This window comes from Theropithecus gelada, chromosome 20 (assembly GCF_003255815.1).
Source record: "Theropithecus gelada isolate Dixy chromosome 20, Tgel_1.0, whole genome shotgun sequence".
NCBI lineage: Eukaryota > Metazoa > Chordata > Mammalia > Primates > Cercopithecidae > Theropithecus > Theropithecus gelada.
This window is the reverse complement of record NC_037688.1, coordinates 42,194,564-42,265,391: the sequence shown is the minus strand read 5'-3', so window position 1 is coordinate 42,265,391 and position 70,828 is coordinate 42,194,564. Positions and strand designations below refer to the sequence as shown.

At 49.6% G+C, this 70,828-nt stretch overlaps 1 protein-coding gene across 1 annotated transcript; it reads left to right on the top strand.

Annotated features, from left to right (window-relative positions):
• Window positions 1-14,085: 14,085 nt before the first annotated feature.
• COTL1 (coactosin like F-actin binding protein 1) lies at window positions 14,086-66,643 on the top strand. The gene is made up of 4 exons (XM_025369766.1): window positions 14,086-14,361; window positions 14,619-14,701; window positions 41,724-41,881; window positions 65,285-66,643. The coding sequence occupies exons 1-4, from the start codon at window positions 14,285-14,287 to the stop codon at window positions 65,393-65,395; spliced, it is 429 nt and encodes a 142-aa protein (XP_025225551.1). The 5' UTR covers window positions 14,086-14,284; the 3' UTR covers window positions 65,396-66,643.
• The last annotated feature ends 4,185 nt before the right edge of the window (window positions 66,644-70,828 follow it).

Sequence of the window (70,828 nt, the reverse complement as noted above, 5' to 3'; positions counted from 1 at the left end):
GATGCAGCGAAAGGAGAGACCAGTTCAGAATGGCCACAGTCAGTAGGTCAAGAATTGACTCCTGGCTGGGGGCCGTGGCTCATACCTATAATCCCAGCATTCTGAGAGGCCAAGGTGGGTGGATTGCTTGAGCCCAGGAGTTTGAGACCAACCTGGGCAATATGGTGAAACCTCATCTGTACAAAGAATACAAAAAATTAGCTGGGTGTGGTGGTGCACGCCTGTAGTTCTCCCAGCTACTTGGAAGGCTGAGGTGGCAGAATCACCTGAGCCTGGGAGTTCGAAGCTGCAGTGAGCCATGATGACACCACTGCACTCCAGCCTGGTCAACAGAGTGAGACCCTGTTTAAAAATATTCTCTCTAAAGTACTATTAGGGCCGGGCGCGGTGGCTCAAGCCTGTAATCCCAGCACTTTGGGAGGCCGAGGCGGGCGGATCACGAGGTCAGGAGATCGAGACCATCCTGGCTAACATGGTGAAACCCCGTCTCTACTAAAAATACAAAAAACTAGCCGGGCGTGGTGGCGGGCGCCTGTAGTCCCAGCTACTCGGAGGCTGAGGCAGGAGAATGGCGTGAACCTGGGAGGCGGAGCTTGCAGTGAGCCGAGATCGCGCCACTGCACTCCAGCCTGGGTGACACAGCGCGAGACTCCGTCTCAAAAAAAAAAAAAAAATAAAAATAAATAAATAAAGTACTATTAGAGGCTGAGCATGGTGGCTCACGCCTGTAATCCCAGCACTTTAGGAGGCCCAGGTGGGCAGATCACTTGAGGTAAGGAGTTTCAGACCAGCCCGGCCAACGTGGCGAGATGCTGAAACCCTGTCTCTACTGAAAATACAAAAATTAGCCGGGCGTGGTGGCGCACGCCTGTAGTCCCAGCTACTTGGGAGACTGAGGTAGGGGAATCCCTTGAACCCGGGAGGTGGAGGTTGCAGTGAGCCCAGATCACACCATTGCACTCCAGCCTGGGCAACAGAGTGAGACTCAGTCTCAAAATAAATAAATAAAAAAAAAAGAAGACAGAAAAGAAAAAAAAGCAAAGTACTATTAGAAGTAAAAATAAATACATAAAATTCTGAGAGCCCTTTGCTGTCACGGGGAACTCACTACCTCACAGAAAACAGTGTTTGGTCTCAATTGGAAAGAGCTTCTTTATGTCGACCCCAGCACTGTCTCTCTGTAACTGGTTTTGTTCTGCTCTCCAGAGGTTCATGTAGGAAGATGACCGTCTGTGGCAAGAGAGAGCCCTCAGGAATGGGGAGACGGTTCTCAGGTCTCATGGACCACACTTTGGGAATTGTGTTCTGATGTGCTTAAGCAGGGACTTAGCTGACACAGAGCGGGCTTAGGAGGGGAGGAGAAGCTATGGGTGTGGGTTTATCGTGCAGAGGAGAGGCTTCCTGAGGCCCTAAGACCTGAGAACTGTCTCCCGTTCCTGAGGAGCTCTCTTGCCGCAAAGCAAAGTGTGGTCCAGCAGCAAGTGTGGTAGAGCACCCTTGTTTGGGGTGTGAGCCCTGCTCTAGGACTTGTTAGACCTGCTCCTCCCCTTTGCCCGGCCTACTCTGCTGGGAATTTTGGGATGCTGGAGTCCAGTGGTAGGGAGGTGGAGGGGTGGGGAGGCGTCGCCCTTTCAGGCTGTGTTCACAAGTCCCTGGTCAGTGGCTCCCGGCTGGAGGGCAGGAGGAAAGAAAAGGCGGGGGTATTTCAACCTCTCTCTGGAGCAAATCTCCAGCAGCCGCAGCTCTGCACTCCAGCAATCCCTGGGTGATGCTAGGCCCTGGTCTCCAGGGTCCCCCCTCCTTCCCCTGTCCTTCTGGCTCAGGGTCATTAGCTAGTCTCTGTGCTGTGGCCAGTCTTGGGGGGCTTCACCAACCTGCTCAGCTTTCCAGCTTGCCCGGCCCTGATGTAGCCAATGTTAATACCTTGCATTCATTTTTTCCTAGTTTTTTTTTTTTTTTGAGACAGAGTCTTGTTCTGTTGCCTAGGCTGGAGTGCAGTGGTGCAATCTAGGCTCACTGCAACCTCTGCCTCCCTGGTTCAAATGATTCTCCTGCATCAGCCTCCCTAGTAGCTGGGATTACAGGTGACTGCCATCATGCCTGGCTAATTTTTGTATTTTTAGTAGAGATGGGGTTTCACCATGTTGACCAGGCTGGTCTTGAACTCCTGACCCCAAGCGATCTGCCTGCCTTGGCCTCCCAAAGTGTTGGGATTACAGGCGTGAGCCACCATGCCTGGCCTCCTACTTTTATATATTTGATAGTTTCTGTTTTCCAGGGTGAAGTCTAGCACTGCGTGCTACTTTTGGTAATGTAGTTAAAAGTTATGTACAGATATACAGGTTTGGGAAGCTAGCACTTAAAATACCTGCTATCATTTCATATGTTTACATGAATTTTTCTTTTTTTTTTTGTGCCGGAGTCTCGCTCTGTCGCCCAGGCCAGAGTGCAGTGGCCGGATCTCAGCTCACTGCAAGCTCCGCCTCCCGGGTTCACACCATTCTCCTGCCTCAGCCTCCCAAGTAGCTGGGACTACAGGCGCCTGCCACCTCGCACGGCTAGTTTTTTGTATTTTTTTAGTAGAGAAGGGGTTTCACCGGGTTAGCCAGGATGGTCTCGATCTCCTGACCTCGTGATCCGCCCATCTCGGCCTCCCAAAATGCTGGGATTACAGGCTTGAGCCACCGCGCCCGGCCCCTTACATGAATTTTTCTACTGTGATCCGCAAAAAATAAAAACCCTCCATGAGAGATACTCCATTCACAGAAGAGAAAACTGGAGCTCAGGGGTGTGGCAGAGCCAGGGTTTGGGTGAGCAGCTGCCCAAGCTCCTAATCACTGGAGCACACTTCCTGGCTAAACGACCTGGGCTCCCTCTGCCACCTCTGCCCTTACTCACCGGAGGCTGAAGCCCCAGGTCGTGGGGCCTGGGGAGGACCACTCAAGAGTGCTGTTTGACACTCCCTCAGTCAGGGGCTCCACGTCTGCAACTTCCAATGTTCCTGCAAGCCTCTTTTCAGAGATTTGACAATCAGTGAGATCAGCACAGATTCCATAAATATCATTTTCTATAAATAGCCATTTCGTGTAAGGCACCTGCTTCAGAATGACAACTACCTTGCTGAGAAAAGCAAGTTTCAGGGTTATGTTTTATTCCCAGTCTCCAATTACCAGCTGAGGTGGGGTTTTTTTTTTTATTATTTTTATTTTATTTTTAATCTGTAGCCCGAAGGAAAAACCAGGACACTGACCTTAAAGAATCTGTGAGGTTTTTGCAATGAAAGAAATAAAGTCCATGCAAAAACCAGGTTCTTATAAAGCCAGCACAGATTTTTCAGTTGCTTCAGGGCACGTGTAGTGAGCTACCCCAGTTCTATGTCAAGGTCCCCAAACTCTACTTCTTGGTGTAGAGGCCAAGACCCTGGGTTCAAATAGCATCTCCACAATGTTCAGACACGAGGAGGTATACTTTCCCGTCTTGAGGCCTGAGTTCCTTCATCTGTATTGGGGGAACAGTTGCAGCGTCTCCTCAGGTTGATGTGAGAATTCACTGAGAAAATAGCCATCAAGCACTTAGCATGCAGCCTGGCACATAGCGCACAATCTATAGGAAGACGTTGCATTTTTTTTTTCTTTCTTTCTTTTTTTTTTTTTGAGACAGTCTTGCATTGCTGTCTGGGCTGGAGAGAAATGATGCGATCTCAGCTCACTACAGCCTCCGCCTCCTGGGTTCACGTGATTCTCCTGCCTCAGCCTCCTGAGTAGCTGGGATTACAGGCGCACACCACCACATCCGGCTAATTTTTTGTAATTTTAGTATCAGGGTTTCACTATGTTGGCCAGACTGGTCTTGAACTCCTGACCTTGTGATCTGCATTCCTTGGCCTCCCAAAGTGCTGGGATGACAGGTGTGAGCCGCTGTGCCCTGCCAGGAAGACATTTCTAGTATTAGTTTTACATAATGTGGTTACTATATAACATATATGATATAGAATATGATTACTATTACTAATATATGTTATAATAATAGAATTTTTTTTTAAGTTGAAGTTTTGCTCTTGTTGCCCAGGTGGAGTGCACTGGCGTGATCTTGGCTCACTGCAACCTTTGCCTCCTGAGTTCAAGCGATTCTCCCACCTCAGCCTCCCAAGTAGCTGAGATTACAGATGTGCACCACCACGCCTGGCTCATTTTTGTATTTTAAGTAGAGACAGGGTTTTCTGGTCAGCTGGTCTCAAACTCCTCACCTCAAGTGATCCACCTGCCTCAGCCTCCCAAAGTGCTGGGATTACAGGTGTGAGCCACCGCGCCTGGATGACAAAGCGAGAATCTGTTTCAAAAAAAAAAACAGAGTGAGAATCTGTTTAAAAAAAACAACAACAAAAAACTCTTCCTCTCTCTCTCTGGACAATCCCGTCTTCTTTGCAAGTTCCTTTTCCCATAAATGCTGGTGTTTCATGAAGCTCTGCCCCAGACCTTCTTCTTCGACCTAAGCATCCTCCACAGGACAACTCAAACACCCTCGTGGCCTAATCACTACCCAAAGACCTGTGGCTCCCAGATCCGTATCTCCAAGCCAGGCTCTGTCCTGAGTCTCAGACCTGTCCAGCGGCTGGACGTCTCCACTGCCATGTCCTACCAGTAGCTCAAATGCAGTGACCCCAAGCATGATGCAGCACTGCCACCTCATCAACCACGCGCCTGGGTGCTCAGCCCGAAACCTGGCAGCTTTCTGTGATTCTCTTTTTTTAGTTCAAAAATGTAATTTTGGGGCTAGTATTTTGCTGAGCTTAAAAAATATACAAGACTTTGGCCAGGTGTGGTGGCTCACCCCTGTAATCCCCACATTTTGGGAGGCCAAGGCGGGTGGATCACTTGAGGTCAGGAGTTTGAGACTAGCCTGGCCAACATGACGAAACCCCGTTTCTACTAAAAACACAAAAATTGGCTGGGCGTGGTGGCTCACGCGTATAATCCCAGGACCTTGGCAGGCCAAGGCAGGTGGATCACCAGAGGTCGGGAGTTCCTGACCAGCATGGCCAAGATGGCGAAACCCCGTCTCTACTAAAAATACAAAAATTAGCCAGGTGTGGTGGTGCACGCCTATAATCCCAGCTACTTGGGAAGGTGAGGTGGGATAATCACTTGAACCAGGGAGGTGGAGGTTTCGGTGAGCCGAGATTGTGCCACTGCACTCCAGCCTGGGTAACAGAGTGAGACTGTGTCTCAATAAATAAATAAATAGTAAAACATAAATAATAAACATACAAAGATTAACTGGGTGTGGTGACGCACACTTGTAATCCCAGCTACTTGGAAGGCTGAGGCAGGAGAATTGCTTGAGCCCAGGAGCAGAGATTGCAGTGAGCTAAGATCGTGCCACTGCACTCCGTCTCAAAATATATATGTATGTATGTGTGTGTGTGTATATATATGACATATATATTACTTTTAAGTGTACAATTCAGTGATTTTTTAGTGCAACCAAATTCACAAAGTTGTACAGCCACCATCACTATTGAATTTGAAAACATTTCATCAACCCCTGAAGGAAACTCCATACTCACTAGCAGTCACTCCCCATTCTTCCTCCCCCTGCCCCTGCAGCCACCAATCGGCATTCTGTTTCTATAGATTTGCTTATTCTAGACTTTTCATATAAATGGAATCATGCAATGTGTGGTCTTTTGTGACTGGCTTCTTTGACTTGGCATAATGTTTTTGAGGTTCGTACATGTTGTAGAATGAATCAATACTTAACTCCTTTGTATGGCTGAGTAATATCCTATTGTACAGATAAACCACTTTTGTCTATCCATTCATCAGCTGACAGATATTTAGGTTTCCACTTTCTGGCTATTATGAATAATGCTGCCGTGAACACGCACATCCAAGTTTTCACGTGGACATATGTTTTCATTTCTCTTGTGTATATTCCTGGGAGTGGAATTCTTGGGTCACATAATAACTCTATGTTTCACATTTTGAGAAACTAACAAATTGTTTTCCAAAGCAGTTGCACCATTTTCCACTTCCACCAGCACTGTGTGAGAGTCCCAGTGTCTTCACATCCTCACCAATGCTTGTTATTGTCTGTCTATCTTCTGGTGTGAAGTGGTATCTCTTGTGCTTTTTTTTTTGAGATAGAGTCTTGCTCTGCTGCCCAGGCTGGAGTGCAGTGGCTCACTGCAACCTCCGCCTTCTGGGTTCCAGTGATTTTCCTGCCTCAGCCTCCCAAGTAGCTGGGATTACAGGCACCCACCACCACGCCTGCTAGTTTTTTTTTTTTTTTTTTTTTTTTTAGTAGAGACAAGGTTTCTCTACGTTGGTCAGGCTGGTCTAGAGCTCCTGACCTCAAGTGATCCACCCGCCTTGGCCTCCCAAAGTGCTGGGATTACAGGTGTGAGCCCCCACTCTCGGCCTCCTTGTGCTTTTGATTTGCATTTCCCTAATGACCAATGACACTGAACATCTTTCCATGTGCTTAGTGGCCATTTGTAAAACTTCTTTGGAGAAATCTCTCTTCAAATTCTTTGCCTATTTTTAAATTGGGTTACTTACCTTTTTATTGTTGAGTTGTAAAAGGTTTTTGTTTTTAATATTCTGAATACTAGACCCTTATCAGATATGATTTTGCCCATACTTTCTTCTCTTCTGTGTATTATCTTTTCACCTTCTTAATGGTGCCCTTTGAATCACAAAAAGTTTGGGCTGGGCATAGTGGCTCACGTCTGTTATCCCAGGACTTTGGGAGGCCAAGGTGGGTAGATCACCTGAGGTCAGGAGTTCAAGACCAGCCTGACCAACATGGTAAAACCCCGTCTCTACTAGAAATACGAAAACGTAGCTGGGCGTGGTGGCGAGTGCCTGTAAACCCAGCTACTCGAGAGGCTGAGATGGGAGAATCTCTTGAACCTGGGAGGCAGAGGTTGCAGTGAGCTGAGATCGAGCCACTGCACTCTAGCTTGGGTGACAAGAGCAAAAAACTCCATCTCAAAAAAAAAAAAAATAGTTTTGATGAAGTCCAATTTATCCAATTTTTAAAATCACTCCTGCGTTTTGTGCCACAGCTAAGAAATCTTTGCTTAATACAGGATGACAAAGATTTATGCCTATCTTTTCATCTAAGAGTAACTCTTATGTTTACATCTGTGATCTACTTTGAGTTAATTTTTGTATATGGTGTGAGGTAACGGTCCAACTCCATTCTTTTGCATGTGCTATCGAGTTGTCCCATCACCATTTGTTGAAAGACTGTTCTTTTTCCATTGGACTGGCTTGGTACCCTTGTCAAAAGTCAATTGACCAGGCCAGGCACGGTGGCTCACGCTTACAGTCCCAATACTTTGGCAGGCTGAGATGGGCAGATCACCTGAGGTCAGGAGTTTGAGACCAGCCTGGCCAACATGGCGAAACCCCGTCTCTACTAAAAATAAAAAAATTAGCCGGGCATAGTGGTGGCTACTCAAGAGGCTGAGGCACGAGAACTGCTTGAACCCAATGGGAGGAGCTTGCAAAGCCGAGATTGAACTGCTTCACTCAAGCCTGGGAGAAAGAGCGAGACTCTTTCTCAAAAAAAAAAAAAAAAAAAAAAGGGCCATAAATGTAAGAGTGTATTTCTGGACTTTCACTTCTATTTCATTGATTTCTACGTCTGTGCTTTTGTCCATACCACCTTCCTTGACTCTCCACTCCCTGTTGCCCTGCATCCTTCCATTCAACAACAAGTTGTGTGTCTGTCTGGGACTGGTGCTGTGCCCGGAGCTGGCATTCAGTGGTGAGCAAGATGAACATTGTTCCTGCCCTCATAGACCTGATGTTCTAGGAGTGGATAGACAATATTCAAGTAAAGGGATAAATGAAAAAGGTAATTTCAGATAGTGATTAGTGAGTACTATGGAAAACAAAAAATGGTTATGTGATAGTGGCTGGTGGAGGGTTACAGAGGAGGACTTCTAAACTTTGGGATGCTGGGGAAAGCCCCTCTGAGGGAGGGGGTAGCATTTGAGGTCAGAATGAGAAGTTAGCCATTTAGATTCTGGGATGGGATGTGCCAGGCAGAGGGGTAGAATTTGCTTGAAGATGAAACTGATACACAAAGGAGGGCAAAGTAGAGACATGCAGAGCTACAGAGCCAGGATTAAACCATGCCTGAATTCCACCTTCATCTGGACTCTTGTCAGCGGGTCTCTACTTTTTTTTTCCATGGTTCAAGCCCATTTGAATTGAGTTTTCTCTTGCTGACAACCAACAGTGTCCACACTGAAGTAAATGCTTGTCACCCATAATAGACTTTAAGCCCTGAGAGATATTTGGGAGATATTTGTCTAGTTCACATTTGTACACAAGTAGCTCTTGTATGTCACATTTTTATCACCAAAATGTAAAAATAAGAGATTTCACAGAGACATCCAGATTTTTTGCTTTGCTGAAACAACTGCAAGCTTGGCATGTGCATAGCAACTATAGCGAAGCTGAGAACCAGTGACCCTCTTTGGATAAGGAAGCTGCTCTGAACATGAAACTTTCACCTAGAGGAAGACAGAACAGAGAGGATCACCCTTTCCAGAACAAATTTCCTTACATGATCTGTGCTTGGTTCATTTACATTCCATGCCTGCCCCCTACAGGCAAGTAAGTTTGTGACCCCCTTGGACATGAAATAGGCTCAGTGCCAGGAAAGAATGAATGAATGGATGGATGAATTTATAGCACTTCCCAATTCCTTTTTTTTTTTTTTGAGACGGAGTCTCGCTCTGTCACCCAGGCTGGAGTGCAGTGGCCGGATCCCAGCTCACTGCAAGCTCCGCCTCCCGGGTTCACGCCATTCTCCTGCCTCAGCCTCCCGAGTAGCTGTGACTACAGACGCCCGCCACCTCACCTGGCTAGTTTTTTGTATTTTTTTAGTAGAGACGGGGTTTCACCGTGTTAGCCAGGATGGTCTCGATCTCCTGACCTTGTGATCCGCCCGTCTCGGCCTTCCAAAGTGCTGGGATTACAGGCTTGAGCCACCGCGCCCGGCCTTTTTTTTTGAGACAGGGTCTTGCTCTGTCACCCAGGCTGGAGTGCAGTGGCCTGATCATAGCTCACTGAAGCCTTGATCTTTTTTGGTTCAAGCAATTTTCCCACCTCAGCCTCTCACGATCTGGGATAACAGGCACTTTCCATCATACCCTACTAGCTTTTATTTTTATTTTTATTTAGAGACAGGGTTTTGCCATGTTGATCAGCCTGGTCTCAAACTCTCGGGCTGAAGAAACCCTCCTGCTTCGGCTTCCCAAATTGTTGGGATTACTGTGCCTGTCCTACTTCCGCAGTTCTTTTGTTTTAAATATAGCTTTATTTTATTTTACTTTTATTTTTATTTTATTTTGAGACGGAGTCTCGCTCTGTCGCCCAAGCTGGAGTGCAGTGGCATGATCTCTGCTCACTGCAACCTCCGCTCCCAGGTTCAAGCGATTCTCCTGCATCAGCCTCCTGAGTAGCTGGGATTACAGGCGCCCACCACCACGCCCGGGTAACTTTTTGTATTTTTTTGTATTTTTTTTTTTAATAGAGACAGGGTTTCACTATGTTGGTCAGGCTGGTCTCGAACCCCTGACCTCATGATCTGCCTGCCTCGGCTTCCCAAAGTGCTGGGATTACAGGCGTGAGCCACCGCGGCTGACTTCTGCAGTTCTTAACACAGTGCATAGCACATAGGTAAGTGTCAAATAGTTTGATTTCTCTTCAAGAAACATAAATTGAATTAGATTGTTTTCTATCACATGGATTGCAATTTAAACAAATATTTACACAGAATGTTTATTTCTGATATGAGGTTTATTTTTCTCCTTTAGCTGGGCAAATGGACAGCAAGGAGCTCAAAATCAGGGTTCTCTTTCAAACCAATCCCTTACACTTTTAGTCCAGTAGAGGGCGATCGCAACAATGACTAGAAAGAGAACAGCAATGAAAGGCGGAATGAAGTGGGGCTTCCCAATTCCCAGCACATTCGTGGGATTCCTCCAGGAACACGCTGAACCAGGGAGACTGAGGATCGAATTCAGCATGGCAGCCACGTTTTTGGGTGGTAGTTTAGCATCCTGAACAGAAAATACATTCACATGGTTGAGAACTAAACTAAGAAAGTATATAGTAAAAGCCCCCTACCCCAATCCTTTTTGCCTGACTTTCTGAACTTCATGTCCACCACAGGTACTGTTACTTTTCTCTTGTGTACTCTACCAGAAGTTTTAATGCCAATATAAACAAATGTAGGCCGGGTGCGGTGGCTCAAGCCTGTAATCCCAGCACTTTGGGAGGCCGAGGTGGGTGGATCACTTGAAGTGAGGAGTTCGAGACCAGCCTGACCAACATGGTGAAAGCCCATCTCTACTAAAAATACAAAAATTAGCTGGGCATGGTGATGCGCACCTGTAGTCCCAGTTACTCAGGAGGCTGAAGCAGGAGAATCACTTGAACCTGGGAGGGAGAGGTTGCAGTGAGCCGAGATTGCGCCACTGCACTCCAGCCTGGGTGACAGAGTGAGACTCTGTGTGAAACAAAACAAAACAAAACAAAACAAATACAATATTAACACTCCACCCCATTTTACCCAAAAGGTAGTATTGTTCCAAACACTATTCAGTAGCTCGCTTTGCTTATTCCTGATCTATCTTGTAGACTGTTCCATATCAGCATCTAGAGAGAGTCCTCATCCTTTCTTTCTTTTACAGCTTCACAGCCCTGCATGGTTCACCAGTATTATTACCTATTCGTCTAGCCCTTCATTAATGGGGACTCAGGTTAGCTCTCACCTTCTGCCTTAAAAATAAATCTCAATGAATAACCTGGATATATTTTGCACACATACAAGTGTATCTAGCAGTGACTTTCAGCCCCAGCTGAACATAAGCATCACCCAGGGGGCTTTACGAAAATCCCCATACGGGTGGCGCACACCTCTAATCCCAGCACTTTGGAAGGCTGAGGCGGGCGGATCACTCGAGCTCAGGAGTTCCAGACCAGCCTGGGCAACATGGCAAAAACCTGTCTCTACAAAAAAAATACAAAAATTAGCCAGGTGTGGTGGCACACGTGCCTGTAGTCTCAGTTACTTGAGTGGCTGAGGTGGGAGGATCGCTGGGAGGTCAAGGCTGCAGTGGGCTGAGACTGCGCCACTGCACTCCAGCCTGGGTGACAGTTTTTTGAGGCAGGCAAGAACCAAAAAAAAAAAAAAAAAAAAAGGCCAGGTGTGGTGGCTCACACCTGTAATCCCAGCACTTTGGGAGGCCGAGGCGGGCAGATCACGAGGTCAGGAGTTCAAGACCAGCCTAACCAACATGGTGAAACCCTGTTTCTACTAAAAATACAAACATTAGTCAGGCATGGTGGTATGCACCTGTAACCCCAGCTACTCAGGAGGCAGAGGTTGCAGTGAGCCGAGATCACGCCATTGCACTCCAGCCTGGGCAACAGAGTGAGACTCCGTCTCAAAAAAAAAAAGAAAAAAAAATCTCCATACCCAGGGCATATATCCGACCAATTATATCAGAATGTCTGGGTGTGGGATCAGAGGACCTTGGTGATTCCCATGTCCAGCCAGGGCCGGGCACCACGGACCCTATAGGGTAAATGGGTTGATCAAGGGCACACAGACTTGTAAATTTGCTAGACATTGCCCACTGACCTCCATGCTGCTCCATGGGGGTTTTGTCAATTCACACTCCCACCAGCAAGGTACAAGAGGGCCTGGGTCTTCACAGCCTCCCCAGCAAAGTAGGCTGGTCAGAGGTTTTTATTTTTGCCAACCTGCTTGTTTGTTATTTATTTTTAAAGGTATCTGTTTTGCTTGAATTTGCATTTCTCTTACTAGGAGTTGAGGTTGGGCATCTTTTCGCATGTTTAAGATCATCTAATCTGTCTGGTCATGTTCTGTGACCATTTTTCTTTTCATTTTCTTTTTTTTTTTTAAGATTGACTTATCTATATTTTAGCAAGACTAATTCTTTACTTGACTTGCAAACACTTTTTACTGCTGTGTCTTTTAATTTTTACTCTTTGCATCACGTGGTATGGTATGGTTTTTTTTTTTTTTTCTTGGATCACTTTTTATATGTTTGAATGTATTCATCTTTTCAATGGCTTTTGGATTTGGATTTGGGTAACATGGTTTGTGGTTAGAAGGAAGCTCCCCATATTTTCTTCTGGCACTTTTGTGATTTCCTTTTTTTGAGACAGAGTCTCGCTGTATCGCTCAGGCTTGAGTGCAATGGTGCGATCTCAGATCACTGCAACCTCTGCCCCCCTGGGTTCAAGCGATTCTCCTGCCTCAGCCTCCCAAGTAGCTGGGATTACAGTCGTCCACCACCATGCCTGGCTACTTTTTGTATTTTTAGTAGAGATGGGCTTTCGCCATGTTATCCAGGCTGGTCTCGAACTCCTGAGTTTATGAGATCCTCCCACCTCAGCCTCCCAAAGCGCTGGGATTACAGGTGTGATCCACTGCAACTGGTCTGATTTCCTTTATTTGTGTTTATATTTTTGATCCTTTTGCAATTTTCCCTGATCAATGGATCCATCTTTGTTCTTCTTTCCAATGGCCAATTGTCCCACTACGCTTATCAAAGAGTTAGGTAGGAACTGCTTTGTGAGGAATGAAATGAGAATTTCTTTTTGTCTTATAACAGCATCTAGCCTCTACTCTTCTGAAACTGTGTTCCTGTCCACCCACCCATTCAACTACCCATTGATTGACTGGTTGATTCGTTCATTCAATTTCTTGTTTTTGTTTTTTTGCTTGTTGAGAATTCTAATATTAATTGGACATTGTCCCTGACCTTTTGGGTTTCTATTTAGGATTTGTTTTTATCACTTAATAACCAAAAATGATGACATTTTATCGAATGTCTAGTATATTTGTTCCATGTGTCATTTCAATTAAAACAAAGCAGTGATATCAGTTATACTATTTTTCCCATTTGAGGAGTCATTTAAGAGAGGTTTTGAGGCTTTCCAATGGTCCTTTAGTTGGAAAGTGGCAGTACTGGATGCAATTTAAGAGCCCAGCCTTCAGGATCCTGCCTTTTTACCCGCCTGGACGCTGTAACTGGTCTTTGTGGAATGGCTGGATGAGGGAATGAATGAATGAGTCAGTGAAGGAATGAGGAAGACAGAATGAGTCAGCTCTTGCTTTCAGAGGAGCCCAAAGGGAGAGGTTAAGATAGGAATGCAAATGACCAGAATCTAGAGTAAACAGAGAGCCCACCAGCGTTTTGGAAGCAGTCCACTTTCTACTTCTTCCTATTAAAAATGCTTCATTCTTTCCAATTCTTCCCCACCTAGAATCCACGGAACCAAACGCTGGGGTAGGTAGTGGCCAGCCTGTCTCCCTGGGTTCGATGCATTACGTCATCCACGTGGAGGTCCCCTGTGGAGCTCTGCAGCCCTGCAGCCTCGGGGCAGGGGCAAAGGGAGAATGAGGAAGGGGGAGAGGGGGAATGGGAGGAGGGAATAGGGGACAGGGAGGGAGGAGATGCCGGGAGGATAAGTGGAGAAGAGGGAGGGGAAGCCAGGGGGAAGCAGGGGAGGGGGTCAAGGAGAAGGAAGGAAGAGACCTTGGGGAGAAAGAAATAGGGAGGACGAAGAAGTTTCGGGCTGGGATAGGCAAGAAGAGGGAGGAGGAGAGAGGAAGAAGAATAAGGGGGAAGGGAGAAAGAGGGGGAGGGAAGGTAGGGAGAAGAGGTCAGGGAAGTGGGGGAAGCAAGGAGTGGGGGGAAGAAAAGGAAGGAGGAGGGAGAGGAGGAAGGCGGGGTGGGAAAGGGGGTTAGGGTAGTGGGAATTTCCAGGGAGAGGTCGGGAGGGGAGGAGGGGAAGTGAGAAGGAGGAGAGAGAAGAGGGATGTTGGGGGAGAAGAGAGCGGCAGGGAGGAGGGAGAGGGAGGAGGCAAAGCCCCTACTCCGGCCCCCATCTCCGAGTTGCGCAAGCCTTCCGGGCTGGGATTGGCCGCCGGAGAATCAAGACGCTCCGCCCCCGCAGCCCGGCGGCCAATGACCAGGCGGGCCGCGGCCTGGGCGGCCAATGGACGCGGGGGGGCGGGGTGGGCCACGGCCTGGGGGTCCCCGCGCGCTCTCCGTCCGCAGTGGAAGCCGCCGCCGTGCTCGGAGCTCGCAGGCGCCGCGTCGCCGTAGCCACCGCCGCCAGCCCGTGCGCCCTCGGCGCGTACCCGCCGCGCTCCCATTCCCGCCGCCGGCCAGGGGCGCGCTCGGCCGCCCCGGACAGTGTCCCGCTGAGGCCCCGCGGCGATGGCCACCAAGATCGACAAAGAGGCTTGCCGGGCGGCGTACAACCTGGTGCGCGACGACGGCTCAGCCGTCATCTGGTAGGAACTTTTCATTCCTCTCCACGCCCCGCTCCCCGGGCTCGCGCGGGGCCTCGTGCACCGAGCCGGCCTCCAGGCGGGACGGATTCGGGGCCTCCCGCGCTGTCTTCCTCGCCTTATTCCGGGACGGCGTGCCAGGCCCCCGCGGGCTTCTCCGTGGCCAGCGCGTCTGTTAGATTGTCCTCTGCAAGCGCCGCGCCGCGCAGCCACCAGCGCTGATGTGTGTGTGTGTGTTTTTTTCTTCTCCCAACCCAAAGGGTGACTTTTAAATATGACGGCTCCACCATCGTCCCCGGCGAGCAGGGAGCGGAGTACCAGCACTTCATCCAGCAGTGCACAGGTAGGGAGGCGCGCCTGCCGGGCGGATGCGCGGTCGTTGGGAGGTTGTCTGCACCCGGGGAGCCCCGGCCAGAGCCAACCTGGGAGGAACCGGTGGCCACATGGGGTGCTCCTAGCGCATGGCGTGGGAGGAACCCGATGTGAGCGTTTTAAGGCCTCATAAAACCTTCTCCCCTCTGGACATCCGAAGCAACAGAATTGACCCACCTGCCTCCGCCATCCCACAATGCCTTCTCCAGGCGGGGCAGCTCTTTTGCCCCCTGCGGTTCACTGGTTTTCCAAGGTCAACTCCTGTGTTTCCAAACTCCAGTGTCCAGCTCTTCCCACTGTCCCTTTTGATCAGTCACTGAGCCCAAATACGAACAGGCTAGGGGGCTGCTTGGAAGGAAAAGAAACTCAGCCGCGCCCTCCTTTCTCCCACTATCATTGTCTAACCGTGTGCTAATTTTATGTGATTTTTAATTTGACGAGTAGAATCAGATGCAAAAGAGTACACACCATATGATTCCATTTATAAATCCTAGACAAGGCGAAACTAATCTATGGTGTGAATGTCAGAATCAGGTTAGCTTTTGGGGTAGATAGCCTCTGATTGGGAGGGGCACACCACCCGGACTGCTGGGAGCTGGAAATGTCTCTGTAGACATTTGTTGATCTGGGAGGGGGTTATGCAGGTGTGTACCCACGTAAAAAATCATCAGACTGTATACTTAAGATTTGTGTGCCTTAGGCACTTCCTGGTTGTGTATGAACCATGAAAAGAAAGACCACGTGGCAGGCATCGCCATAAACCCCTCAGTAGTGGCAGAGGCTCTGTGATGTTGGTAATGGGACCTTTTAAAGAGATTGGAGAATGCGACTCCCTCCCATCTCTGGTCTTTAGTTGGAAGCAAACTTTTGGACAAAGGCAGCACAGCCCGGAGGTTAGGGCGTGGACCCTGAGCCAGATGGTGTGGGTTATTTATTTATTTATTTATTTATTTATTTTGTCTTTTTGAGACAGAGTCTTGCTCTGTTGCCCAGGCTGGAGTACAGTGGCCAATCTCAGCTAACTGCAGCCTCCCTTTCCTGGGTTCAAGAGAGTCTCCTGCTTCCTGAGTAGCTGGGATTACAGGCGCCCACCGCCACGCCCAGCTAATTTTTTGTAATTTTAGTGGAGATGGGGGTTTCACCATGTTGGCCAGGCTGGTCTCTAACTTCTGACCTTAGGTGATCTGCCCGCCTTGGCCTCTCAAAGTGCTGGGATTACAGGCGTGAGCCACTGAGCCCAGCCGACGGTGTGGGTTTGAATCCCTCAATGGCTGCGTCCTGGCTGTGTGGCTTGGAGCGAGTTCCTTCATCTCTGGGGGTCTTGGTTTCCTCACCTGCACTCTCACAGTGCCGTTGTGAGGGTAAGTGAGTCAGTATGTGTAAAATGCTCAGAACAGTGCCTGTACAAGCTACATGATTATTTGCGAAATAAATAAAAAGTACAAAATTGTGCCAGGGATCATGTGGGTGTTTCTTTCCTTAACTGCTTCCATAATCAAATTATATTTTACATTTAGTTCAATTCAAAGGATATTTGTGGAGGGACTACTAGAGGCTGAGCGATACTAAGAATGTGCACACACACACACACACACACACAACTAAAATTACTCCTTGTGCGCTGCCTCTAGACATTCATTCATTGCTTTTGTAAACAGTTGGCCTAAAATAGCAGCATAAAGCACTGCAACGATGTGAAGAGTTGGCAGGGCGGGATTTGCACCCAGGCCTCCGTCCCTCTGCCTCTGTGGTTTAATGTTTTTGCAAGCGGAATAAGTGCGAAATCTTAACTTTCTCCCCTCCGGTTCGTGAACAGCCAGAAGATTCAGCAGTATTTCTGCTTTGCCAGCTCTGAGGCTCTGCTTTACAGGCCAGCTTCCCTCGCTACATTCACTTCTTTCCTCCCACTGGTCGCCAATCACTCCCTTCCCCCATCAAACCATGGTCTGCCCCTGAAGCTACTGTTCTCTCCAGCAAGTAGAAGGTGATGAGGAAAGGAGCATCCCTCCCATCAGGGGACTCCTGGCAGATACTCCCAGGCCTCAGCCCACTCTGGTGTAGTGGGAAAACACTTCCTCCAGAAGGCTTGTGGTTTTCTGCTCATACGCACCCCCTGCCCCCCAGGGATGGGAGTGGGGAGTGGCGCACGTCTGGCGAGGAAGCTAAAAATGCTCCCCTGCTGTGTGTGGATCCTCATGAATGGGCCATGGGAGCTTCAGCTGCAGTCTGCATTCTTTCCCCAGCCATCTGTTGGACAAATGCATAGGAGAATTATGGTTGCCATGTCTGCTCTTGTTCCTCTCGGAAAAGCTTGTTCCTTCCTGCCGTCGTGTCCTCATAACCCAGGGACAATGGACTCAACACTGGCGCTGGCTGGATACTAGTCACGTTCGACATGCCTTATCTTGGTCATGCCTCAGAACAGCCCGGTGTGGCATGTACTGAGGTTGTTCCCATTCTACAGATGAGGAAACTGAGGCCCAGAGAGGTTAATAGGCTTCCTGTGTTCACCCAGCTAGAAAGTGGCAGAGTCAGGACTTGAACCCAGGCAGGCTGGCTCGGGGGACGTACTCTTGGCTTCTGAGGAGGTCGTTTAGATTCTCACCTCTGGGTGGGATTGCTTGCAGGTTGCAAATGACATGTTTTTGCCCACTTGTGATGCAGAGAGGGCTCTTTTGTGGCCCCACTTCCCTGCCAGGTATCCTGATAGGCCTGAGAAGAAAAGTTCCACTCTGGCTCGCGCTTCCTGCTTCCAAACATCTCGCAAGGTGGCCAGCAGGCTTGGAAGGCCAGAAACAGCACCCAGTTTCTTCCTTATAAACTCAGGGTGTGGGCCATCCTGGGGTCCTGCTCTCCTCCCAACACTCCCTGCTCTGGCACTCAGGCATTCTCTCTAAAATACCCGCTTCCGTGGCCCTCCCACCTCAGGCTACTGTCCTTTCTCCCCTTCCTCCCCCAGGGCGTTCCAGAATGGGATCTCTCCACCCAGCCTCCCCTCCTCTTCTCTCCCCAGCCTCCTGGCCTGGCCTTTCCTCCCTCGGAGCTGTTTTCCAGAGGGCCACTGGGTGTCTGCGCTGCCAGACCAGTTCCCTCCCACCCCCGTACTCATCCTCCCAATCTTTCTGCCTGCTCTGTGTCTGTACTGCTTCTTCCCGGGCTCGCCTGGCTCCCGGCCTTCCTCGCTGCCTGCCCCACCACTACCTCTGCTCTTGCTTCTTGCTCCATAGCTCAGTTCACCTGGGATGGTCAGAGACCTTGCAAGGGCTGTGAGAGATGCCCAGTGCAGATTAATGTAAGCAGAAAATCCACTGTGGCCTCTAGGTTGGAAACTCCAGGGGAAGTTCTAGCAGCAGCAAAGGCTGCCCAAACTCCAAACAGCCTGTCTTCCTCCTCCTAGCTCTGTCTTCATCCTTCACCTCCATTCTTGCGGGGAACGGGAAGGTTTAGTCCCTGGGCAGAGCCATCTTGGTGGAGAGAGAGCAGGCCTCTTTGCCAGTGATTTGGGGGTCCCTGGACTGTCTGTGGCTCCCTTGAGGTCGTGTGCCCATCCCTAGACCAACCACTGAGACTCTGGGTGGCCAGGCCTGGATCACATGCGCACCTCTGGAGTGGGGGGAGGGGGCAGCCCCACCCAAACCAGGAGACTGACTTGGGGAGGTGGCCTTCTAGGGAAGAATGGCATGCCACTTTCAGAAAAGTGTCCATTTGCCCCTTAACATCTCTGCCTTCCTCTTTATAGCAACAGTCTGTTTGCCCTCGATCTTCCTTGTCTGGTATCTACTCTGTCCTCCCTTGCTGGGGTAATTCTTTCTATAGTATATTTCTAATCAAGTCACTCCTCTGCTCATTAACCTTCTATGGCTCCCTTCTGCCCATTGGATTACACTCAGGCTGTCTGCTTGGTTTTCTAGTCGGTTTGTCCCCACCCACATCTCCTCTCTAGTATCTCCACACAGCCTCCCTCACGCACCTGCGGCCCAACACTGTAACATCCCCGCCTTGGTGCTTTTGATTTTGGAGGTTTCTACCATGAGGAACACCTCTTCCCCATCTCAACTCATGTGGGACTCAGCCGCCTACCTAGCTTACTGTGATTCCTTCTTTATTTCAACTCTGAGTACACTTTGGAATCAAAAACGCTGTAGTCCGGGCGCCATGGCTCATGCCTGTAATCCCAGCACTTTGGGAGGCCAAGGCAGGCGGATCACTTGAGGTCAGGAGTTTGAGACCAGCCTGGCCAACATAGTGAAACCCTGTCTTTACTAAAAATACAAAACTTAGCTGGGCATGGTGGCCAGTGCCTGTAATCCCAGCTACTCGGAGACTGAGGCAGGAGAATCGCTTGAACCCAGGAGGCAGAGGTTGCAATGAGCTGAGATCGTGCCATTGTACTCTAGCCTGGGCAACAGAGTGAGACTCTGTCTCAAAAAAAAAAAAAAAGAAAAAGAAAAAAGAAACATTTTAGATTGACATCTCAGCTCTGCTTCTCACTCACTGTGTGGCCTTGGGCAAGTGCATCCCTCCCTCTGTGCCTCAGTTTTTAGGTCTGTAAAATGGGGATCCTGACATGCTTACCTTTGAAGGTGACTGGGAAGGTTCCCTGAAGTAATGGACCTAAAATGAGAGCACAGGCCATGGTGTGTGTTGGCTGCCCTTACCACTGCTTTTCTTTTTTTTTGAGACAGAGTTTTTTTTCTGTCGTCCAGGCTGGAGTGCAGCCTCTGCCTCCTGGGGTCAAGCGATTCTCCTGCCTCAGCCTCCCAAGTAGCTGGGACTACAGGCACGTGCCACCACACCTGGCAAATTTTTGTATTTTTAGTAGAGATGGGATTTCACCATGTTGGCCAGGCTGGTCTCAAACTCCTGACCTCAAGTGATCCACTTGCCTCAGCCTCCCAAAATGCTGGGATTACAGGTGTGAGCCACTGTGCCCGGCCTCAAATAATTGTTTTTACTCTGATAGCACTCATGGAGGCATTATGCTTTCCATTCGGAAGCTTTCAGTACACGTCCCCACTTAGCACACAGTAGCACCTGGCCCAGGCTGATATGCAATAGGCATTTGGCCCCATGTGGACACGCATTAGACCTTTGGCACGGGTCTGCGTGCAGGAGCATGGTGAGAGGTGCTTAGCTCAGTGGTTCAAGGTTTGGGTTTTGTCCGATTGCCTGGGTTCAAATACTTGCCAGTCATGTGCTCTGGAGCAGGTGAGTTACCCGTCTGGTAACCTGCTACAGTGTGGTCATTAGAAGGATTGAAGAAGCAAGTCCTTATGCTGCTTGGGACATAGTGAGCACTCCATAAATGTCAGTCACTGTGATTGCCATTTTTGTCTGTGGAATTTAAGTGATGTGGAAGAAGCGTTCAAGAGCACCAAGAAGACGGAAGGGGGAGAGATGATGGGAAGGAAATGGGTGCTGAGCTGGGCTGGAGGGTCACAGGTTCACCTAACAGAGCCACTGGGAGCCAGGAGCAATCAGGGCTCAGCTGGCAGAGGTGGAGGGAAAGAAGCCATTTACCAGACCGGTCATATGATCTGTCTGACCACAGCAGAAAGGGCTTACAGATCATGTATGTATGGTGAGGCAGTGGCTGGGGCTGTCTATGAAATCACATTTTGTTTCTGTACCACTCAAATAATACATATTCTTTGTAGCATACTCATAAACCAAGATTAAACCAAAAGAAGAGAATACCAAGTAATACAGCTCAGATACAGTTTTGCAAACACTCAGGAACTTGTTCCCTCATTCATTCATTTATTCCTTCATTCTCCTGTTCATTTCTTCATTTAATTTATTGAACATATGAGAGTGCTACTCTGTGGGGGCGCGATTCTAGGCACTGAGGTTAAGTATAGAAACGGAAAAGGCCCCTGTCCTCATGGAGCTCACATTTTATTGTCATCTCCCAGGACAGACTACTGGTCTCATTTTTATCTATATTCTTGAGATATTTTTCTATTTGTAATTCTACTACAAAAGGGGATCATAGATATTTTAGAGCCACCTCCCCCCCATTCCAAAGTCCTCCCTATCTTCCTCTCTTATTCTGCAGTACCAGTTTGAAAATGGCTACATAGTTTCTCTCACACAAATGTAACATTGTTAAACCAATCCTCTATCCATGGACCTCAAATTATGTGTTGCAAGCAGTTTTATTTTAGAAGGAATCCAGGCATCTGGGAATGAGTCCAGTTTTCTGTTGGTGCAGCTTTTAGAGCTGATTGGTTAAGAGCATCAGTGGTGGGGCTGGGGCATCTTGCTTTGAACGATAGCCTTGTGCTGTGTGACCTTGGGCAGATCTCCCAGAGTTTCTGTTTTCTCGTCTGTAAAGATGGGGATAATGATTGCACGTAGGTTGTTGTAAGGATAAACCGGCATGTTCCATATGAAGCTTGTAGAGTACTGCCTGACACAGAATAAATGCTCAATAAATGTGGTTGTTGTTAAAGTAGCACCTTCTGAAAGGTGTTACATATCAATGGATAGGTTGAAAGAAATTTGAGATGTGCGGTGGTTACCAGAAAAGGCACCTTCATGAAGGGCAGCATCGGCTTGCTTGGAGGCAGGTGCCTTGTAACATTTGTTGGATGATGGTCTGGGTGGAGACGATATTCCCATGAGGCTCTGGTCAACCAGTAGTGTTTAATCCAAAACGTCACACAGAGAGATGTAGGGATTGATGGGGTTTTTTTTGTTTGTTTTGTTTTTGTTTTTCTGTCCAGCATTCCATCCTTTGGGGGAAACTCTTCCTTCCATTTCATAATAATCCTGGGCAGCCAATGTAGTGCCTGTGAGAGGGCACATGACCCAGACTGTCCAATCAGAGTAAGCCACCCCTCTGCCAACTGGTTCAAGGGCCCTTGTGACTCACATCTAGCCAATCAGATTCATCCCTGAGACTTTGGACAGAGTTGTTGGTAAAGAGTCTTTTTATCTTTCTCTGGGATTAAAACAAATAAGAATGATGAGGACTTGGAGCTCACAGGGCGTGTCTACCATTTATAGAGAGAACCTGTCTGAGAACTCAGGGACAGAGCCTTGTGGTGGGGGTGGAGACAGGTGACGCGGCTTAAAACTCTGGGATCCAGCCATGCTTGAAGCTTTCTCCTTAGACGGTTCACTTTCATGAGCCAAGTAATATTTTTTCTTAGGCCAGCATGAGTGGGTTCTGGATTTAGTTTCCATCTAAAAGAGTCCTGGCCATAGTCTCCAGGTTAGGCAGCTGGACACAGTCTCAGAGGAGAGGAGAATCCAGGCTGGACAAGGAATTTAAAGCCTCTCATGTGAGAACTGACTGAGGAAATTGGGCATATTTAACCTTGTGAGATCAAGAGGAGAGATCCTTGGGGGCACACGAGTGTTGTCTTCAGATGTTTGAGGGGCTGTCATGTGGAAAGTGTGGACTTCTTGTGTTCCTACCCCCACACCAACCCTATGTGGTAAATGGGACTATGCAGTAGGAATTCAGGGATAGTGTGTGAGTCTGTTCTCACGCTGCTATGAAGAAATACCTGCAACTGGGTAATTTATAAAGAAAAGAGGTTTAATTGACTAACAGTTTTGCATGGCTGGGGAGGCCTCTGGAAACTTACAGTCACGGCAAAAGGGGAAGCAAACACATCCTTCTTTACATGGCAGCAGGAGAGAGACTGAGAGCCAAGCAAAGGGGATAGCCCCTTGTAAAACTATGAACTCTGTGAGAACTCACTGTCACCAGAACAGTGTGGGGAAAACTGCCCTCGTGATTCAGTTATCTCCACCCCGTCCTGCTCTTGACACATGGGGATTATCACAATTCAAGGTGAGATTTGGGTGGGGACACAGTCAAACCATATCAGATAGATTTTGGGTGGACCTGGAGTGGAAGAACGGCCCTCAAGGTAGAACGGGCTACCAGAGGAGAAAGCGAGGCCCCCGTCATGGGAGGTATGTGAGGAGAGTCCGATTAACCGCTTGGCGTAGATGTTGAAGAAAGGATTGAAGGAGGTGCTCCTTCCCTCTGCGCTCTGCTGTCTCACAGCCCCGTTTTCTGGCCTGCTGTGCCTCCAGGAAGACTGACTAAATGTGTCTTAGTACAGGCCTGGTCTATGCCTCTCGGAGGTGGGATCAGCCCTACCTGGACGACAGAGACTGAGAGTGGTGGAGGGGTGGTTCCTACGGAAAACTGGAGTGTAGTTACCAAAAGAAGGGAGCTGGAATGCTAAGGAGTCAAATTCACCTGCTGTCCGTGACCTCCTCATATATAGCAATACAACGCACAGAGAGTTGGCAGTCTATGTATCATGCTGTTTTGCACCTGAATATTTTTTCCCTAGCTGCACATACACACACGGGTTTCAGAAATTTGGGTGAGAAGGGAAGGAGAGAAATTCCCTTCTTTCCTAAGGTCTAAGGGACTGAAGCTCTCAATCTGTGACAGGGCTTTGGGCAGTTATAAAGTGCTGAACAGTCTGTCCGTTATGCATGTGACAAACATTTTATTGAGTCCCTACTTTGCTCCAGAAACAATGTTGGGTTTTTAATTTAATTTAATTTTTGAGACAAGATCTTGCCCTGTCACCCAGGCTGGAGTGCAGTGGCATGATCTTGGCTCACTGCAACCTCTGTCTCCCAGGCTCAGGCAATTCTCCTACCTCAGCATCTCCTAGTAGCTGGGACTACAGGCACCTGCTTTGGCTCATTTTTGTATCTTTTGTAAAGATAGGGTTTCATTGTGTTGTCCAGGCTGGTCTCGAACTCCTGGGCTCAAGCGATCCACTTGCCTTGGCCTCTCAAAGTGTTGGAATTACAGGCGTGAGCCACCCCGCCCGGCTGGGGTTTTGTTTTTAAGTGGTACCCTGAAGGGCTGCTGAGACATTACCTTTGTGATTTTGTGCACTATCCAGTCTCCCATTGCCTTCTTTGCCACATATCTGAAGCTGGGAGGCCCCGAGCCATGCTGCGTAGCTTTTTTGTGTGTCCAAAGGCGCGTGGGCTTTGTGGTAGCTCTTTCATTCTACTGCATGGTGATGTTTGTGCTTTCTTTTCTGTTTGTGGCCTTGTCACCCATGATGAGGGATGGTAGATGTGTATCTTCCTGGTAAGTACAGTGTCTCATGTTTAAAAAAGGCCTTCCCCAAACACTAGTTAAATTGTGTTTTTGCCCCTTGAAAATCTTCAGAAGTTAATGCAAACTTTTTGAAAGCATTGCTTACAGGTTTTAGGGATGTTATAATACCTCCTTGTCTTCTATCCTTTCTTTACCCTATTTCATTCTGGCGCCCACCCACACCTGGAGCATGGCGCTCTATGCCTAGGTCTTTGATAATATTCCAGTTGCCAGATTTAGTGGTCATTTCTTTGTCTCTGATTCACTTTACCTCCCTCCAGCATTTGCCAGTGGCCAGCACCCCCTGAAAAGATAGTCCCCCTCGCTTGTGCTTCTGCTTCTGCACGGCTAGACTTGCCTAGTTCTCCTTTTATGTCTCTCTCCTTTCATTCTCACTTCCTTCTGCTGCTGCTTCTTCTGCTTCCTGCCTGATAAGTCTAGGCGTTTCTTAGGGCTCCACCCTTGATCATGACCTTGTCTTCTCCAGGACGTTTCTTGAGCATCTACTGTGCGCCAAGCCCTTTGCCAAGTACTGAGTTGAGTCCCTTCCCTGACCCCAGTGAGCTTGCAGTTCAGGCCAGGGGTGGCTTTCTAACCTTCAGGTTGGGCTGCTCCCCCGCCTCCCACTCCCAACACCTTTTCCCCATAAGGTCCAAATGCTCAGACATGACATGGAGTGCCCTTTATGACAGGGGCTGGCCAGCCAACTCCTCCAGTGCATGTCCCCAACACACACAATGCTGACCTCAGGGATGCCCAAGTCCCAGGCCCTACGTAGGGGCTCTGCGTGTGTTAGCTCATCTCATTTATCTTCTCTCTGAGGGTGTAATGAGCAGAGTGACACCCACAAGTAGGAATTATCCGCACTTCACTGAGGAGGAACCTGACATTTTCCTTGGAGAGCCAGAGTTGCTTGCTGGAAACGCTGCAGCTGGGAAGAACTGCATTTTGAATCCAGATCTGTGTCCGAGGCTCCCAGCCCTTCCCTGTGCCATGCTGCCCTGCCTTCCCGCTTCCTTAGGCCTGTGGATGCTCTTCCCTCTGCCTGCACTGTCTTCATCTGTTTCGCTTTCCTGGAGGACTCCTACACACCCGTCAAGGCCCGGTGTGAATGCTCCCTCTGCTCGGATGCCCTCCTTGTCTTCATGGTGCTGGTGTCCTGTGTGGTGGTGGTGTGCATGTCTGTTTCTTCATCTCCTTGGTGAAGTCCTGGAGAGAGGGACTTTGTCCGGTTGGTGGTGGAATCCCCAAGCTTCATGGTTAGCTGGCTCCCAGTCTCTTTTCCCCACGGGTGTGTTGCTTCCTTGAGTAGGCCCAAGTCATGGGCTGTATCCCGGGTCATAGGCTTTTCCCAGCAAGTGCTGGCTGTCCACTCCTTTGTCTCTTGCTTATAGAAGAGAACCCATAATGCCTGGGTTCAAATTTCAGCTCTACTTCTTATGAGCTGTAGGCACCTGGGACAGAATCCTACAGTTACTGCTGTGGGCATCTGGGACAAAATCCCACAGGAACCCTTAGAGGAACGTGGAGAGTACAGCCCTGGGAGGCGGGGGCACGTAGCCACCGACTCTCATCCACCATTGGTTGAGGGGTCCTTTAGGGGCTCTAGGGTTTCTGCACTCCAGGCTGTGCCTCTGTGGGATTGAGCAGCTAGCACATGGCAGGATGTCATGGTGTACCCAAATGGCTATGCCCACCACCGCTGAAACCAGATGTGGCCTTCGAGAAGGTGACAAGGAGTCAAAAAGCATATCCTTGCAGCATTTAGCAGTGCCTAAGATCATAGCCACATGTGCAGTTATGCACCTGTTTATTGTGTGACTTTCCTGGGAGCATCTAAGCCCTGTGGGGCAGAAACCTGGTCAGCTTTGTTTTCTGCAGTATTGGCAGTGCTGGGAACAGCACCTGATAGCCTGCACAGATGTGGTTGAGTAGGCATATGAGTGACAGTCTATGTAGATGTCTGAGAGCTAAGCTCACACAGGAGGGCCCGCCGTCCCCTCCTCCAAAGTAACAGTCCAGTGGCCCCCAAGGCTCCCCGGCTGCTACCACTGGCCACGTGACTGCTCTGGCCCCAGGCTTCTTACTCCAGAGCCCAGACATCGCCACCTTCCTCTCCCACTTAAACAAGTGCCAGAGACTTTTCTGATTTAGCTCAGTGGCCTCAGCAGTGGCAGGTCCCCAGAGGCTGGTTTCTGAAGACAGGCATGGCACCTCAGCATTTAATATTTTATTTCATGCGTGCATTTTGAAATTAACCCGTCATAGATCTTGTTTTTAGTTCTGTACTTAGTTTATGGTCACCACGTTTTTCTTCATGCACTTATTTTGTCTTCTATGTAGTTAGGTAAGCTTCCTTGCCAGTAATAAGTAACTAAATTGATAACAGCAATAGTTAACAGTGGACCTTTATTAGGCCAGGCATTAGCCAAGGTCACTGTGTTAATTTCCTATGGCCGCTGTTACAAATGACCACAAACGTGGTGAATTAAAACAACATAAATGCATCATCTTACAATTCTGGAACTCAGAAGACTGACATGAGCCTCCCAGGACTAAAATCCAGGTGTGGACAGGGCAGTTTCTCCTGGAGGCTCCAGGGGAGAATCCATTTCCTTGCCTTCTCTGGCTTCCAGAGGCTGCCTGCATTCCTTGGCTTGTGGCCTCTTCCTCTGTCTTCAAAGCCAGTTGTGGCAGGTCGAGTCCTCATGATGTCATCTCTCTGGTTCTGGCCCTCCTCCCCACCCTTCCCCATTTAAGGACTGCAGTGATCACACAGGTCTCACACAGATAACCCAGGAGAATCTCCCATCTCAGGATCCTTACCTTAATCGCACCCTCAAAGTCCCTTTTGCCATGTGAGGGACATATTCACAGTTTTGGGGTTTAGGACGTAGATGTCTTGGGGGCCATTGTTTTGCCTGCCACAGTCACTTTCTTGTGATTTAATTTAATATGCACGGTGACCCAGCATCGCAGGCCCTGTTGCTATCCCGTTTCACAGCTGGGGCGGCATGCGGCCGGGCTGCAATTCTTACCTGGTGCATGTGCTTCTCGCCCCCACTCCTGACACCCCCTGCACTCCAGCTTGCAATGTAAAATCTTCATGAAACAAGGAGGTAAGACCACGGGAGGCTCTTTTGTGGAACACCAAGGGGCAGACCTAAGGCCCAGGCCCAGGCCGTGGGGGAGCCGTGGCACTGTTTAGAAGCCACTGTTGTTTAGAGGTCATTTCTGCCATTGTTGTTGACACAGAAAACCTGTGAGTGTGTCTGGGGAGCAATGCTCCTTAATTCCTGAACCCAAATGTTCCCTCCTGCCCTGGAGAGACTTTCCCAGGAAATCCCGATTTCCCTACTTTTGCCTGAAGGGCTGGCCTTTGGAGGTCTGATCTGACCCGGAAGCGGAAGCGCTTTTCTCCCCCTTTCTGGCTAGAGCTTTTCCCCTCCTTTCTGGCTAGAATTCTACCCTGCTTATAAAATGGAGTGTATTGTTCATGGCTTGCAAATACAAGCTGCTGCCGCCTCAGGCGGGCCAGGGGTCAGCTGGAGCTGGGGGAAGGGTGAAAAGAACCTGGCTTGAGATGCAAAGAGCCAGGCTCGTGGCGCCCCCTGTGTGACCCCTGCAGCCACAGCCCCCTCTGGGCCTCTGCCTCACAGAGGGACAGAGAGGGCCGTGTCCACCCTGGAGCTCTCTGGATTTGGCCAAACCTGGCTGCTGTGTGGCCCGTTCTTGGGAACACCATACTCTCTTCCTGGGTGACTTTGATCACTCATCCCCGCAGCAAATATAAACTGAGCACTCACGGTCTGCTGGGCACTCGTGCTGGGAGAGCTCAGTGGGGTGCATTACCGTGCACAACCTTGTGAATGGACCGAAAACCACTGAATTGTACAGTTTAACAGGGTGCTGTTCATGCTGTGTAAATAATATCTTAGGTTTAAGAAGCGTAAAGAAAAAAGGAGGAAGAGGCTCCTGGGTGGGCAGGAGGGCAGGAACCTAGCGGGGCCATGGGGTGTGGGCCATGGGAGGGGAGCGTGGGTGGGGAGTAGGGGTGGAGAGCAGGGGGTGAGGACTGTGGAGGGTGAGTGTGGCGTAGGGAGTAGGGGATGGGGGCTGTGGGATGAGGGCTATGGCTGGTGAATGTGAATGGGGAGCGCAGGGGTTGGGGAGTGGGAGGGGAGCATGGGTGGGAAGGCAGTTGGGAAGCATGGGGTCCAGCTGTGGTGGGGCAGCGGGAGGGAGAGGGGAGTGGGGGTGTCGTAGGAAGTGGGGAACATGGGGTGGAGGCCATCGGGGAGGAAGTGTGGGTGGGGAGTGGGGGGTGGAAAGCGGGACGGTGGGGAGCTAGCAGGGCCCAGGGTGCAGTGGCCCCGGGAGCCATGTAAGGCCTCCGGGTTTTCCTGGAGCAGCACGCATTTTATTCTGACTACTTTGGTTTCATGTCCTCCTAGAACTTTGCCTTGGCTGTTTTTGGGGCTCATTTCCAGCTGGGCAGTTTTATTCTGCCACTTCTTCCTGTGGGTCCCCAGGGATGATGCGCCAACCCCACAGGCCCTGAGCGGCCTCTTTCTCTGAGCACAGCCCTGCCTCTCCCCACTGAACTCCCGGCTCCCCCACTGCCTCCATTCGCTTCATAGTCTGTTGCCATTGTCCCCGTTGGTCCCAAGGCCGCCTTGTCCTTATCCTCACCTAGCGCTTCTCAACACTTTGTATGCCTGGCCCAATTCCCAGGGCGTCACCCCCTCAGCTGACTCTGATGAGGATCAACGTGCTGTGTCACCGTTGAGGAGACCTCCAGGGGGAGGCTTGCTGGTCCCTTGGGCTCTCAGTGGGGTCCTCCTGTGTTTAGGGCCGAGCCACGATGCCGTGTGGTACCCGCGTTTCCAATGTGCTCACTCAGAGTCTGGCGCAGAGCCCTGGCTGAGTCACGCTTCGTTGCCTCGGTCCTTTGGGAAGAGGGGAGGTTCTGCCTCGGACGTTGCATGGGGTAACGAATAAGTGAATCTGTAGAAGAGTAAAGTGAGTCAGCCCTCCCCGTGGGGGCTGGTGTGTGCAGGCTTGCGGGCTGGAGTGTTGTTAAAGTCCACTGCGAGGCTGCCCCCGCCAACCAGGGGCTCCTACGCAGAGGTGGAGAGGCCTCCGGGGAACTGGGGGGCAGAGAGGGGAAGTCGCTGGGCCATTGTCACATGGGAGGAAAGGGGCAGAGCCAGGACCTAAACCCTACTCTCCAGGCTCTCCTGCGGCTGATGTTTCCAGCCAGCTGCGTCCCTCTGGGCCACCGTCCTTGGGGTATGTGAAAGGTGGAGAATCAGCTTCCTCATTATGCAGGCATCGCTGACTCTAGCAACACTACCTTATTGGCCTGCCCTTTCCATGCACGAATTTTTTTTTTTTTCCTTTTGTGATGGAGTCTCACTCTATCTCCAGGCTGGAGTGCAGTGGCATGATCTCAGCTTACTGCAACCTCTGCCCCCTGGACTCAAGCGATTCTCCTACTTCAGCCTCCTGAATAGCTGGGATTACAGGTGTACACCACCATGGGTGGCTAATTTTTATGTTTTTAGTAGAGACAGGATTTTGCCAGGTTGGCCAGGCTGGTCTCCAACTCCTGAGCTCAAGTGATCTGCTCGCCTTGGCCTCCCAAAGTGCTGGGATTACAGACATGAGCCACCGCGTCCAGCCCTATGCACTTTTACTAAACCACAGATTTGTCAAAACAAATCACTTGTTATGTCTGTCCATATCCATTCATTCCTGCCTGTCTATTCATTCCTGCTCTCTGGGGGTGGAAGTCACACTTCAAAAATCCTGAGAAGGAATTGGTTTTATTCTTTTTTTTTTTTTAATTAAAAGAAAAAAATTTTTTGAAACAGAGTCTCACTGTGGCCCAGGCTGGAGTGCAGTGGTGTGATCATAGCTCACTGCAGCCTCAACCTCCTGGGCTCAAGCGATCGTCCTGCTTCAGCCTCCCAAAGTATTGGGATTACAGGCCCGAGCCACTGTGCCCATCTTCTTTATTTTACCTTATAAAATTGCACCCCCAGCTGCAAATTGGGAACTGAAAAGCCTCTGAGAGGTCAAAGATGGCATGCAGATGCCCTTCATTTGTTCAGGATGTATGTATTGAACACACGTGGGGCATCGTCTGGGTGCTTTGGATGTGCTGGGGAACAAGATTCCTTCGCTCCTGGAGTAGGGCTGAGCAAGCTGAAGGAGCCCTGTAGCTCATTCTGAGCCTTTAAGCTCTTAGTTTGCACACAGTTATAATCAACTGCATCCTATGCCCCTCTGGCTTGTGGTGAGTCAGAAACAGAGAGACGGCTGGTGGAGGAAGGCGTTTTGAACTTGCCAGCAGAGGCTGTTACTTTGTTTGGAGTTCTGTCACAATCTCTCTCTCAAATTGTTAACAAGAACCCTCTTTGTCCTTTCCCTGTTCTCTGGAGGAACTCTAAGTCATCCTTCAAGACCCTGATCAGGACGGCTGCGGTCGCTCATGCCTGTAGTCCCAGCACTTTGGGAGTCCAGGATTGGGGGATCACAAGGTCAAGAGTTCGAGACCAGCCTGGCCAACATGGTGAAACCCTGTCTATACTAAAAATACAAAAATTAGCCAGGTGGGGTGAAGCGTGCCAGTAATCCCAGCTACTCAGGAGGCTGAGGCAGGAGAATTGCTTGAACCCGGGAGGCGGAGGTTGCAGTGAGCCGAGATCGTGCCACTGCACTCCAGCCTGGGTGACAGAGTGAGACTCCATCTCGGGGAGTAAAAAGAAAAAGACCCTAATCAAACATCACCTCCTCTGCGAAGCCTGTCATGATCACAACCGTCCAGGCAGAGTGGATTTCCTTCTTTCCTTGATGCTACTATCACTGCCAGCCACAACTCTTTATCATAGCAGTAATGTCATGGTATTCACACACTACATTTTTGTTTGCCATGGTAGACTGTATATTTTTTGAGGGTAGGGATTGCATGTTTTTCGGCAAAATCCCTGTATCACAGATTGTCAGTAAGTGTTTGTCAAATAACCATCCCACAGTGATGGAAGACGCAGCACAACAGTAAAAAGCAGATACAAGAGTATAAAGCAGTGTGTGCCAGGGCTGTTCAGTGATTGGGAGCCAGACACTGAATCCCGCAGTGGCCGAGTGTCTCCTTGTAGATGCCATAGATGCTGCAATAAGGTCCTCAGAGCCTCCAGGGACTGGTTACAGCCCCCCTTCTCTAAGTCAGAGGGTGGAGTCAGGTCTAACACACTAACTCCCATTTAAGGAAGTAGAGAATTATCATTGAAAGAAAGTGCTAGTGCTTTGTCATAGGGGGAAAACCTTTAGCTCTCGGTTTAATTTGGGTATCCAGATCAGCTTATACCCTGGAGGTTCTGCTGAAGTAATCATCTTTCTTTTCCTCTGGCCATCCTGCACTCCATTTTCTTATGTTCTCTGTCAAGCTAGGAAAGCTGGGTCATTCACACCTAATGAAAATGCAATGAGTCAGGGATCATTTGAGGAGGCTTCTGCATTGGATATCAAACCGCATTTACAGTGTGAGCTCCAATGCAGAAACAATGTGCCTACACGCAGATACCCACACAATGCAGATCACATAAAGAAACAGAGCCTTGACCGGGCGCAGTGGCTCATGCCTGTAATCCCAGCTCTTTGGGAGGCTGAGGCGGGCGGATCACCTGAGGTCAGGGGTTCGAGATCAGCCTGGCCAACGTGGTGAAAGCCCGTCTGTACTAAAACTACAAAAATTAGCCGCGCATGGTGGCAGGCAACTGTAATCCCTGCTGCTCGGGAGGCTGAGGCTGGAGAATCGCTTGAACCTGGGAGGCGGAGGTTGCAGTGACTGAGATCGTGCCACGGTACTGCAGGCTGGGCAACAGAGCGAGACTTCATCTCAAAAAAAAAAAAAAAAAAAAAAAAAGGCCGGGCGCGGTGGCTCATGCCTGTAATCCCAGCACTTTGGGAGGCCAAGACAGGCGGATCACGAGGTCAGGAGATCGAGGCCATCCTGGCTAACATGGTGAAACCCCATCTCTACTAAAAATACAAAAAGATTAGCCAGGTGTAGTGGTGGGCGCCTGTAGTCGCAGCTACTTGGGAGGCTGAGGCAGGAGAATGGCGTGAACTTGGAGCTTATAGTGAGCCGAGATCCCGCCACTGTACTCCAGCCTGGGCGACAGAGCAAGACTCCGTCTCAAAAAAAAAAAAAGAGTTTTAGTCATTCCCTATAAGGAATAAACCAAAAGGAGTTTATTTCTAGAGTAATGAGTTTTAGTTTTTACACTTTTTAATATTTTTGCAAAGTTTTTTGAGCAGGACAGGAGGGTGCGTTTGGTTTGGTTTGGTTTTTGTCAGTCAGGGGAAGCTACGAAAGTCACTCTGAAAAAAGACAGCAAGTGCTACAGTGATACGCGGCCTCTTAGTAGTGAGAGCTCTCCTTTCAACTTCAGCCACGAACCTGGCGCCTTCCAGCCCCAGCCTCAGGCCCCTCCCTCTTACACACATGGGCGCCCACTGAGCCCTCCTTCCTCTTTGGTGGCGAGAAGACCTTTCTCCTTCCTCAGCCTTGCCCCCCTCCCCTTAGCCGCCTGCTGGAAGCCAGCCGCTGCCATGGCGACTGCCCAGCTGTCCCCTTGCTCTGGGCAGCAGGATGTAAGAGTTCTTTCCCGTTTCCTTTCCTCCTCGCTCCAGGGAGCTCCCTCGGTGGAAGCTGACAACTCAGCTTTTTAGTGTGTGGGTTGTTTTTTCCCTTCCTGAGCCGTGTTTGCATAACCTCTCCGGAGTCTCTGTAAAGTTAGGGCAGCGTTAGAGTGAGCTGCAATCTTGCCGCCCTCTGGGGCAACTTCCTCCCGCCCTTCCCTTCCCCCTTTCTTTTGCCTTGCTCTAAGGTTGAGTGTGGGGTTGAAATTCTGAAATGATTCTCTCGTTTTTCTTTCCGTTGGCCCACAGATAACGTAGAGGGTGCCTATGACATGCCTGGCGTGGGGATCAGTGCTGGGGCCATAACAAGACCCAGACAGATATGAAAGTAGCTGAAAAGATCAAAAGGACTTACACTAAGAAGTTTCTAGGGTGGTGGGGGACCCTTAATTTCTTCATTTGGCTTTTTTGTGTTTCTCATTATTCTACACCTAGTATATGTTTTTGTAATGAAAGAAAAAGTTGTTTAAAACATTTGCAAACGTGTTGAGAGAGTTGTGCGGTGCTTGGCCCAGCCAGATCCTCCTTCCTCCGGGGGTTGGTCCTCCAGCCAGGACTGGCTTTGGGGAAACGCAGAGGAGACTAGAATCTCTTTGGGGAGAAGGCCCCCAGTCAATGTGGATCCTGTGTCGGGGCTACCCTGGTGAGAACACTGGGTGGGCCTGGTCAGAATCTCTTCCTCAGAGCTGACCTGAGCCTGAGATTTCCAGTGTGGGTGGGAGGGGGAAGGGGGGAGGGGCAGGCCTTCCGAGCTTAGTGGGTACCATATGCCGTTTGTAACTTTTGGGGAATTATTAGAGCAGCTCATCCTGGTGGCTTTGGTGATTACAGAGAATTCTTGCCTTTGCCCCCCTTCCTAGCTGGCCACTTTGGGGTCATCCTCCGTTTCCGTTGTCATTGGGGTTTTTTTCCCACATCCCCATCACTTTGACTGCTCAGCAGCTCCTTCTCCCCGACCCGCTTTAATCCACCCACCCCCCTGCCCGCCTTGGTCCCTGCCCCCACTTGGTTCTCCCGCTGGGTCTCCCTGTGTGGTCCCTCCCACCCCCACTGTCTCTTCTTTACCCCCTCCGGCCTTTCCCTGCCCCATCCCTCTCTCTTCCTGAGAGGTCGGGAGGAGGGAAGAAGGGGAGGAGGAGGCACCGAGGAGGAGGAGGAGGCGGAAAGGCACTTCCAGGACCCAGGGGAAAGGTCAGAGGAGAGCCAGGAGAGGGAGAGGCCAGAGAGAGGAGCCTGTAACAGCCACCAGGGCTGAGCTCCGCTCTGCGCCAGGCAGTGTCCTGAGAACATTAGGATGCTCATGTGTTGACACAGATGAACTTACTTAGTACATGAAGGCGGGGAACCTTGAAGAGATGACCTGGGCACTGGACTAAGGCTCCCTTTACCTACCTGCAGGGCCCTGCCTGGGGCTTCTAGGTCTCCAGGGGTCCTTTCCAGGAGCCAGAGCTCCATCGTTGGCCTCTGATGAGGCTTCGTAGACCAGCAGAAGGAAGGGTCAGGCTCTTTTGAGAGTGGAGTTTTATTAATGTTAAACATGACAGCTGCCTTTTCATAAACAAAACTCGCCCTGGGTGGGAAGGGGAGGGCATCCATAGTCTCCAAATCGGGAACTTCCAGTGTGCAATCAGCCTGAGCTCTGAGTGCATGACACCGACCAGAAGGAAACCACGGTCCTCAGGATGGGGCTCCTGACCTTGCTGTATCCTCGGTGAGACAGGGCTCGGTGTGATGCTGTGATGCGCATCTGAATCCTCGTGGCTTATGGGCAAGCAGAGGAGCTAGAGGCAGCACAGGCAGAAAGGCCTCCCGGTACCCAGGGCTGATGCTCAGTAGCTCTCTTGCTAATGATGGCTGTTCCCTCTCTTGAGGTTGGGGTTTTGGGGAGGGAACACTGGAGGGACTGTCCTGGTGGTCTTTGATAGACGAGCTCAGGAACCATGGAGTCTGCAGGAAGCTGTTTCCTGCCGTCACTTGTTTAAAATAAAAGGCAGACAGGCAGCAAGGAAGACGTGGGGAACTGAGCTCTGAGCACTTCAGCTTTTCTGCCCTTGAGACCTTTGTCTCGTCCCCTCTCCCAACAGCGAGTTGTCACCATTTCCTCTTCTCCACCTCTTCCTCTAAGCCAGTGGGTCTCAAGGTTCAGCAGCCTCAGAATCACCCTGGGGCTCATCCGAGCCCAGTTTCAGAGCTCCACTCCCAGTGTCTGGATCAGTAGGGCTGAGTGGAGCCTGAGCACTCACATTTCTAGTAAGTTCCTGGGTGTTGTGGTGCTGCTGGTCCAAGGACCATGCGTTGAGAGCTGCTGCTTTAGACTTCAGCAGCTCTGCAGCGGGCAGGGAGGATTGTGTGGCTCATGATCACTTCACCTCTCCAAGCCTCGGTTTCTTCATCTGTGAAATGGGTCTGTGATCTGTGCTGCCCTCACAGAGAAGAAGAATCTGCGATGTGCAGATTCTTGGAGTGGGGCCTAAGCCCGCATAAGTGCTCGGTAGACTTGGGGCTCAGTTCCCTCCCAGACCTTCACTGTCTTCCATCTGTCCTCAAGAGAGACTCACAGGAGTGACTCCGTGACTGTGTGCCTCGGAATGCCCCACTCTGAAACCCAGAGCTGGATGCAGAAAGTTGTCCCCATTCTACAGCTGGAGCAGCTGAGGCTCAGAGCATGAAGCACCCTCATCTGATGTTCCATAGCTAGAAGGAAGCCAGCTGGGATGTAGCCCCTGCTGGGATGCAGCCCCGCCTGGGATGCGGCCCCAGCTGGGATGTGGCCTTGGCTGGGATGTGGCTCTGGCTGGGATGCGGCCCCGGCTGGCTGATCTCTGGAGTTTGTGCTCTTCTCAGTGCGCCAGGTTGCCTTAGCAAACAGTTGTGTGTAAGGGGTACGAGGTGCCAGGAGATGGTGAGAAATGGAGGGCAGACTGTACGCATCTTGTTAAGGACAGAGCAGTGGACAGTTGTGAGGACAGGGGCAGGTGTGCCAGTGTTCTGTGGTGGTAGCTGAGATCTCCCAGGGAGAGAGTGTCAGGGGAAAGGAGAAGATGAGGTGGAACCCTGGGGAGTGCCTGTGTGGAGACAGAGGGGGTGGAAGAGGCAGGGAGAAAGTAGAAGGCAGGATCAGCGCTATGAGAACCAAGATGGCGCCATGCGCTGGGTGCCATGCGAAGGGTGAAGTTCAAGGAGGGCAGAATTGACAATGGTGTGAAACGCCACCAGTGGGCATGGAGAAGATGCTGTTGGCTTTGGCAATTAGGAGGCCCCTGTGGACCCCTGAGGGCAGTTTCACTGGAGAGGTGTGGGGGCTCAAAAACCAGCAAGGAGTCCCATCCACCAAGCCCTTCAGATCTCGTTTCTTTTTCATGTAATCCTCGCAACCACTTTATGAGGTAAGTATTTGATCCATTTTGTGGATGAGGAAACTGAGGTTTAGAGCCATTCAGGACTCTGGTTTGGGTCACAAGGCTAGTACATGTGGGGGTAAGTTTTTAAAGGATTCTGAAATTTGAACTTGCCATCTGGACGTTGCAGAGAAGGTTAAGGGTATAGACTGTTCCACTGTGCCGAGGCCTCCAGCAGAAGCAGCTCATGGCATCTGTCTCTGGTGCCTGTGTTTGGGTGAAGTCCTGGGTCCCCTGTCCCCCACTGGGGTCGCCCAGTCTCCCTGTCTCCTCTGTCTAGACCTGGACTCTCAACCTCAGTCTGAAGCGATGGACCATTGGCCCTGTTGGGGACCAAGTGGCACAGTGGGGGTGATGGAGAGCCTGGGTACCAACCTTCTTCTGGTGCATACAACCTTCATCTTAATGCATACACACACAGACACACACATATATATAACACACATACACATACACAAATACTTGAATATATATACACAGATATATGTACACCTGTACTCACAAATATATGTATATACACACATATACAAACACACCTATACACATATATATACATATTATACACACAAATATATGTATATATACACAGACACAAATATACACACACACACATCACAGTAATATATACATGATGGCGTTTCTTTGTGCCCTTTAGTAGATATGCCGGTTTTCCTGTGTATAGGAGTGACAATAGCCCAAGGTAGACGAGGGAGCCTAGGGCTGTCCACTGCTGATGGGGGGCTGTGACTGCCACTGGGGTTGGTGGACCCGATTTGTTCAGAAGAAGGAAAGTAGCTGAACCAGGGATGAAGAACTAGCACTTCCCCTTCCACTGCCCAGTGTGAGGTCAAAAGGGGCTGAGAACCTCCTTCAGGGTGAGCGGAGTAGGGGAGAGGCCTCCAGTCTGCCGGGCAGCTGCAAAAACGGTGCGCAGACCAACAGGTTTTCCGTCTCAGGCTCAGCTGACCTGTCACTGTCGTGCCAGATCTCTAGCAGCAAACATTTGTAAGCACAACGTGACTCGGATTTTCAGAAACAGACCTGTCAGCAATCTTGTTGACCAAACCATTGTCAGATAAGCACCCAGCAGTCACCTAGCAAACCATGTCCCTCTTTACCCCACTCCCCCACGATCATTTAAATGACATCAGGCTGCGGTTCTGGAAGGGTCCCAGTGTCCTTGGGGTTGGGGCTGTGACTTACTTATTGTACATCTATCTTGTGCCAGGCCCTGGGCTGGTACTTGGGACACAGGGACAATGCTTGTGGTTCTTCAACAAGAACCTGTGAGCCTACAGGGGCAAGGGGTGTTGCCCAAGGTAGACCTGGGGAGGTCTGAAAGAGGGGAAGGGTGGATGTGGAGGGTTGGAGGTATGCAGAACACGGCCGGCGTGTGGAGGCACTTGGCAGCCAGCAGAGAGGGCAGACGCTGGAAAAGCCGTGACGCTCCACAGAGGAGCCGGCCAGAGCCGTGGGAGGGGGGCACATCGAGAAGAGAGAGGCTGGGAGAGCTGGCTCAGCCCGAAGGCTTGGCACTGGGCTGAACACGTGGTCGGGGTCCCCAGAAACTGCGTTGGCCCAAAGCAGGGCTAGTAACTTTCCTCCATGGAGGCTTGGGCCAGGGATGGGCAGTTTGGATCCAAGTCTGGGCTGACCACTGTGGAAATGGGAACCTGAGAGTGGTTACCATGGAAACAGACTCACTGCGTTCTTTTGCTTGTGAAATGCAGTCGGAGGCGAATGTGCAGCCCCTCCTCCCCCTCAGGTCAAGGCCGCCATTTAATTAAGCACTTTGGTGTTGATGCTCTGACAACACTACTCTAAACAGAGCCCTGGCTTCCCAGACACCGCGGGGACTGCTGAGAAATGCTCTTGAGTTGAAGGGCTGCTCCCTCACACTCCGAGTCTGCACCTGCCGCCTGTGGCTGTGCACTTTGCACCTTAGAAGGGAGGAACTGCCCTCTCTTGCCCCAGTCTCGTTTCCTGTGTGCAGTGGCCACCTGGCAGCCCCGCCCTGTGTCAGGAGCTTGAGGTTGGAGGTTCCACCCTGACTGCTAGGTGGGTTCTGTAGCTTTCACATTTAATCACCATGGTCACCTGATACGGGAGGCGTGAAATCAGCCCCTTTTGGAAGGATCCCAAATGTCTATCAACTGATGGACTGATAAGCAGAATGTGGTCTCTCCATACAATGGAGTACTGTCCAGCCACGAAAAAGAGTGAAGTGGTGACCTGCACACGCGGCAGCAGGGATGAACCTTGGAGATGTGGCACTGAGTGCAAGAAGCCAGACCCCAGAGGCCACAGAGCGTATGAGTCCATTTCAATGAAATGTCCAGCACAGGCCAATCCATGGAGACAGAAAGTGGACGCGTGGTTCCCAGGGCCTGTCCTCACTTCGCACATCCAGTTGGTCACCAGGCCCTGTTGATTCACTTGCACAGTGTCCCTGAGATCATCCTTCCTTCTATCCCTGCTGCCTTGTCACCTGCTGACCCCCAGATGGCCATGGCCTGGTGGGGCAGTTCCCTGGAGAAAGGGGGCTGAGCACACGCACCTAAGGTGTCCAGGCCCTTGGCTGTGGCCTCACTATGTTGTGACTCTGGCCACATCACATAGCCCCTGAGCCTCCAGCCCTTATCTATGAATGTTGGTGATGAAAGTGATCATGGTGTCTCTACCTCATCTACCTCCCAGCATTGTTACAAAGACCAAATGAGATGAAACAGAAGCACGTTTTGTAAACTGAAAAGTGCTGTGCCAGTGTGAGTGTTTCCTTTAAGAAACACGTGTGAGATGATCAGTTTCCTTTAAGAAGTAAGTGTAGTGGAGTCCCTGAACCTGGACCCCAGTGAGGATCACGTGTTCATGGTCTGCTGCGAGCTGTGTGTTCCTTAGCTCCCGGGGACAGATGGATGATCCATTAGACAGCGCGGCTTCTTGTCGAAGGCGAACTTGCTGGTTGCCCTTCCGGTTTTGAGATAATCACCAGGAAGTGAACTTGTCAGCTCCAGGCCCATGTCTCCTTTAGACAGGTGGTTTGTGGCCTTGGGTCTTGGTACTAACTTATGTACTTTGTGTGGGACTCTGCTGGGAGGTACTTAGATTCTAGGAAGAAATGCAGATTGATTTTTTTTTTTTTTTTTTTTTGAGACTGAGTCTGGCTCTGTCGCCCAGGCTGGAGTGCGGTGGCCGGATCTCAGCTCACCGCAAGCTCCGCCTCCCGGGTTCACGCCATTCTCCTGCCTCAGCCTCCCGAGTAGCTGGGACCACAGGCGCCCACCACTTCGCCCGGCTAGTTTTTTGTATTTTTTAGTAGAGACGGGGTTTCACCGTGTTAGCCAGGATGGTCTCGATCTCCTGACCTCGTGATCCGCCCGTCTCGGCCTCCCAAAGTGCTGGGATTACAGGCTTGAGCCACCGCGCCCGGCCGATTTTTTTTTTTTTTTTTTTAACTCAAAGTGTGATCCTTTGACCAGTAGCATCAGCATCACTGGGGAGCTTCTTAGAAGCGTAAACCCCAGGCCTGTTTAATCAGAAGCTCCATTTAGGAAGATTCCCCCAGTGATGCAAATCCACGCAATGTTTGAGAAGCAAACATATCACTCTACGATGTCACTGGGTGCCTGAGACACCCTCACACCAGCAACTAAATGCCCTGAGAGAGCATCAGTTCATGCAAGTGGCTAACACAAGGTGAATGCCTCCAAACCAGTGGCATCCCTATGTGCCAGCAACCACCAGTTAGGAATTGTAATGAGATCTTGGTGATATTGGCAATTAAAATATGAACTAGTTGTGAAGTAAGCTGAATAAGGATATGTGGTCCCCTCAAGAGGCACAGAACTTTGTTGGAAAACACAAAAGGGGTCCTGATTAAATGGGGACACCAACGGTTTAGAGCAGAGGTTCTCAACTGGGGGTGTTCTGCCCCCTTTGGGGGACATCTGCAATGTATGGAGGCATTTTTGTTTGTCATAACTGGTGGGTCCAGGTGAGGGGTGCTGCTCAGCACCCTGCAATTTACAGGATGGTCCCTACTAGAGAGAATGATCTGGCCCCAGATGCCAATTGAGCTGATGTTGAACAATTTTGGTTTATCCTAGTGGAGTACACATGCACTCACATGTCACACACACGCACATGCAATGCACACAACACACATGCACATGCACATTATTTATTTTATTTTATTTTATTTTATTTTATTTGAGACAGGGTCTCACTTGGCCACCCAGGCTGGAGTACAGTGGCGTGGTCTCTACTCAACTGCAGTCTCAACCTCCTGGGCTCAAGTGATCCTCCCACCTCAGCCTCCCTGGTAGCTGGGACTACAGGTGCCCGCCACCATGCCCAGCTAATTTTTTGGTTTTTTTTTTTTTTTTTTTTAGAGAGAGGGTTTCGCCATGTTGCCCAGGCTGGTCTCAAGCTCTTAGGCTAAAGAGGCTAAAGTGATCCTCCCACCTTGGCCTCCCAAAGTGCTGGGATTACAGGGGTGAGCCACCACATCCGGCCAATACACACATCACTTTAAAAATTCAAGGATATCAGGCCGGGCGCAGTGGCTCACACCTGTAATCCCAGCACTTTGGGAGGCCGAGGTGGGTGGATCACGAGGTCAGGAGATCGAGATCATCCTGGCTAACACAGTGAAATCCTGTCTCTACTAAAAATGCAAAAAATTAGCCGGGTGTGGTGGCAGGCCCCTGTAGTTCCAGCTACTCAGGAGGCTGAGGCGGGAGAATGGCGTGAACCCCAGAGGCAGAGCTTGCAGTGAGCCGAGATTGCGCCACCGCACTCCAGCCTGGGCGGCAGAGGGAGATTCTGTCTCAAAAAAAAAAAAAAAAAAATTTAAGACTGTCAGATGATATTTTGATAACAGAGCAGTGGAGGATGGGAGAACTCAGCATAGTGGATTGTGAAACAGATTTTAAAGTCATGATAATAAAAACAGTGTGGCATTGAAATAAAACTTAATGTGGATCAATGGAATAAAATAGCCCTCAAAGCCATTTTAATAAAAAGGGAAAAAATGACTACATAAGATAGAACAAGCATAACACAGCCAATGGAAAAGGGTTCAGAATTCATTGTTGACCTAATTGCCTAGTCATAAGTGAAATATCCCTGGAGCCATATCCCAGGCCAAATTTAGAGCCCCTTTCTTTATTTCCTCTTCATACCCACCCCCCTTGCCCCAGGGTGGTTCCTGTCTCTCTACAGTGTAGAGTCTGATTCCAAGTAGGACTGCAAAGATTGAGGCAAAAAGAGTTGATGAATTTCTGGTCTACAAAGAGGATGAATTTCTGGTCCCTATAAATAAGATCCACAGTTTGAGCCTTTTTAAATATTCATTTAAAAATTTTTTTTGACTGGGCCCTGGCACTGCTGGCGGTGCCCGCATCTGTGCAATGGGCCCACCCAGAATTTGAGCCTTGATTGTAGGAAGGCTGTAGGCGTTGCAACCAGAGAGGCCTGGGTTTAAATCCCAGCATGACCTCTTGAATTCCCTCACAACCTTTAAAGTGTCATGTGACTTCTCTGAACCTCCATTTCCCATCTGTGAAATGGGCATGAAGCCTGCAGCACTGTTGTCAGGATTCAGGAGAGAGTGCCAAGGGCAGGGGATGAGTGCTTCCCTCCTGCCCTCTGCACATGGCACTCCCAGGGAATGGCACCGGGCTCCTGCTGTGCTGCTCTAGGCGCACTCACGGCTCATGGCCTCTCCTCGGGGACATGACGTGGGGGTGTTTTAATGGAGCACCATGTTCTCTTTTCGCTCTCGGCCACAGATGACGTCCGGTTGTTTGCCTTCGTGCGCTTCACCACCGGGGATGCCATGAGCAAGAGGTCCAAGTTCGCCCTCATCACATGGATCGGCGAGAACGTCAGCGGGCTGCAGCGCGCCAAAACCGGGACGGACAAGACCCTGGTGAAGGAGGTCGTACAGGTACTGAGTTCCTCCAGGGTCTGGAGGTCACAGCTCACCAAGGGTTACCATCCTGCAAGGAGAGAGGGCTGGGTTGGACTCCTGGGTCTGTAGCTTAGCTGTGACTTGGGACAAGCCATGCTGTGTCTCTGCACCTGTAAAGCCATTGGTGAAATGTCACCAGAATTGTTTCAGGATGCGGGCTAGGAGGAGGTAACTGTGTTTGTGGTTCCACCTATCCCGTAACAGAAGCATGGCGGCTGGGTGCCTGCCTCCGTGGGTAGCGCAGGTTGCTTGCTTCTAGAGAAGGGGACCGGTCGGGGGACCAGAATAGCGGCCACTACCCTGTGGCATCCTGGCTGGCTGTCGGCAGTGGTCACAAGGATCCCGTGGGAGAATCCATGTGTGCCCTCTCTGAACAGTGCTTACTGTAAGTCTTTTCCATTCTGGCCATTAAAGAAAATGGACATTTTCAATGTCAGAAACTTCCAACGTTGTTCACTTGGGATACGGGTAACGGTCATGTTGAGAAAAGAACATCTGAACTCCACAAAGGTAATCCTGGGGTAGGGTAGAGGAGGGAGAGAGGCCTTTCCCTACTAAAGGGATCTCCATTTTGCAAAAGGATTTTTCACAACCCATGAACTAGGGAATCTCTCCCTCTTACCACCCCTTTAAACTGTTGTTCAGGTGAGCAGAAATAGTGTGTTACACGTCCCTTCAGCAGCTTGTCTGTTACAGAGGGCGGGGGGTACCGCTGCCCGTCCTCCACCATGCACATTGTTTTAAAGATTCAAAGCAGTGTAATTGGTCCATGATAAAACAAACGTTTAAAAAGAATAGACTCAACTGGGTGCGGTGGCTCACACCTGTAAATCACAGCACTTTGGAAGGCTGAGGCGGGAGGATTTATTGGCTAAGCAATCTGAGACCAACCTGGGCAACATAGTGAGACCCCATCTCTACAAAACATAAGAAAATAAAATGAGCCAGGCATGGTGGCACATGCTCATATCCCAGCTTCTTGGGAGGCTGAGGCGGGAGGTTCGCTGGAACCCAGGAGGTCAAGGCTGCAGTGAGCCACGATCGCACCACTACACTCCAGCCTGGGCAACAGAGCGAGATCCTGTCTCAAAATAAATAAATAAAAATAAAAATAATAGTCTAATGATGGAAGTGGATGATAGCTAAAGACACAGGGTTTCTTTTTGAGGTGATGAAAATGCTCTAAAATTGACTATCATGGTGGTCGCACATATCTGTGAATATACCAAAAATCACCAATTGTCAAAAACAAAAACAGGCTGGGCACAGTGGCTCACAGCTGCCATCTCAGCACTTTGGGAGGCTGAGGTGGGAGGATTGCCTGTGTCCAAGAGTTCAAGACCAGCCTGGGCAACATAGTATTAATATTACTCCATCTCTACAAAAGAATAAAAAATTAGCCAGGTATGGTGGTGCATACTGGTAGTCCCAGCTACTTGGGAGGCTGAGGTGGGAGGATCACTTGAGCCTAGGAGGTCGAGGCTGCAATGAGCCGAGATCTTGCCGATGCACTCAGCCTGAGTGTGGTGAAACTGAGACCCTGTTGTAAAAAGAAAAACAACAACAAAATAGGCTATCTGCAATGCACTATCTTGAATTGGACCTTAGAACAGAAAAGCTGTGGAAATATGAATCAAGTCAGGAGTTTAATTAATTATAATGTACCAATGTTGACTTTTTCACTGTGACAGATGTACCGTCGTAATGTAAGATGTTAACAATGGGGAAATATGTATGTGTGTGTGTTAAGGAAGATAATATGGAAACTCGGTACTACCTCTTGCAACTTTTCTGTAAATCCAAAGCTCTTCTAAATAAAAATTTTTTTTAAGAGAGACGGGTCTCACTATATTGCCAGGCTGGCCTCAAACTCCTGGGCTCAAGAGTTCCTACACCTCGGCCTCCAAAAGTGCTTGGATTATAGGCCACCATGCCCAGCCCAAAATAAAACTTTTATTTAAAAAATAACAATATGGCCAGGTGGCATGGCTCATGCCTGTAATCTCAGCACTTTGGGAGGCCAAGGCGGGTGGATCACCTAAGGTCAGGAGTTCGAGACCATCCTGGCCAACATGGCAAAACCCTGTCTCTACTAAAAATACAGAAATTAGCCGGGCGTGGTGGTGGGTACCTGTAATCCCATCTACACAGGAGGCTAAGGCAGGAGAATCTCTTGAAACCAGGAGGCAGAAGTTGCAGTGAGCCGAGATCTAGCCACTGCACTTCAGCCTGGGGGACAGAGCAAGTCTCCAAAAATAAATAAATAAAAATAAAAAATAATGATAGGACATAATAGAGTCATGTGGTCCCCCTGTCAGCTCCTGCTTTTGGACGTCCCTCCTGGCCACTCTCTGGACGGGCTCACCTCCTGCCTTTCGGCTTTGCTGTGGTCCCAGCCTACAGGTCACACTCTCGTCTGCAGCTATTTTTTTTTAAGGCTAATGTAATTTCATAAGTGATATGGCTGCACCGCCTCTGTAATTTATGGTTTTCTGGTAGCAGAGTGTCCTGGTTCACAAGCGTACTGTCATGTACTAAATGTTCCCCTGTTCTTGGTCTCTTAAGTTGCTTCCAATTTTTATTTTTATAAACAATGTTCCAACCAACATTTTAATACATGTGGCTCCTTTCTTCTGTTGAATTATTCTTTTAGAATACAATCTCGGCAGGTGGGCTTCTGGAGTTAAGAGGCGAGATCATCATTTTTAAAAGGTATGGGCGTCAGATTGGCTTTGAGCAATGCTAGCACTGTGCCTGGGACCGAGGAAATGCTGACAAAGGCCATTTGTTTCACATGCTAGTCAGCGTTCCTGGTTGACACTGCTGTCTGCACCCTGTCTGGCCCTGGAGCCCTTGTTTTGGAAAACCACTTATTCAACCCTACAGGCTGTTTTTCTCCAGGCCAGTTGGGTTTTAATGGTTAACCAGCTTCCAGGGGTCTTCCGAGGGGCAGCAAGATGGAAAATGAAAAAGAAGACCTGTTCTGTGGCCAAAGGTCTCCTGCTGAATTCTGCCCGCCGTGCTTGGCCCGCTCTTGGACGTGGCCAGGAGGAAAGGGAGCAGAGGGAGGGGGCGTTCTCCAGGATGTGTGCACAGGGCACGACATTGCAGATCTTTGCGATTCCCTTTTGTCTTCCCATTTAAAAAATTGTGGTAAAATACAGGCCAGGTGTGGTGGCTCATGCCTGTAATCCCAGCACCTTGGGAGACCAAGACGGGTGGATCGCCTGAGGTCAGGAGTTCGAGACCAGCCTGGCCAACATGCCAACACAATGAAACCCCATCTGTACTAAAAATACCAAAAAATTAGCCAGGCGTGGTGGCGTGTGGCCTGTAGTCCCAGCTACCTGGGAGGCTGAGGCAGGAGAATTGCTCGAACCCGGGAGATCACGTCAGGAGATTGAGCCGAGATCACAGCAAGACTCTAAAATAAATAAACAAATAATAATAAATTGTAAAGTACAATAACATAAAGTTTACCATGTTAGCCATTTTAAATTACAATTCAGCAGCATTAAACAGTCACAATGTTGTCTAGTTCCACACCGCTGTCTAGTTCCAGAACTTTCTCATCACCCCCAAAGGAAACCTCATATCCACTAAGACAGTCTGCAGAGTTTCTTTCCGCTCTGGAACTCTTTTCAGTTTGGGTAGATGCGCCGGTGACTGAGGGGGATTGGAGGAAATTAATTCCCTGGTGGGAACCTTTAGGCGGGAGTAGTGGCGATAATTTATATGTTTGCAAGCTCAAGTAAGTTGAAGCACAAAGAGGAATTGCTTGGCTCTTGGTAGTGGGAAGTGCAGGGGTTTTGGCTTTAGGTGTGGCTAGATTGAGGGCTCATGCAGTATTTTCATCTCATCTCTCAGTTCTGTTTTTCTCTGCGGTTGGCGTCAGGCAGCCTCTGCACAGCCAAAGAAATGGTCCATGCTCTGGTGGTCCCTCTGGGTCAGGATCCCAGAAGAGAGAGGTCTCTTTCCTCAGTGTCAATCAGTCTCTTCAGAGGACCCTGATTGGCCCAGCTTGGGTCACATGCACACCTCTTTGGGCAGGGAGGCGGGGTTTCGTGATGGGCAGCTCCAACGTGATCCCAGTTGTTAAAGAAAGGCATGCTGGTGAATGAAGAAGCGCAGATGTGCGCTGCAGTGGGGGAGCTGGAATACTGTCCTGAACTACAGGTGCAGGCTCATATTTTGACCATTATCATTTGCATTTTCCACCTCTCCACTTAAAAATGTCAATTATCTGAAGCTGCTACAAGACCTTATGTTTATGCTGCAGTTGCAAATATAGCCATTTAGGGTCCATTCTGCTGGTATCATGCTATCTTTCCACAGCCGCTAAAGCCATGCAGAGACTGGCATGCCCATCAGCTTCCCCTCTGCTTCATGGGGGTTCAGAGCAGACGTTCTCTAAGGAACCTTCCAGATGGGCCCATTCTGGATGCCATGTCTTGGGGACCAGGTCACTTCCCCGGCTGCCTTTTTGCCATCATTTCTATGTGAAGAAGAAGTAGATTGGCTTTTAAAGATTACTGTATTAATAAACTCTTGACTTTGATTGTAATAAAGTAATGCACATACATTCCTGTGCTTTGTGTGAAACGTGGAGGGTGTAAATTAATTGCATGGTCATTGATGTGGAGGAACTGGAATCCGGGGGGCGTTTTTTTGGGTTTTTTTTTTTTTTGGAAACAGAATCTCAGTCACCCAGTCTGGAGTGCAGTGGCACAATCTCAGCTCACTGCAGCCTCTGCCTCCCATGCTTAAGCAATTCTCATGCTTCAGCCTCTCGAGAAGCTGGGGATTACAGGTGTGTGCCACCACGCCCAGCTAATTTAGAGGAGGGATCTGCATGTCACTAACCACCTACCTGACCATGGGCAAGTCTCTCCCCCCCTGGGCCTCAGTGTCCTCATTTGTAAAATGAAGAATTGGATGAGTTGACTTGCTGTGTCATATTCTATTTTAGGGTATTCTGGAAATTTTTCTCTTCTTTTGCTTTAATGGAGTAATTTGTTTATGAAGGCATTTTACCTTTAAATGAACCTTATTTTACTTTGCCAAGGGGGAAGGTGTAGTACAGTGGACTTTGGAGCCAGATGGCGTGGGTTCAAATTTCAGTTCCATCACTTACTGTGTGACCTTGGGCACATGGCTTACCCTCTCTGGACTCAGTCACCTGAAGTGTAAAATAAGGGTAATATAGTGCCTGCCTTGTAGGGTCGTGGTGGGGATTAAATGAGCAAATATAGGGAAAGTGCTTAGAACAATGTCTTAATTTCTGGGACCCGGAAGTAATAGCTGTTATTTCCAGTTTTCCGTTTAGACAACCCCGTGATGCACAGTTTGGGCAGGAAATGTTTCTACACTGTAGATTATTTCCTTCGGAGATGCTAGATACAGATGCTGAGCTCCAGGGCATGAATCTTGTTGTTCGCCAATATTGCCAGTTGTCTTACAAATGGCTTGGGCCAAAGTCACAGCCATCAGCCACACAGGAAGGGTCTGGCCTCACCCACACTTGACAGCGCTAACCTCAAAAAGTTCATACTTCACCTGTGGCCAGCACACAGGTGCATCAGCATATGGGGAAACTGAGGCCCACAGCAGTGATAGGACCTGCTCTAAACCCACAGCTAATGAGTGACAGAGCTGGGGCTAGAGCCTGGGAGAATTAGGAGTGAAGTTCGACTCTGATCCTCTTTAGTCTGTATTCAGAGCCTGAGAAACTGAGAGGCGTCTGTGGCTGAGGGAAAACAAGACAAAACAAGACAAATGCCAGCAAGGCCACGGGGCAGCAGGGGCTGCCAGGCAAGCTGGGTGGGGCGATTGCGACGCCCAGACTCGAGTCCGGGGAATGCGCTGAACGCACAGCACGCACGGCTGGCTGGCCACAGCTGTTGTCTGCCACACAGAAGTACCCGGCTGGTGCCCAGGACAGAACCTCGGTCCCATTGTTCTCGTGTCTCTGCAGGATTGTGGGGACAATGCAGTGACCACTGGTAGTGACCTGCGATGTGCCAGGGCCAGGCTCTCTTGATTTAGAGCCATGCTTGGTCAATGCTGCATCATGCTTGTCTTGCAGAATGGGCTCATTCACTTGATCCTTTTATTTATTCTTTAACATAATATGAACATTCACAGAGCCAGGAATCCAGAGGGCGTGCAGCTCAACTTTCAGGGTCAGGAACAGAGGACATCAGAGGGTGCTGCCTCGAAGCAGAAGTGGAAGTGGGAAGGACGACGTGCCAGGGATGGTGTGAACTAGCCAATTGGAGTCTGTTCTGATGGCTTTGCAGCCCCAGGAGTAACCAGGCTTAGTGGCTCACACCTGTAATCCCAACACTTTGGGAGACCAAGGCAGGAGGATTGCTTGAGCCCAGGAGTTGGAGACCAGTCTGGTCAACATAGTGGGACCTTGTCTCTACTAAAAATAAAAAAAAAACTAGCTGGCACGTGGTGTTGCATGCCTGTAGTCCCAGCTACTCAGGAGTCTGAGGAGGGAGGATCACTTGAGCCCAGGAGTTGGAGGCTGCAGTGAGCTGTGTTTGTGCCATTGTACTCCAGCCTGGGTGATAGAGGAAAGCCCTGTCTCAAAAATAAGTAAATAAATTAATAAAAATAAACCCTAGGGGCAGGATCGGCTTAATTTCTGGGACTAGATTTACCCACCCCTCCCCTCTGAGGGCCTCTTTTGGGTACCAATGTGGCAATAATATGAATAACAGTAGTTTTATTGTGGCCCTACTATGTGCCTGACACTCTTTGAAGGACTTTCCGTGTATTAAGTCATTTTTCCTTCACGAGGCCAGGTCTGCCACTTTCCCTGTTTTATAGATGAGGAGCTTGGGATCCGAGGAAACTGAGTAACTTGTTCAAGGTCCGGGTGCTTGGACATGGCAAAGCTATGCCTGGAATCCAGGCTGTGGGCTCAGCGCCCCGACACGGCCACTTCACCACACTGCACATTTCCCAAACCATCTGGCACCAGGGAAGAGGTTCTAAGGCCGTAAGCAGGGCTGGACACTCCTTTTGTAGACTCGTGTTGCCCATGCAATTAGTTTTCAAATTTTCTGATTCTCAGTTTTCCTTGATGGTGGAACCTTTAAACTGGAAAGTGAACTTTGTTGCTCTGTGCCTGCTTTAAAAAAACGCGGCTGTGTAAAATGGAGAAAGTTATGGCATGTAGGGGAGTGAGGCTCAAGTTGATATTCTGACTCCATCAGCTCATAGGCGTAGGACTTTGGGCAGGTATTTATCACTGGAATTTCTGTGTTTTCACTTAGGAAAAGGAGAATGTAAAATGTCACAGAGTGGTTGGAAGGATTAAAGAAAAGCAGTGGGTATGAAAAGGGCTTCTCCATTTTGATGCCCGGTGAACTGTTCATCTATCAAAACCCTGATTTCTTACCCCGTTCTCCTACCAGCCTCAATCAGAATTAATTGTGCCTGCATCTGTATCTTCTATGGTCTAGATAGTATTATAATTAAGGAATTATAATTAAGTAACTAACAAGGAGATAATCTCCTAGAAGGCAGAAGTCATGGCTGCTTTGTGAATCGTACTGCTAGTGCTGGAAGGTTACTGTGTGTTTGCACATAACAAAGGGTAAGAAATGAAGAAATGAGGCCGGGCGCCATGGCTTATGCCTGTAATCCCAGTACTTTTTGAGGCTGGAGCAGGTGGATTGCTTGAGCTCAGGAGCTTGAAACCGGCCTGGGCAACATAGTGAGACTGCATCTCTATTTTTAAATAATTTTTAAAAATTAAGAAATGGGCTGGGCACAGTGGCTCATGCCTGTAATCCCAGCACTTCGGGAAGCTGAGGTAGGTAGATCACTTGAGGTGAGGAGTTCGTGACTAACCTGGCCAACACAGTAAAACCCTGTCTCTACTAAAAATACAAAAATTAGGTGGGCATGGTGGCATGTGCCTGTAATCCCAACTACCAGCTACTCGGGAGGCTGAGGCATGAGAATCGCTTGAACCTAGGAGGCAGAGGTTGCAATGAGCCGAGATTGCACCACTGCACTCCAGCCTGGGCAACAGAGCAAAACCCCGTCTCAAAAAAATAAAAAGAAATGAATCTGCTTATGTAGGCTCTTTGGGTATTACCAGGACAGAAACTTATAAATGCTCAGTAACTGTTCTCTGCATTAAATTAAATTGTGGAAGCTAATTACACTCAGGGGACTTGGGGCTAGGTTGAAATTTTCAAATCTCTGCTTCTGTTTCAATAGAAAGCAGGAGGCTGAGCGCAGTGGTTCACGCCTGTAATCCCAGTACTTTGGAAGGCCAAGGAGGGCAGATCACCTGAGGTCAGGAGATCGAGACCAGCCAGGCCAACGTGGTGAAACCTCGTCTCTATTAAAAATACAAAAATTAGGCTGGGCATAGTGGCACACACCTGTAATCCCAGCTACTCAGGAGGCTGAGGCAGGAGAATCGCTTGAACCCAGAAGGAAGAGGTTGGAGTGAGCCGAGATTGTGCCACCAGCATTGCAGTCTGGGAGATAGAGCGAGACTCCATCTCAACAACAACAACAAAAATGAGAGAAAGCAGGAGTGAGAGCTGACCGGGGCAGCCGGGAGAACCTACACCCCTCCATGGGATGAGATTTATGAGGCTGCTGCTCCCCTCTGCAAAGCGTGAGTTACCACTTAGACTGTGTGGACCATCCATAGGCCGCCCGTTGCCTTCAAAGGGTTTCCGCTGTGTATTTCCATGTGGAGTGTTTACGCGTGGACTCTGTATTTGCATAACCAGAAGGGCCTTTTTGGCCTGACGCATTTCACCTGGGCCTGGGCTCAGGCTGGGGGAGCTTCTTGTTGCTCATGTCATACATATATATATATATAAATAAATAAATACATGTATATATAAATATATAAATATATATTTATATAAACATATATAATATATAAATATTTATATATACATATATAAATATGTATAATATATGTAATATATATTACATATATTTTATATATATATATATTTATTTTTAGATGGAATCTCACTCTGTTGCCCAGGCTGGAGTGCACTGGTGACATCTTGGCTCACTGCAGCCTCCGCCTCCCGGGTTCAAGCGATTCTCCTGCCACAGCCTCTCAAGTAGCTGGGATTACTGGCACCTGCCACCACGCCCAGCCTAATTTTTGTATTTTTAGTAGAGATGGGGTTTCACCACATTGGCCAGGCTGGTCTCAAACTGACCTCAGGTGATCTGCCCGCCTCAGCCTCTCAAAGTGCTGGCATTATAGGCATGAGCCACTGCGCCCGGCCTCATGTCATATATGTTTAAAACACGAATTGCACAATTGAAAACTCAGAAGCTCCCGTGCAGCCTGAGAATGGTGGGATCAGGTACTGCATAGGGAGGGCCAGGCTTATTCATCCATGAGCCGGGGGCTATACTGACCCCAATGTAGAGATGAGGAAACTGAGGCTTAGAGAGGACTAGTTCTTGAGCCAAGGTGAGTGTTCAGGCAGAAGTCAGATGGTGGGGGACCGGAGGCCACTTTCAATGTGGGACTTTTATAACAGGAGAGCAGTGAGGAGCCCTGGGAAGATCTGAAACGGAAGAGCGATGGGTCTGCTTTGTGGATCTTTTACTTAAGAGGTTAAAAGCCCTTAGGGGAGCTGAAATGGGAGGATTGCTTGAGCCCAGGAGTTCCAGACCAGCCTGGGCAATATAACGAGACCCTGCCTCTACAAAAAAATATAAAAATATTAGCCAAGCGTGGTGGCATGTACCTATAGTCCAAGCTACTCAGGAGGCTGAGCCCAGGAGGTCAAGGATGCAGTGAGCTATGATCACACCACTGTGAGGATGCAGTGGCACTCCAGTGTGGATGACAGAGCAAGACCCTGTCTCAAAAAAAAAGTCTTAGAGAAAAAAAAAATCTCTTAGGAGAAAGAAGGAGATCCCTGCATCCTAGGTTTGGGTCTGGGATGTATGTGAAGCCACCTTAATAAGCAAAGAATTCTGCCCAGCAGGCTGTGACCTGGCTGCCCTCCACCAAACTCCAGACCAGTGCCAGCCTGCCCTAGCCTGGTACCTGCCCCAGGCACCTGCCAGCAGCTGGCTTCCGGACGCTCTGGTGCGGTGATTCCCCACACAGTCGCTAGCACGGTATGCAGTCGCTGTGCCGTGAGGATGCAGCATTCGAACATGTACAGGTCTTAACCTGAAGAAATGAATCTGGAGAGGTCTTTGTGTGTGAAGGGCATGTTTCCCAGCCTTCCTGAAAGGCCGAAGGCTCACTGCACTGTCAATCTTGCCCTTGTGTACAAGTGTCTTTCCTCCCTGCCTTTTCTTCCCCTTCCCTGCACGCTTTTGTCCACCTCTTGGCATTCTTTGTTCCCGGACATCTTGCCTCATGAGATTCCCTTACGAAACAAGCACACATGCTTAGTCTTCACCCATGGTGGTTTCATTCTAAGTTGCTGTAGTTTGCCCAAAGGGTTCCGACAAAATGCAGGAGCTAAGTGATCAGCCACTACCCCCGACCTCACACAGAGGGGTCTGCCCCTTCCCATGGAGCCCTTGCCACAGCCTTTAGCAGAGCAGAGATACAGCCTGTGTCCTTTCTCTTGACATTTCATAAATGCTTTTTGTTTTTATAATTTTTCTCTTGAGATGGCATTTTGCTCTTGTCACCCAGGCTGGAGTGCAGTGGCACAATCTCAGCTCATGGCAACCTCTGCCTCCTGGTTCAAGTGATTCTCCTGCCTCAGCCTCCCAAGTAGCTGGGATTACAGGGGTATGCCAATGCACCCAGCTAATTTTGTATTTTTAATAGAGATGCCATGTTGGCCAGACTGGTCGTGAACTCCTGACCTCAGGTGATCTGCCTACCTGCGCCTCCCAAAGGGCTGGGATTACAGGCATAAGCCACCGTGCCCAGCCTGTTTTTATTACTGTAATGGCCAAATATTATTTTGTAAGTGGATGTAGTACAACATATGTAAGTCTGTGATACCCATTTTGTGTGTGTGTACACCTGTGTATGGTGTGTGTGTGCTGCATGCCTGGGTGTGGGAGTGGATGTGTGTGTGCCTGTGTGTATATATGTGTATGTGTGTGCACTCCTGTGTATGAGTGTGGATGTGTGTGCACATATGTGTACATGCGTGTATGCATGCTTGGATGTGCATGTGTGTGCATACCTGTGTGTGCACTGCATGCATCTGTGTGTATGCACACATGTGTCTATGTGTGTGCATGCATGTGTATATGTGTATATGCATGCCTGAATGTGCATGTGTGTGTGCATACCTGTGTTTCTATGCACCTGTGTGTGTATACGTTTGTGTGGACACATTCCTGCGTGTCTGTATGTCTGTGTGTGCATGCCTGTATGTGCATGTGCATGTATGTGTGTGGGAGGGTGTGTGCATGCCTGTGTGTGTGTGCACCTGTGTGGGTACATGCCTGTGTGTGTGTGCACTTGTGTGGGTGCATGCCTGTGTGTGTGCATGCCTGCATATGTGTGTGTGGGGGGTGTGCATATCTGTGTGTGTGTGTGTGCATGCCTGTGTGTGTGTGTTGGTGTGTGCATATCTGTGTTTGTGTGTGTGTGCATGCCTGCGTGTGTGTATGGGGGTGTGTGTGTGCATATCTGTGTTTGTGTGCATGCCTGCGTGTGTGGGGGTGTGTGTGTCTATCTGTGTTTGTGTGTGTGCATGCCTGCATGTGTGTGCATATCTGTGTTTGTGTGTGTGCATGCCTGCGTGTGTGTGTGTGTGCATATCTGTGTGTGCATGCATGCCTGTGTGTGTTCCTCCACCTGGTGAGTTCCCTGGCGTGGAGTGAATCCTGTGATCTGCTGGCTACTTCACTTCCCTTGTCTTCAATTTTCTCATCTGAAAAATGTGTACGATAATATCTCACTCATGGAATTGTGAAAATTCAGTAAGATACCATGTATAGGTGCCTGGCGTATATGAAGTGTTACATAGATACTATTTACTTACTTTTCCAACTTTTGCTGAAAAAATGGAAACAGCCTGGTATTTACCGGCAATGAACATCTTTGAGTATGTATGTTATCATTAAAAAAAAAAATTCTGTTACTTCTTTGGGAAAAATCCCCAAACATGGATGTGGCTGAGGAATAAAAAATGCTGGGCCCAATTTCGATGGGGCAGAAGTTGAAGATCTGAACCTGGATTTAATCTCTAGCTTGTCAACTGATCAATAAGCCTGGGCTATTTGGAGCTCTGGGTTAAGGGGGATTCTGAGGTTAAGCCTGGACTCGGTGGGGAAAGTGCCATGATTAATTTGTGATGTCAGCTGTGGACACTGGAGAGAGGAGAATGTTTCCCGCATGCTTTCCATGCCTGGTCTAGATGAAGCTGTAGTTAGAAATTAGGCAAGGTGCATATGGGGCTTCTGTAAATCTCTGTGGTCAGGAAAGCCGAGCCTTAGACCCCAGGCAGTTGCCCAAATGCTGAAGAGGTCGGGGGCTCTGTCGGGGTCATGGATCCAGGCATAAGAACAGCTGCCCCTATTTGGTTTTGGCAAAAACACTCACAGCGTGCTTCTAGGACGCCACAGCGTGCTTCTGGGACTCCACAGCGTGCTTCTGGGACACATGCCTTCCATCTTCATTAGATGGTTACCCTGTGTCCACCTGAAATACAGCCGTGTGCCTCTGTCTTGGCTTTTGTTTTCTCACAGTACAGCAGGGTTGCATCACTCCTGAACTGCGAGGGTTTGACCTGGGTGCCTTTGTTCCTGAATCTGTCAAACCCTAGCCAGTACCATTTTGATCTGTTAGTTTTTCACTTTATCTGTGATGACTCATGCCTATTATAAGAACCTGTTCCGGCCAGGTGCGGTGGCTCACACCTGTAATCTCAGCACTTTGGGAGACCTAGGCAGGCAGATCCCCTGAGATCAGGAGTTCAAGACCAGTCTGGTCAACATGGTGAAACCCTGTCTCTACTAAAAATACAAAAATTAACCGGGCGTGGTGGTGCACACCTGTAGTCCCAACTACTTGGGAGGCTGTGGCAGGACAATCACTTGAACCTAGAAGGTGGAGGTTGCAGTGAGCCAAGATGGTACCACCGTACTCCAGACTGGGCAACAGAGCAAGACTCTGTCTCAAAAAACAAACAAAAAAGAACCCATTCCTTTTGAGTAAATGATGCCTTGCTGGTAGATTTTAAAACCTCAATCTTTTAAGCACTTTGACTAGTTGTGGGAGGGAGGTGTAGGGGCCTCGGTGGGGTTGGCAGCGGGCGCCCAGTGAGTGCCCAGTGGGTTTCATGGCTGTGCGTTTTCAATTGGCTACCGTTCCTTGGAGATTGCCTTGTCGCCTAGCAAGATGCAGGGTGCTGGGGACTGTGGCTGCTTTTCTTCAGCAGTCCACGGTCTTTGTTTTATAAGTCATCATCACCCACTTGTGGAAAGGACACATTCATGTGGCCAGCATGTGTCTTGTCTATCCCCGGCGCCATCTCGTGCCTGCGGGAGGGGAGATTCTAGCCCCCACACCTTGTTACGAGGGTTTGGGATGGACCTGAAGGCAGCCTGCAGCCTTTGTTGTGAGAGCCATGCTCTGATCCCAAAGCTGACTTTTGCATGCCAGGTTTCCCCATTGCCTTAGGATCTGGTGTCCCTGGTGGAACTTCGTCCCATGTCCATGTGCTCTGGAGGTTTATGCATAGGATCCCTGGATGACCGGTGGGGAAAGGTTGGGGGACCCTGTTGTCTAGTCGCCTTCTTTCACAGAGGTGGAAACCAGGGCCCAGAGCCATTAAATACTGCCTTCTGGGCATTTTTAGAGCCTGCTGCTTCTGTTTTTCTATTCTCAGTCTGTCAGAGAGACCAGTAAGTACCAGAATTTTGGCTTCAAGTGTTTACTAACATGTGTTCGTGGGAAGAACAAATTGTGTTGCTTTCATTGTCTTTCAATACAGTGAAGATCAGCTCCTCTCCTGGGCCCCACTTCATAGAAATACACATTCCTGACTTCACAAATGGAACTGCCCAAGAACCCCCACTCATGTTTTCTCCCCGGAGCTTCCCCTGCACCCACATTCTCTGCATTGGTTAGGAATATCCTCATGGCCCAAATGCTCCTGAGTAGCAGACCCTACACTTGTACCCCGACAGGCCTCCCGGTTCCCCCGAAGCTAACCCTGGGCTTGGCTTTGGAGTTTGCAGCCGATTTGTCATCTTCTCTCTGCCAGTTTCACTGACTTGGTTATTCCAAGGAATTCCTGGGACTTCCCTTCGTTACAAAGTAAACGTTAGGAATGAGAAGAGGAATCAGCTACTGCCTGTGTCTTCACTCTGAGTGACTGAGGGAACTTCATTATATCTCAAATTCCCCTAACGATCCTGAGAATGAAGGTGAGCCCACAGTCCTGTAGAACATTCTCTCTGACTGTAGAGCACTCCGCTTTGTACCAGGCATTCTCATCAAGTGTGCAAGCCCCTTTTATGCTCATATGACCCTCACAGCAACCCTAGGATGTGAAGCTGCTGTTGTCCCCATTTGCAGATGAGGAGACTCCGGCTTAGGGAGGTTGAGTCCCCAGGGAGGCTCAGGCCACTGGAGATGCCTGTGGACAACGGTGCCTGTTTGTATTTGGCCCGAACCTACTCCCAGCATGCTGGGGTTTAAGCCCGGGCAGTTGGGAGCCATTTAAAAATGAAAAGGGGTGGGGTGTGATCCCATGCCTGTGATCCCAGCACTTTGGGAGGCCGAGGTGGGTGAATCACTTGAGGCCAGGAGTTCGAGACCAGTCTGGCCAACATGGTGAAACCCTGTCTCTACTAAAAATACAAAAATGAGCTGGCTGTGGTAGCTCATGCCTGTAATCCCAGCTACTTCAGAGGCTGAGGCAGAAGAATTGCTTGAACCCAGAAGTGGAGGTTGTGGTGCGCTGAGATTGCACCACTGCACTCCAGTCTGGGCGACAGAGCGAGACACTGCCTCAAAAAATAAAAATAAATAAAAATAAAAATGAAAAGGATGGGCTGGGCATGGTGGCTCACGCCTGTAATCCCAGCACTTTGGGAGGCTGAGGTGAGTGGATCACCTGAGGTCAGGAGTTCGAGGCCAGCCTGGCCAACATGGTGAAACCCCGTCTCTATTAAAAATACAAAAAATTAGCAGGGCGTGGTGGGGTGTGCCTGTAATTCCAGCTACTCGGGAGGCTGAGGCAAGAGAATCGCTTGAACCCAGGAGGTAGAGGTTGCAGTGAGCTGAGATTGTGCCACTGCACTTCAGCCTAGGTGACAAGAGCAAAAACTTCGTCTCTAAATAAATAAATAAGAAAAGGATGATTTAAAACCAAGATAGGAGAACATGCACTTTAAAATCCAGCCTTGCAAATAGACGGCTAGACTCTGTACGGAGTCCCCGTACCTAACCCGTGCCCTCTGCTGTATTACCCTCCTCAGAAAGGTGGAGACAAGTTTTGCTGCATGGTTGTTTTGCATCTTTGAGACATGAATGTATAAGCACTTGAGAAAGGTCACAGGGACAAAACTTGTCTTCATTCATGACCAGCCTGGCCAACATGGTGAAACCCCGTCTTTACCAAAAATACAAAAATTAGCCAGGCGTGGTGGTGGTTGCCTGTAATCCCAGCTACTCAGGAGTTGGAGGCAGGAGAATCACTTGAACCGGGGAGGCAGAGGTTGCAGTGAACCGAGATGGCACCATTGCACTCCAGCCTGGGCGACAGAGTGAGAGTCCGTCTCAAAAAACAAAAACAAAAAAAACTTGTCTTCCACTTGCTGGTTGCATAATTCCAAACCATTCAAGCAGCTTCAGCCGTTTGGAGTCAGACTTAGGTGGATGAGGCCTTTGGGAAAAAATCCTGCTTTGGCAAGAAAAGAGAAGTTCCCTGTCTGGCAGCGATGAGAGAGCAGCACCGAGCTCCTCGACAAAACAAAGAGCTTTCTTCAGCCACAGGTGCCAGTGCCCCCAGACTGACACACGTTGCCGTGCAGTCTCTGGCAGGTTGTGGCAGCCACCTCGAGGGCTTGGCAGTCTAGAACAGCCTCTGGAGGCGGGATGTGGGGAGAAAGTGGGGCTGGCACCAGGAACGCATCCCAGGGCCCTGCCGGGAAGTTGCTGTGTCCCCTGAGATGAATTGTGTCCCCTCTCTGGGTTGTTGCTGGTCCTCTGCGTAATGAAGAGGCAATGGCAGGTCTGAAGGGTGAGGTGCAGTGCTGCGATCATGGCTCACGGTAGCCTCGACCTCCCAGGCTCAAGTGATCTTCCTGCCTCAGCCTCCCAAGTAGCTGGGACCACAGGAGCACACCACCACTCTTGGCTATATATTATTATTAATAATATTATTATTATTTGTAGAGACAGGGTCCCACTATGTTCCCCAGGCTGATTTTGAACTCCGGGGCTCAAGCGATCCTCCCTCCTCGCCTTCCCAGAGTGCTTGGGATTACCAGCACGAGCCACCACGCCCCACCACCTCCCTTCACTATTTTGTTTAACTGAAACAAATTACACAGAGTAAAACGCACAGATCTTAGGAATACTACTTGATGAATTTGTGTGTGTGTGTGTGTGTGTGTGTGTGTGTGTATTTTTTTTTTGAGACAGAGTTTCGCCCTTGTCACCCAGGCTGGAGTGCAATGGCGTGATCTCGGCTCACTGCAACTTCCACCACCCTGGTTCAAGCGATTCTCCTGCCTCTCACGCCCAGCTAATTTTTTGTATTTTCAGTGGAGATGGGGTTTCACCATGTTGGCCAGGCTGGTCTTGAACTCCTGACCTCAGGTGATCCACTTACCTCGGCCTCCCAAGGTGCTGGGATTCCAGGCGTGCGCCACTGCATCTGGCCCAAGTTTTTGTGTATTTTGAATGTTTGTGGTGCCTACCTTTGAAGCCACCACCCAGATCTGGACATGGCGCAGATGTCCACCCCCCTCAGATGGGCTCTAAGCTCTGTAATTCATGATTCTCTTTGCCTGATCACATTATTCTTTCAGACTCTTTAATGTTCTGTCTAGACCTGCACTGTTGCCGGTGCACTTCAAGTGCACCGGGCCATATCACTGTGTGCGTAGACCTGGAGGGAACACAGCGTTTCTAAGGCTGGGTTCAAAAGAAATGAATGTAAAGGACCTCGTCAGTAACTTTTAGCATTGATGACATTGTGGAAATGACAATATTTTGCATATATTGGATTAGATAAAATACTATTACAATTAATGGCACTGGTTTCTTTTTTACATTTTTCACTGTGGCTAGTAGAAAATTGAAAATTCCAGGCCAGGCACAGTGGCTCTTGCCTGTAATTCTAGCACTTTGGGAGGCCAAGGCAAGTGGATCACTAGAGCTCAGGAGTTTGAAACCAGCCTGGGTAACATGGTAAAACCCTGTTATCTACAAAGAAAGAAAAAATAACCAGGCATGGTGGTGTGTACCTGTAGTCCCAGCTGCTTCCAGGGCTGAGGCGGTAGGATTGCTTGAGCACAGGAGATGGAGGTTGCAGTGAGCTGAGATTGCACTAATGCACTCCAGCCTGGCAGCATGGGTGACAGAGTGAGACCTGTCTCAAAACAACAACAACAACAAAAAAAAAAAAAAAAAGGGAAGAAAGAAAATTCAAAATTCTGGGCTTTGGGAGGCCAAGACGGGTGGATCGCCTGAGCCCAGGAGTTGGAGACCAGCCTGGGCAACATGACAAAACCCACATCTCTACAGAAAAATACAAAAATCAGCTGGACATGGTGGCTTGTGCCTGTAGTTCTAGCTACTAGGAAGGCGGAGGTGGGAGGATCGCTTGAACCTAGGAGGTTGAGGCTGCAGTGAGCTGAGATCGCACCACTGCACGCCAGCCTGGGTGACAGAGTGAGACTGAGTTTCAAAAAAAGAAAATTTAAAATTCTGTTTGTATCCGCATTGCTCTATGCCCTGGAAGTCTCCTGCTGATGAAGGACTTACCTCCTGAATCTTGCCACCTGCCCCTGGCCCCGTGGGTGTTGGTGGCATGTGGGTGCTGGCGAGTGCTGTGTTGTGAGGAGGTGTGTGTGGCATAGGGGTGGCCACACTCTGCATACATATGTTCCCTGTGGTTTCCAGCCTCAGGTGCGAGGCAGACTTCAGCTGCTCCACGCAGGCTCCCTCCAGTCTCAGGCATTGCTCCCAAGTCAGACTCCATCTGCCCAGTGCCATTTTCGCTTGGCTTCTGCCTCATTTTGAAGACTTCCAATGAAACCTACTCCCCAGTGGTGCCTGCGACTCCCTTATCTTGCGGGAGCGGCTGGAAGGCGTGGAGGTGGAGGGGTGCTGAGGTTGTTTTGAATTGGTTTGTGGGCTGAGGCTCAGGTCAGACATTTTGGGGACATTCTGTGGAGTCCACGCACTGAATGGGAGGTGCTGGCTCACCTCTGTAAGCTTCTGAGGGCTTAGGAGCACCCCGTGTAGGATGGAGGCCTGCTAGTACCCCCTCCATGCAGCCTGACCACCTGGGCCCCTGCAGAGTTGGTGCTGGCCCTGTAGAAGGTGGGAGCGGCTTGGTGTCCACTCTGGAGCAGGCTGGGGTCCAGCTCTGGCTCCAAGAGAACTGACCACTGTTGGTCACAGGCCTGTCTCACCCATGTGTCCACGGGACGTCTAGGCAGTGGGCCTGTACATGACCAGTCTGCCAGTGAGGTGACAGCGGGGAGCCAGTCCCAGGGGGATAATTGGATTGAGATGCAGACACTTTATTTGGAAGGTGCTAGGAGTCACTACCAGGCTCAAAGAATGAGGAAGGGGTGGACACGACACAGGAGCAGCACGAGGAGGAGACACGAAGAGGGTTGGGAAGCCGATGGGCACAGGGGAGAGGCGAGCGGACCCAGGTGCATGGGTGGAGAGCAGTGGGCTGGGGGATGACCACCACTTAACCAGCCTCATGGTGTCACTCACCGAGCCTTAGTTTCCCCTTCTGAATTGAGGGGCAAGAGATGACCTCTAAGGACCACCAGCCCTGCTGTCTATGAGGCCATGGCAATGGTAAGGCCCAGAGGAAGCCCAGCCCTCCAGTGTCCTCCATCCATCCCTTCTCTCTGCTCAGCTTCGCACCAGCGTGGGCTGCAGTGAGTCCCAGGCTGTACACCTTGGCAGCCATGCGGCGGGGGCTCTTGTGTGAGGAGAGGAGCAGTGCCAAATGCGCCAGCTGTCAGCCAGACTGAAGGTGAAGGGAGCCAATAGGCTCATGTCTGAATACAAGGTCTTCAGCCCACCCCTGGAGGCAGTATGTCAGGATTCTTCCGAACAGACAATCTGGGGTCTGTTCTAAAGGGGCCTACAGCATGGCCACGGTCACTGTAGCTTCAGAATTGTTTAAAGTTTTGTCTTTCTTGGTCATTGAAAGAGGCAAAAAAAAAGAAAAGAAAAGAAAAGGAAAGCAGTAAGGAATGAGGGAGGACTCAATTTTGCACAATCTAACTCTCTGTGTTCCCCTGAGGATAAATTGGAAATGAAATATGAATACAGGACTTTTAGGTGTGAGTCAGTTCAGTGTGTTAAGACACTTGCTTTCTAACCCTTCTTTGCTTTTTGGCAGTAATCGGATTGCTGGACAACTTGGTTTTTAAGGCCTCTCTAAGTACTGATAATAAAAACAGCCCTTCTACAGGGAAAATAACCTTCCATTCTCTTTTGTACCTAGCAGAGAGGAAAGAACATTGGCTGAGCCAGGAGGGTTAGCAAGTTGCAGGATGACCCTGTTTATCTTGTGAGATTCAGTTGGCTTTAAACGTTTTCAGAGATCATATGGTTGCTTTTGTATATATTTTGTTTGTATAACTTGGAATCATTTTTCTGCTAATCTTTTGATTTTAAACATGTCTCTGGTACGTAGTACAAAGTTTGAGGTTTTTTTTTGTAGTTTGAAACATAGCATTTTTAAAGGTAATTTTGTTCATTTACATTTATTGTTATGTTTTACTAGATCTGCTGTCTGTTTTGCTGCTTTTTGTTTCATTATAATTTGATTATCTAAGTACTTGTGGTTTTAGGTTGGCCTGTGCCTAGCACCATGTATCTTTCATTTTAGATTTCTTAGACCTTATCAAACTTATTTTTCTTTTTTTGAGATGGAGTCTTGCTGTGTTGCCAGGCTGGAGTGCAGTGGCGCCATCTCGGCTCACTGCCATCTCTGCCTCCCAGGTTCAAGCCATTCTCCTGCCTCAGCCTCCCGAGTAGCCGGGATTACAGGCACACACCACCACACCCAGCTAATTTTTGTATTTTTAGCAGAGACAGGGTTTCATCATGTTGGCCAGGCTGGTCTCGATCTCCTGACCTCGTGATCTGCCCACCTCAGCCTCTCAAAGTGCTGGGATTACAAGCGTAAGCCACCATCCCTGGCCCTCAAACTTATTTTTCTTAATCTAAATCTTCTAATAGCTAACCGACTCAAACTTCAAGTGTTCTTATTTCTGTAGATTGCCACATATAGCTATCACAAAGCAGAGGAACTTTGGACTTTCTTCTATAAGCATCTTAAGCTGTTGGCTTCCTCCTTCTGAACACTCTCCGCCCCTCCCTCATGCTGTGGGGCTCAGGGTTGAGAAATGCATTAATTCTCGATTCTCCTTTCTGGCTCTTACATCCAACTTGTGTTCTTTCATTGCACTGATCACATACACGTAGTAACATACTATAGTGGGGTGGGAACAGAAAGGATCTAAAGGGTGTTTTTGTCATTCTGGGCAAGTCTCTCCAAGCCCAGCCTATGAGTCTTATCTTCAAAAAGTGAAATAAAATAAAGCTAATATACTGAGGACTGAAAGAGAACATGAGTGAGGCTGTTCCTGGCACACATGAGCTGCTTGATAAAAATTAACCTCCCCTTCTCCACCTTGTTAGTGTTCTCAGTGGCTTTGCACACCAAATGTTTTGTCTTTTTATTGTAAAGCTTGACCTTGAGGATGTTCCTGGGCTCATCATTCTTGGTGGTATGGTGACTTTTTTGCTTTTTATTTATTAATTGTGGTGGACAATTAACAAATAACATAAAATGAACCTTTTTATTTGTATGTTTATTTATTTATTTTGAGATGAATCTCGCCCTGTCGCCCAGGCTGGAGTGCAGTGGTGTGATCTTGGCTCACTGCAACCTCCGCCTCCCAGGTTCAAGCAATTTTCCTGCCTCAGCCTCCCGAGTAGCTGGGGTTACAGGCATGTACCACCATGCCCGGCTAATTTTTGTATTTTTAGTAGAGATGGGGTTTCGCCATGTTGGCCAGGCTGGTCTCGAACTCCTGACCTCAGGTGATCTGCCTGCCTGGGCCTCCAAAGTGCTGGGATGATGGGCGTGAGCCACCGCACCTGGCCCAAACCATTTTAAAGTATACAATTCAGTGACTTTCAGAACATTCACAGTGTTGTACAAGCCTTACCTCTGTCTGATTCCAAAACTTTTTCATCATCCCAAAGGAGATGGTGGCTCTTTCAAGATGCCAGCTTTGGCGTCAACTGGACCTTCTGGCTGTCTGACTTGGACAAGCATTGTAATCTCCAGCCTTTGTTTTCTCACCTTTAAAATGGAAATAATGCTGATCACCTTACGGGCCTTTTTAAAAAGAACTTGATTGAGGTATAATGTGTGTACCACAAAAGCAAGTCATCCTAAGTGTACTTTTTCAGTACTTTTTTGTGAATTTGCAGAGTTGTGCACCCATCACCACAATCCCAATTTTAGAATGTCTCTATCATTTCCTGTTCCTATCTCCAGCTCCTTGTAACCACAAGTCTGCTTTCTGTCTGTATGGGTTTGCCTTTTTTAGACATTTTATACCAATGGCAGCTGACAATATATGGTCTTCATGCCTAGCTTCTTTCACTCAGTGTCCGGTTTTCGAGGTTCATCCATATAGTTGCATGTGGCAGTGCTTCATTCCTGTCTGTGGCTGAGGAATATTCCATTGTGTGGACGGACCGTGTTTTGATAATCCACTCCTCTGTTGATGGACATAGGGGTTCCTTCCACCTTCCATGATTCATATTTACTACTGTGTGTCATTCTCAGTACCGTGGCACTGTGCTGGTACACAGAAATGCTTAATAATTGTGGTTGGCCGGGTGTGGTGGCTCACGCCTGTAATCCCAGCACCGTGGGAGGCCAAGCTGGGTGGATCACTTGAGGCCAGGAGTTTGAGACCAGCCTGGCCAACATGGCGAAACCCTGCTTCTACTAAAAATACAAAAATTAGCCGGGCGTGGTGGCAGGCGCCTGTAGTTCCAGCTACTCGGGAGGCTGAGACATGAGAATGGCTTGAAGCCTGGGGGCAGAGGTTGCAGTGAGCCAAGATTGCGCCACTGCCCCCCAGCCTGGGCAATAGGCTTTTCTCTCAAGAAGAAAAAAAAATGATGGTCATTGTTTATGTTATTTCCTTATGGGCTTTTTTTTAAATGCGGATGATTTTCTTACCTTTAGACTTGTTATTTGTGGTTTTGATAGCTTTTTTTTTGTCAAGCTGTCCATCATCATCCTGAAATTTCGTTTGTTAAAGTCTTACGATCCACATATGGCAGTAACTGTGTATCATCATGGCATAGGGCTGTCTGATAAGCCAGGTCACCTGCTTCCCTCATTCATGCCACAAGTGTTTACTGAGTGCACCATAGGTGCCTGCAGGTTCTGTGGGTGAAACCTGTGTACTCCAAGAGGAGAGAGTGACTGTATCCATTTTGCTCAGCCCTGTAGCCCCACAGCCTGGATGGTATTTGTTGAATGAAGGCAGAGCCTCTACTCTTGTGTAACTCAGTGCGGGTGGAGAGCCCATGGCAGACCCAGGACTGGAGGCTCCTGCATCATTAGGAACATTGGTGGCTGAAGCTTGCTTGTCCCAGCTGGCAAGAGCCAGTTACGCCTGTCTCCTTCCACCTCCATGTATGGTGACGTCACTTTGATAGCTTGACATCAGCCACTGTGGGACTATTTACACCATGGAAATGGGCAAAAGACACCAATCTGAGCTTTTGTCCTTTTATTATTATTGTTATTATTTTTTGGAGCGCCTGGTGTTAAACATTTACCAGAACACCCATCTGCCTTTCCAACCTCATGACCTATTATTCTCCTGACAAGATGTTTTTTACAGATGAGGAAGTTGAGGCACAGAGAATTGAAGGGACTTGGCCAAGGTAACACAGCCAAAATTCCAGCCCCAGCTTCCTCGGGCTGTCCCCACGGACATGGGAAGATGCAGCATCAGATCTGCCTCACTCCCTCCTCCCCAGTCAGGTTTTTTCTGCTGCTGAATTTCCATTTCCATCCCTCGCCAGGGTTTTCAGTGCTTTGCTTCCCAGTGTGTTGCCTGAGCCACCCTCACATCCTGTCCCTTCCTTCTTAATAGGAACACTGTGTTTTCCTTTGTTCTTAACAGAATTTCGCTAAGGAGTTTGTGATCAGTGATCGGAAGGAGCTGGAGGAAGATTTCATCAAGAACGAGCTGAAGAAGGCGGGGGGAGCCAATTACGACGCCCAGACAGAGTAACCCCAGCCCCCCCCCGCACCGCCCCTTGCCAAAGTCATCTGCCTGCTCCCCGGGGGAGAGGACCGCCGGCCTCAGCTACCAGCCCACCAGCCCACCAGGGAGAAAAGAAGCCATGAGAGGCAGCGCCCGCCACCCTGTGTCCGCAGCCCCCACCTTCCTGCTTCCCTTAGAACCCTGCTGTGTCCTATCTCATGACGCTCATGGAACCTCTTTCTTTGATCTTCTTTTTCTTTTCTCCCCCTCTTTTTTGTTCTAAAGAAAAATCATTTTGATGCAAGGTCCTGCCTGCCATCAGATCCGAGGTGCCTCCTGCAGTGACCCCTTTTCCTGGCATTTCTCTTCCATGCCACGAGGTCTGCCTAGTGAGATCTGTATGACCTCACGTTGCTTTCCAGAGCCCAGGCCTGTTTTGCCATCTCAGTTTTCTTGGGCCCTGCTTCCTGTGTACCACTGAGGGGCAGCTGGGCCAGGAGCTGCGCCCGGTGCCTGCAGCCTTCATAAGCACACACGTCCATTCCCTCGTCAGGCCCAGACCTCCTGGAATCTGCCCTGGGCTCCCTCATCCCACCTCCATCCAGAGTTGCCTAAGTTGCATGTCCAGCAGAGGCAGGATTGCTCGGTGGTGAGAAGGTTAGGTCTGGCTCAGACTGAATAAGAAGAGATAAAATTTGCCTTAAAACTTGCCTGGCAGTAGCTTTGCTGCACGGTCTGAAACCACCTGTTCCCAACCTCTTGACTGAAATTTCCTTGTGACACAGAGAAGGGCAAAGGTCTGAGCCCAGAGCTGACAGAGGGAGTATTTCAGGGTTCACTTCAGAGGCTCCCAAAGCGACAAGAACGTTAGGGAGAGAGGCCCAGGGTGGGGACTGGGAATTTAAGGAGAGCTGGGAACAGATCCCTTAGGTTCAGGAAGCTTCTGTGCAAGCTGCAAGGATGACTCGGCGAAAGGGTTGCTCCGCCCGCCGCGCTAGCTGTGAGCTGAGCAAAGCCAGGGGCTCACAGCACCCCAGAAGCCTGTGGCTTCAATCCTAGGCCTGCACCACGCATTCAAAAGGATCGTTTTGTTTGGTTTTTTAAGAAAGATGAGATTGGCTTGGTTCTTCATGAGCACATTTGATATAGCTCTTTTTCTGTTTTTCCTTGCTCATTTCGTTTTGGGGAAGAAATCTGTACTGTATTGGGATTGTAAAGAACATCTCTGCGCTCAGACAGTTTACAGAAATAAATGTTTTTTTGTTTTTCAAAAAACAGTTTGGTTTCTGATTTGTCCTACAAAGTTCTTTCCTTTGTTGTAAAAACAAAGGCAGTCATCATCACCTTCAGATTTAATGGATGTTTGCGGAGCTGCTGGGGCCAGGCACGTTCGTGTTCACTAGCTTATTTAATTCTTAGCACCCATAAGAAACAGGGGCTGCTTTTGTCCCCATTTCCTCAAAACTGAGGCTCAGAGGGACTCATTCACCTGAGGTCACCCAGATAGAAAGTGGCAGTGCTGGGATTTTTTTTTTTTTGAGACAGAGTCTCACTCTGTCGCCCAGGCTGGAGTGCAGTGGGGTGATCTCAGCTCACTGCAAGCTCCGCCTCCCAGGTTCAAGAGATGATCCTGCTTCAGCCTCCATAGTAGCTGAAATTACAGGTACCTGCCACCATGCCTGGCTAATTATTATATTTTTAGTAGAGATGGAGTTTCGCCATGTTGGCCAGGCTGGTCTCGAACTCCTGACCTCAGGTGATCTGCCCATCTCGGACTCCCAAAGTGTTGGGATTACAGGCGTGAGCCACCACACCCAGCCAGAGCTGGGATTTGAACTGAGATCTCTCCACGCCCCTGGTGCTGTGGCTTGTGAAGGGAGCGGGGAGGCCACACATGTGGGACAGTGATGGGACCACAGGTAGTGATTCTTTTTGAGTGGCCAGAACTCCCCTGTCTGCCTTTTTAGGAAAAGCCAGAGAAAGCATCTTCCTCGTTGGCCGTGACATCCTTTCCGAGGTTATCCTACAGCTGAGAAACTGGACTTCCAGCACACCAGACCCTGTGGGAGCCCAGAATCAGGGCAGAGGAATTTCAGACACAGACAGCGGGGCTTAGAGGAGCTGAGCGTGGGGCAGGGAGGGTGCGGGGAGAGGGCAGAAGCCAAAATCAGGGCAGGAAGGAATCCTACAAGGTATGGACAAGACCCTCATCATGCTGCCCAGGTGGCAGGGGGCCATAGGTCACCACCACCCCCAGCCCCAGCCCGCTCCAGCCACGTCTGGGTTCTAATTTCTGCTCGTCTGTTCACAGCTAGCTGTGTGGCTTTAGGCAATTTAGTTAACCTCTCAGCCTCGGTTTCCTTATCTGCAAAATGGAAAACATTGCCTACGTGTAGAAAGGCTTAAGAAGCAGTGAGGATTGTGCAGGCAAAGGGTGCCTGTCAGGGCGCAGTGTTCTTATCTCACACCTGCCCCTGGTCTTGTTAGCTCCGTGGGCTTCCATCTTTTCCTGTACCTAGAGTCAAGGGAGCTAAACTAGGTCCGTTCTCAGTGCACGGGTTTTAGCTCCATTCCGAACTTGGGCTCCGTTCAGAACATGGGCATGACTTCATGTCACCATGCACTCCGCCCCGCAAGCCTTCCATCCTCTCCTGGAATCTCCTGGTCAGCCAAGCCCTCCTCCAGGCTCACTGCCCACCCCACTCCCTGCCCCAAATCAGACTAGAAAGAATGAGCAGCTCTCAGATCTGCCCCTAGGCCTGTGGTCTCATCCCTGGCTGTGAATTAGGATCACTGGGAGCTTTGAAAATACAGATGAGGCCTCTATTCCAGACTAGTGAAATCGGAGTGCCGGACTCAACAAACGCCGGCTTTTCCTTTCCAGACAGCTGCAGAAGTGGCCCCGATCCCGGGCAGGAGGGGCTGGAAGGGAGGTCTGCATCTCCTCCGTGGGTTCCTCTTGTGAGTGGAATCTTCTTTGTTTGTTTTTGTTTTGTTGGTTTAGAGACAGGGTCTCACTCTGCCACCCAGGCTGGTGGGCAGTGGCACGATCACAGATCACTGCAGTCTCCATCTCCTGGGCTCAATCAATCCTTCTGCCTCAGCCTCCCGAGTAGCTGGGACTGCAGGTGTGCACCACCACGCCTAGCTAATTTTTGTATTTTTTGTAGATAGGAGGTCTCCCTGTGCTGCCCAGGCTGGTCTCAAACTCCTGGACTCGAGCAATCCTCCCACCTCAGCCTCTCAGAGTGCTGGGCTTACAGGCGTGAGCCACTGCACGCAGCCATGAGTGAAATCTTGAAGGGCAAGTGCAGACAGGTTTATTGAGCCCCTACTATGTGCCAGGCACTGGCCTAGGTATGGGGATTTGATGATGAACAAACTCAGACAGCCCCCACCCTCAAGGAGGCTGAGTCTAGCAGGGATGACGGATATTAGTCAACTTGTCCCACCAGAGGGTGCGTGTTTCCAGATGAGGATAAGTCCCCTTCAGAGGAAAAAGCCCAGGTTCCGTGAGAGCTCACGAGCGCCCTGGATCTGGTTGGGGTATGCGGGAGGGCTGCCCTAAGGAGGTGGTACCTGAGCTGAGAACGTAGGGAAAGGAGGGGAGGAAGAGGAAAGTGTGGACACAGCCTCCATGGAATGTTTGCCCACGGGTGAACCAGGGTCTGAAGCAGCTTGTTTGTGTGTCAAGGAGCTTGGCTTTAACTCGAAAACTGCAGCTTGGGTCTTTGCTGGGGGATCCCAAGGGATCATGAGACCATTGAAGGCAGAGAAATCTTGCCTTTTTTTTTTTTTTTTTTTTTTGAGACAGAGTCTTGCTCCGTCACTCAGGCTGGAGTGCAGTGGCACTATCTCAGCCCACTGCAACCTCTGCCTCCTGGGTTCCAGCGATTCTCCTGCCTCAGCCTCCCCAGTAACTGGGATTAGAGGCATCCACCACCATGCCCAGGTAATTTGTGTGTTTTTAGTAGAGGCAGGGTTTCACCATGTTGGCCAGGCTGGTCTCGAACACCTGACCTTGTGATCCACCCACCTCTGCCTCCCAAAGTGCTGGGATTACAGGTGTGAACCACCACACTCGGCCCTATTTCTCAACTGTGCCGGGTGTTTATACCCCAGAGGTTATCTGGTGAGGGGGTCCAGGCCCAGGGTGCCGCCCTGGCGGGGGGAAAGTTTCCTGTAGCTCCTGCCCTGAGGATGGGCTGCCCTTGTTGAAATCTTTCTGTTCCCCATTTCTTAGTGAACCGTAAAAGAGAAAAACAAGAACCAGAAAATCTGCACAGTCCAAGTGACGTAGAAAGAATTTTTTAAAAGAACCAGAAAAGGCCGGTCACCAGATGACTCAGTAAGAGACAGTGGGCAGCACAGCCGTGGCTCAGAGCTCAGCCTTGGGCTCAGGTTTGAGTCCGAGGTCCGTGGCTCACCCGCCAGATGACCTTGGCCAGCAGTGTCACCTCTCTGAGCCTCAGTTTCCCCCTCTATAAGACAGGGCCATGATCACAGCACTTCCCTCATGCATTTATTGTAAGAACTAAGTGAGCTGAGCCTTGCCAGGTGCTTAGCGTGATGTGATCTGTTAGATTCCTATAGTGACTCTGCACAGTCCTGGGGGACCGTCCTTGTTTGGGGCAAGGGCTGTGGCCATGAGCAGCTCAGGTCTAACCCCGAGGCAGTGATGGAGCCATCTGATCCTTCTACCCCTGCCTGTCAATGTCACCGCCCGTGGGCTGCCATTATGAATCTAGGGCTTGGCTGGCATCACTTTGAGTACACAAATGTCTCCACCTGGGCGGGACTTAGGAGCGAGCAAAAGGCATGGCTCTTCTATCCCTGTTGGGAAGGTGGGGCTGGGACTGGGAGCCAGCACGGTGTGAGGGGAACGGTTGGAACCTGAGCTCCCCGCCTAGGGGCCGCGTGACCTTAGGCAGGATGCTTGTCCCCTCTGAGGAGTTCCCAAGGTGAGTCACACAGCTACAGGAGGTTCAGCGGGGCAGGGATGCACCCGTCTCTTGCAACGGGGGTCACCAAGTGTTTGTGAAGAGAAATACAGCCTACCACACACTCCTAGGAAACAGCTGAGCCAGGATTTGAACCCAGGCAGTGCCGGGTTCAAACATCTTTTATGAGATTATGCTGTAGGATCTCACAGAAATGAATGAAGGAGTGAACCCTAACATTCTGTGCAACCGAAAGAGACTGGTTAGTCTGCCGGGGTCCTCAGCTGCCTCACAGACCAGGACACCACCACTCCCCAGCACTCCCTCGGCAGGTGCTCCCTGCATGCTGCAGGAAGGATGGAGCAGGAACTCCAGCAATCCAGGCTGCTATCCAAAGAGGAGGAAGGGCCAGGAAGTCAAACTTCACCATGGCCATGGTGTCCCAACAGCATGAAAACAAAAGCTAGCCAGGCGCAGTGCGCACACCTATAGTCCTAGGTGCTTGGGAGGCTCAGGCAGG

Bases quoted from the DNA above. Each gene is read 5' to 3' on its own strand.
- COTL1 (XM_025369766.1), top strand. From the start codon at position 14,285: ATGGCCACCAAGATCGACAAAGAGGCTTGCCGGGCGGCGTACAACCTG. The intron at 14,702-41,723 runs GTAGGGAGGCGC...TCTCGGCCACAG, and splicing joins CTTCATCCAGCAGTGCACAG to ATGACGTCCGGTTGTTTGCC. The intron at 41,882-65,284 runs GTACTGAGTTCC...TGTTCTTAACAG, and splicing joins TGGTGAAGGAGGTCGTACAG to AATTTCGCTAAGGAGTTTGT.